General features: G+C 43.3%; 1 protein-coding gene and 1 long non-coding RNA gene across 4 annotated transcripts; one reads left to right on the forward strand and one right to left on the reverse strand.

Moving 5' to 3' along the window:
• Nucleotides 1-9,459: 9,459 nt before the first annotated feature.
• LOC115114501 (oxysterol-binding protein-related protein 1) lies at nucleotides 9,460-44,461 on the reverse strand. 3 transcript variants are annotated; one of them, XM_065013457.1, is made up of 14 exons: nucleotides 44,186-44,461; nucleotides 35,547-35,691; nucleotides 29,469-29,687; nucleotides 22,717-22,792; nucleotides 21,362-21,496; nucleotides 21,120-21,217; nucleotides 20,739-20,921; nucleotides 20,355-20,462; nucleotides 20,055-20,144; nucleotides 19,451-19,577; nucleotides 18,563-18,679; nucleotides 17,401-17,524; nucleotides 17,200-17,290; nucleotides 9,460-10,976 (listed from the first exon to the last, which is right to left on the reverse strand). In XM_065013457.1, the coding sequence occupies exons 3-14, from the start codon at nucleotides 29,528-29,530 to the stop codon at nucleotides 10,874-10,876; spliced, it is 1,314 nt and encodes a 437-aa protein (XP_064869529.1). In that variant the 5' UTR covers nucleotides 29,531-29,687; nucleotides 35,547-35,691; nucleotides 44,186-44,461; the 3' UTR covers nucleotides 9,460-10,873. The 3 variants fall into 3 exon arrangements, with proteins under 3 accessions (XP_064869529.1, XP_029498642.1, XP_029498643.1); XM_029642782.2 differs by lacking the exon at nucleotides 35,547-35,691 and adding an exon at nucleotides 17,015-17,035 and having other exon boundaries at nucleotides 44,186-44,276; XM_029642783.2 differs by lacking the exons at nucleotides 35,547-35,691; nucleotides 44,186-44,461 and having other exon boundaries at nucleotides 29,469-29,973.
• Nucleotides 44,462-50,863: 6,402 nt separating this feature from the next.
• Nucleotides 50,864-54,944, forward strand: LOC135565778 (uncharacterized). The gene is made up of 3 exons (XR_010461857.1): nucleotides 50,864-51,148; nucleotides 53,465-53,581; nucleotides 53,772-54,944. It is a non-coding gene; the product is annotated as an uncharacterized LOC135565778 (long non-coding RNA).
• The last annotated feature ends 17,145 nt before the right edge of the window (nucleotides 54,945-72,089 follow it).

The raw sequence follows: 72,089 nt of genomic DNA on the forward strand, positions 1-72,089 counted from the left end.
ATTTGATTGTACAGACAGTGTACACTAGGCTGAGCAGGATAGCCTGTCTGATTATCAGGTTAACAAACACTGCAGCTAAACCATCAACGACATTTTTCCAGATGGCTTCCAGGAGTACGCCACACTTCAAGCCCCCGTTGACCATCATCATCCCATACGGGCTGAAGAGTTGGCTAGAATGTCTTTGCAGAGCCATATTCATTGAGGGACCAAGGCAGATACCGGAATTTATTGCCGCCTATTGCGTTGAGCTGCTGGCATTTAGAGAACGTGAGTGGTGTGGACTGATGTAGATGCAGTCATATACAGTGTTTGCAAAAACCCCAAAAGTAGTTGATGTTTACCAACACACAAATTATTTGATGTGTAGCCGAGCCGTTTTTTTAGTAGACCCTAATAACATTTAAAGCTAGAATCCTTAGTTGCACCATCCTTTTTGGATTTATAAATTAATGATATATAGGTCTACCCATTGATTTTTGAAGACCATAAATGCCTCATGAGCTTAGTTAAACTGTCATACCCCATCAGAACCCCAAATATAAGCGTGTTTTACTCCAATGTTTGTACACAGTGTAAATGTGAACAAACACTGGATAGCCTCAAAACATGCTTAAAACTATCATTGTAATATCATGGATGGTCGGACCTTGCATCCATAGCCCTGTCTATGAATTTTTGAGAGTGGTTATATTTTTTCCAGGTCCATCCTTCAGCCTTTTAGCAAAACAGAGGCGGGGCAACCACTTTGTTATTGTTTCAACTGCGTATTCTAGCTACATTTTGAATTCATGTAGGCTAGGCCTATAGTCTCCAAGCTCATTCTAACATGTTAAAGGCTATCTCTTTAAAGTGGAACAGGCAATTAACTCTATTTTCTTTTGCTTCAGGCAATCCTTTGATGGATACCAAGGATGTTACACATCTGTACCAGGAGATACGGGGTAAGGAATATTCAGCCAGTCATAGTGCGCAATGTTACCTTTGCTTTATCATTGCACATTCATTGCATTTAACAATTTCATTAAAACCCCATATTTAAAATCAACCTGCATATAAATACAGTTGAATGTTTCACAGACATGGCTCACAATTTACGGAATTATTATTCTTTCAATAGAGGCAAATTATGTCAAAGACTGGATAGTATGCCCAGTGTCACAAGCTGCCATAGACTGCTGCCTGCCTGAGGAGACCCTGTCAGTCAGCCAGAGGACCAATCCAAGGTCGTTCAAGGTCCCCTCCAGCAAGCCCATGGGTGAGCCAGATAAGCAGGTTCAGACTCTGAGCAGTCTCCCTGGAGAAACCCACCATAGAACCCACCCTGGAGATGGACCTCAGTCCAGCCCAACCGACCTTGGAGGTCAACCCAGCCCAGCTGTGGAAGAGGAGGCCCAGGCCCGGCCAGGCTCTGCTGTGCAGTCAGTCGTGTTCCAGAGAGCTCCATCATTGGACAGTCTACTCGAGGCCAACCACTCTCAAGTCTTGATCAGCGCTCCAACCGATGACGTCATCGTCGCCCACTCTGCGAACCTTCAGGAGACCATTGTCTTCCGAAGCAACAGTCGTCCATATTCAGGTGTATCTCCCCGAGGTAGTTTGACTAGGATTCCTTCGGTTGGTGAGGTTGTTAAGATCGGGGTGAATGACACAACCGAGGTGATGTCTGATGTGGTGTTCCACCAAGTGCCCTCAGTGGAGAACCTGCCCTGCACGCCGTCTGCCTTGAGTAATACCTCTTTAGCTGTTGAGGAAACAGTGGATCAGTTGATGAGAAGCAGAGAATTCTTACTGGAGAATGTGGTGTCTGGCTCGCCGTCCATTAAGATGGTGGCTTCAGCTGCAGCTTTGCAGCAGGCAAACACAGAGAAAGTATCCTCCTCAGAGATAGTGGGAGTCGGCGCAGCACGGAGAGTGTCCTCAGTCAGGATACCCAGTAGAGAGGAGAGTGTGGGGAGAACAACAGAGACACCAAAGAGATACACATCTCCACAAATATCTCTTCTGTCAGGTATAATATTAATCTATACTCAAAAATGAATTGACAGTTTGGTACAAACTGTTTAGGGACAATGTATTACAAGATGTATAGTAAAGTTTAAATGCTTTGCAATTGCATTCTCTCTATCCTCACAGCTCATTCTGCTGAATATCTGAAGGCTACATACAAGCCATCCACCCCCAGCCTTGCCAGGGTGTCCTCTGCACCTTGTGGTGAGAGAGAGGCAGCAGCAACTATTTCACCTAAATCCAGTCTGGCCAGGGTTTCCTCTGTCTCTACTGGTGAGAGAGCAGCAGAACCAGCCTGCAAAGAAGTCTTCTCTAATGTGGAAGAGACTTACACATTACCATCAACAGAGGACCTACTGGTGTCGTCAACTGCTTCAGTTGGTAGAATTTCACCAGAGGTGTCTGCAATATTTTCCAAAAGTGTTTTATCAGGAAGAGCTTTCTGTGAACCAGAAATAGTTGGTGCAGCACACAGAGGGTCCTTAGTCAGGATAACCAGCAGACAGGAGGGTGTGGGGAGAACACCAGATACTCTGGGAGATGTGCATCTCTCTGGTGTATCTCCAGAAGCATATTTTGTGTCAGGTAACGAACATATCTATATCACAGTTCTGAAAAAGGAAAAAAACAAAATGCATTATAGATGTTTTGTATTCTCTGTTGATTTGAAAAGTAATGTCTGTGTTTTATAGACTCTCCAGTGATGTTTGAAGAAGAGGACTGTTGTGTAATCACCACTCACTCTGCTTTAGTGAAGAAAGCAGTCAAATTGGCCCACTCAGAAAATATCTCTCCTACTACTTCACCCAGCATAGACCTGGCCTGGGAGGAGCTTCTGCAGACATCAGCATCCGACGTGGATAAAGTAGCCCTCAAGGCTTTCGAGATTGTGAACCAAAAATTACAATGCTTAGGGATAGAAATATCTGAATTGGCATCCAACCCTGTGGCTGTGTCTCAGTCTCTTAACACTCTCTCTTATAAGGATCTCTCTCACTCGCTTTCAGCTGTGGAGGAATTCTCTACTGCCTCAGCAAGACGCTCAGAAGGTGACATCTCTGAAAGAGCTCCCTCTGAAACAGCAGTAGAGGGAGAAGCAATCTCTGTTAGGGAGATTACACCAGCAGTGTCTACAAGGTGTTCTGCCAGTAATGTATCAGAAAGAGTTCCCTTTGAAAAAGTAGTTTTGGGAGCAGCAGTACCATCATTGGAGGAGCTATCAGAGTCACCAACTGCACTTGCCTTTGTGGGTGAGGCTTCACCAGCAGTGTCTGCCAATGATGTATTAGAAAGAGCTCCCTCTGAAACTGCAGTAGTGGGAGCAGAGCTACTAGAGAGACACACAACTCCAAAAGTCCCTCCTCAAACATCATTTGTGTCAGGTATGAGTCACTTCCTATCTAAAGGTTTACTTACTGTGTATAGTACAAGCACATGCTACTTGATGATATTGATGTAAAAGGAACAGTACCCTACTTTATTTAGGTTTGTTTTATTGTGTCTCTCTCCACAGCTTATTCTGGTGGATTGATGAATGCTACAAACTTGTCACCTCAATCCAGCCTGGCCAGGATTCCCTCTGGATATATCAGTGAAGGTGTGTCACCAGCAGTGTCTGCAATATGTCCTGCTAGTGATTTGCCAGAAAGAGCTTCCTCTGAAACAGCAGTAATGGACTCAGCGCCCAGAGTGATCCACTCTACACCATCAATGGATAAGCTACTGGTTTTACCAACTTCTGTTGATGGGTTTTCACCAGCAGTGTCTGGTACTTTGTCAAAAAGAGCTCCCTCAGAAACAGCAGTGGAGGGGGTAAGATATTCTGAAAGTGGTTTATCAGGGAGCGCTTTCTCTGAAACAGAACTAGTTGATGCAGCACAAAGTGTGTACTCAGTCAGGATACCCAGTAGAGAGGAGAGTGTGGGGAGAACAGCAGAGACACCAGAGAGACACACATCTCCCAGAGTTTCTCCACAGACATTTTCAGAGTCAGGTACAGTATTCATCCAACTCTGTGATATACTACTAATAAGGTCCATGTCACTAATTTGGGTAAAATGTTTAAGAAAATGTCAGGATAGCATCACAACATACAAAAAAAAACAACAGTATTTCCTCAACTCATGCTGACGTTGCTCCAACAGCTACAGGCTTGTCATCTAAGCCAGAGCCCCCTCTGAGTGATTCTCTAACAGAGTCAGGTTCTTTGGAAGTCATCTTTAATATGGAGGAGACTTATACAACACCATCTATGGGGGAGATTTCTATTTCTGCCTCTACTGGTGAAAGAGCAGCAGAATCAGCTTCTAGAGAACTGTTGTATATGGATGAGACATATAAACCCCCATCAATGGCAGACCTACCAGGGTCTCCAGCTGCTGTTGGAGGCATTTCACCAGCAGTGTCTGATAGATGTTCACAAAGTGACATGGCAGAAAAAGCTCCCTCAGAAACAGCAGTAGGCAGTCACACATCTTCCAGAGTACCTCCTAAAGTTCCTCCACAAACATCCTGGAGCTCAGGTACACTTTTCAAATATCTTGAATGAAATATACGGTTGGTTGGCATGTTAGTAGTCTGGGTGAAATTAATTTTAAAATACCACAGCATACTCATATAATGTAATCTGGTCTGTCTTTTCAAAATCCATGTTGATGTTACTCCAACAGCTACAGGCTTGGCATCTAAGTCCAGTTTGGCCAGGGTTCCCTCTGTGTCTCTTAGTGATGGTGCAAAAGTACCAGCTCAGATAGACAAAACACTGTCAATGGAGGAGCTACTGGCGTCTCCATTGTACTCTCAGTGGGCAATGTCACCAGCCGGTTCTGAAAGAATGTCCTCAGTCAGGATACCCAGTAGAGAGGAGAGTGTGGGGAGAACACCAGAGACATGCACATCTCCCAGAGTTTCTCCTAGAATTTCTCCCAGAGATTCTCCACAATCCAGTCTGGCCAGGATTCAATCTGCACCATCAATGGAGGAGCCACTAGTGTCTCAATCTGCTGCTGTTGGCAGAGTATCTCCAGCCAGGAGTGGAGTTTCTCTAGTAATGTCTCTAGGAATTTCTGCAGCTAATGTGGTTGGGCCAGTGTGTTTCAAAGATGTGTCACAGATTATGCCGACTAAAACACCAGGTAAATGTTCCATTAGATTACAGGAATTCAGCTTTAATAATTGAATACATGTTACATTGTGCCAATGTCTTGATTTATTGTGTTAAATCCATTTCTATATATATTTTTTTCAATATATGTTTGAAAATTAAAAGTTTCAACTTTGATGTTGCATTATATTATCATTTTAGAGAATCAGGGTTCGGCCTCCTCCATCAGGATACCCAGTAGAGAGGAGAGTGTGGGGAGAACAGAAGAGACAACAGAGAGACACACATCTCCCAGAGTATCACCAAGAGCTTCTCCAAGAGCTTTTCCACAAACCTCTCGTACATCGGGTACAATTGTCATCCATATTTCTGAGGAATTCTCTACTAATAAGCTACTAATAAGACATTTTGAGGAATTTTAAGGCATTGTAAGGCAACATTTTTACAGTATGTGCCTACTTTTGTATCTGCATCCACAGCTCACGTTGGTGAATCTCTGTCTGGTACAGACATTTCTCCACAATCCAGTCTGCCTAGGATTCCCTCTGAACCATCAATAGACAGACACACATTTCCCACAGTTTCTCAAAGAGTTTCTTCACAATCCAGTCCCGCCAGGCATCCCTCTGCACCATCAATGGAGGAGCTACTGTTGTCTCCATCTGCTTCTGTTGGTATAATTTCACCAGCAGTTTCAAGAACATCTTCAGAAACAGCTCCTTCTGAAACTGTCATACGATATTTTGAAAGTGACTTATCAGGAAGAGCTTTCTCTGAAACAGAACTAGTTGATGCTGCACAGAGAGTGTCCTCAGTCAGGATACCCAGTAGAGATGAGAGTGTGGGGAGAACACCAGAGAAACCAGAGAGACACACATCTCCCAGAGTTTCTCCTATAACTTCTGCAAGAGTTTCTCCAAGATTTTCTCCACAAACGTCTCTTCTATCAGGTACAATTTGTAGAATTGTCTATAAATTGTTTGGCTGAAATGTTTACAGTATGTGACAAATGTATGCACGCATGACTGTAAGTCTCTTTGGATAAAAGCGTCTGCTAAATGACATTTTATTATGTGTATCTTCATCCACAGCTCAAGTTGGTGAATCTCTGTCTGGTACAGACATTGCACCACAATCCAGTCTGCCCGGGATTCCATCTGCAGCATCAATAGAGGAGCTACTGATGTGTCTAACTGCTTCTGTTGAAAGAATTTCACCTGCAGTTTCAAGATCTTCAAGAAGTAGTTTGTTAGAAAGTGTTTCCTCTGAAAAGGCAACAATTAAAGCAGTATACAGAGAAGAGAGTGTGGAGAGAACAGCAGAAACAACAGAGAGTCACACAACTCAACACGTGTCTTTCAGAGCTCCTTTGGCAACATCTAAGACAAGAGTCCTTTCTGATGTGGCAGTTTTGTACAGACCATCCATTGCTGAAGGCCTTTGTCTTGAGGTCTTGGACATGGAGTCTGACCAGGTGAAAACACCAATGAGTGCCATAGCTCCCTCTCACACTGCAGCAATGGAAACAGCTCAGGATACAGTCAGGATACCCAGTAGAAAGGAGAGTGCAAGGAGAGCAGCAGAAACACAAACATATTTTGCATCAGGCAAGTATCAAGATTAATACATTACTGAAATATTAGCAACGAAAACAAAAATATTTTCTGAAGATTTCTCTTCCCAATCTCATAGGATTATTGGACAACAGTACACAAGTTTCACGAACTTCAGTCCGCCTTCATGAAGAGGTGACTGCCCACCCTACCGAAGTGCAGCAGGGGACCCTGCAACTTGGAGTTTCTCTAGGAGTTTCTCTAGCCAATATGGTTGGGCCTCAAAACACACAGTCACAGAGTGTACAGACTGGACCAGGTACATTTTCCCTCAGAATTCAACTTTAATAATTGTTTTGAAGACATTTAGGGATTTCCCCTCCAATGCCAAGGTATTCACACCCCTCAACATTTTCCACATTTTGTTGTGTTACAGCTTTGTTTGCCACTGGCCTACACACAATACCCCGTAATGTCAAAGTTGAATTATGTTTTTACACATTTTCACAAATTAATTAATAATGAATAGCTCAAATGTCTTAAGTCAATAAGTATTCATCCCCTTTGTTATGTCAAGCCTAAATAAGTTCAGGAGTAAAAATGTGCTTAAGTCAATTTCAAGTCAATTTCAAACACAGATTCAAGCACAAAGACCAAGGAGGCTTTCCAACGCCTTGCAAAGAAGGGAACCTATTGGTAGAGGGTAAAAAAAAAAAAAATATCACTTTGAGCATGGTGAGGTTATTAATTACACTTTGGATGGTGTATCGACACATACAGGCGTTCTTCCTGCTCCATTGCCGGAGAGGAAGGAAACAGTTACTGAGTTTAATGGCTGTGATAGGAGAAAACTGAGGATTAATCAACAACATTGTAGTTACTCCACATTACTAACCTAAATGACAGTGAAAAGAAGGAAACTTGTACAGAATACAAATATTCCAAAACATGTATCCTGTTTGCAATAACGCACTAAAGTAAAACTGCAAAAAATTGGCTAAGAAATTAACTTTATGTCCTCAATACAAAGCATTATGTTTGGGGCAAATCAACACATCACTGAGTGTCACTCTTCATATTTTCAAGCATGGTGGCTGCATCATGTTATGGGTATGCTTGTCATCGGCAAGGACTAGGGACTTTTTTTAGGATAAAAATAAATGGAATAGAGCTAACCTAGAGGAAAACCTGATTGGTAACCTGACAGTAACCTAAAAGACAAGGCCAACTATACACTGGAGTTACTTACCAATATGACATTGAATGTTCCTGAGTGTCCTTAGTTACAGTTTTGACTTAAATCATCTTGAAAATCTATGGCAAGACTTGAAAATGCCTGTCTAGCAATGATCAACAACCAACTTGACACAGAGCTTGAATAATATTTTTTTTAAATGTGCAAATATTGTACAATCCAGGTGTGCAAAGCTCTTAGAGACTTACCCAGAAAGACTCACAAATGTAATTGCTGCCAAAAGTGATTGTAACATATATTTCTGTATTTGATTTTCAATACATTTGCAAAAATGTCTGAAAACATGTTTTCACTTTGTCATTATGTGGTATTGTGTGTAGATGGGTGAGAAAAAAAATCATATTTAATCCATTTTGAATTCAGGCTGTAACACAAAAAAATAGAATAAATCAAGGGGTATTAATACTTTCTGAATTCTTTGTTTGTGTGGATTTTGACATTTTGAACTTTGTTGCATTCTATTGTCATTTTAGATTATCATGGCCCGCCCTCACATAGCGTTCCTATTGGAGCAGGACGTGTCACTCCTGATGCTCAGCCTGCCTTCGAGGATTTTACCAATCAGGTCTGGACACTATACCACTTGGACAATGAGACGGAGGAGGGCACACTGTCCACTAACACTATCTCCCAGCCTCCGTTCAATGGAAGTGCTTTCATTCGCAACTTTGGGTCTGGACATGTGTTACTGGCAGAGAGGTCCCCTTCCCCTCAGCAGTCTGACCCCCAGTCCTGGTGTGGCCGACCCAGACAACAGCCCCAGCCACCACCGTTCCCAATGTACCCAAGAAGGGCCTTCACACCCAGGTCACAGAACTCAACACGCCGCCCTCCACCCCAGCATCCAACTATCCTCAACCTGGAGATCAGCATCCCCAACTACTTCCTGTTCCTCGATGGCAACCAGGTGTCCCTGAGCCAGAGCGCTCGTAGTGTTCCGGCCTCAATGTTTTCCAGGTCGAGATCTGCTGTGGTCAGGACGGACGACCCCCCGGGGTACCTGTCCTTCTCCGTTCCAATGGAGATGGTGAGCGGAGGTTCCGGTCAGGCCCAGTTCCTGCCAGTCATCAGTGATGAAGGAAACACTGTTTACTCCCCCGCTCTCATACACATTGTCACCTCTGAACACACAGAGAAAGAGGACCAGGAAGAATCCGGGAGGTGGCCAACTAGTGCCCCATTTAATTGGTAGGGGACTGTTGTCTAGTATCAATAAACATGTGTGCATATAATTTAAAACGTTCTCCCTCTTCATTAAATAAACACATGTTTTAAGTGAGACTTTAGGCTAGTTGCTAAGCTGAAAAAGTAAGGAAATTCACAAGCTCAACAAGGCCTAACTTCAACCATCCCCCTGGGCACAGATATCAATTCAACATCTATTCCATGTTGGTCAATGAACTGACGTGGAAACAACGTTGATTCAACCAGTGCCTGGAGGAATGTTAGTATTATGCGGGGAATTCGATCCACAATTTACGTAATGCTTCAGGGAAATACAGATAGGGTGGTGGAAATAAGAGAAACAGGACACAAACAAAGGTAACATGAAGCTTTTATTTAGCAACAATATAAACAACCTTGATTCTGTAATGTGCTAAACACAAAGTGAGCGTAGCCTCTAGCTAAAACTGCATTCACAGGGTGTGCTAGGTCCAGTCTACTGTACTGATAATCAAACCTAAACTACCGCTTTACTGAGGTTACAACAGCAGCTATTCACAACCAAGGAGAGGAATGTTATGCAGTGGATGAGTGAGTTGAACAGTGGCTGTGTGTATCCCAAATTGCGCCCTTTTCCCCAATAGGGCTCAGGTCAAAAGTAGTGCGCTATGTAGGAAATAGTTTTCCATTTGGGACATAGGCTTACTGTGTGTCTGTGGGTGTAGTGCAGCTAATGCTTGCATAGTCAACGTTGTGCTTGTACTGTATTTGCATTCAGTGTGTTAGGGGTAGTTAAAACAGTTACAGTACCTCTCAGATTTACATTTTTACTTTAGAGGAAACTTTTGCACACATACAAATATATTCATATAGAGCCAAGTGGTCAAACTAAGTTCTCAAGTGTTATGGAAGCAAGAGCCATAATTCTAAGTATAGTACAGATATTCCCCTCTATTCATAGTATCCTAAATTCCTCAAGTACTACATTGTATTACAGCTCAGAAGAATAGAAGATCTCTATCAAATAATATGTACAGACATTTATGTCCTCAGCCATAGTTGCTGAGGTCCGAGCAGCTGTGATACAGCATGTTATAATGACAGTTTAGTTTGTTAGCATATAGCAAGGACTGCAGGAACAAGTCTATTTCACACACTATTTGAAAGCTCTATTTTCCTTAAATTGATACTGTAGCTACACACATGTGTAAGTAACAGAACTGAGCACATCACATTCAAATGGACATAATTCTCACAAGCGTTTTGGTGAGAGATACTAGAGACACATCAAGAGGTGTGTCACATTCAATCCACTCCATTCAAAACACTCCCATTGTTAAAATGACTGGCAGGTTACACCCTATAGTTTTATAATAATTCTATACACACTGGTCGATGACCATCGCTTATTGACTCATGAGGGCTTCACAATTGTGCTTTGAGTGAGACATAGGAGATATGTTTAGGGACTACTGAATGGTTGTTGCCTTTACGGTCATTCAATTCCCAGCATCATCCTTACACATGCAAAGGACCATAGCAGGTTCAGAGCAGGCTTTGAAATTATTAAAGCCAGAACTCTCCCTTGACCTTGCCTATGTTGACATCATCTCTATCATAACACATTTTTCCTGACCGCATGACCTGACTAGGATTAACTTTCTCCCCCTTCAATGAACCCCCTGAGAAAAATGCCAAAGCTCCAGTGTCAGAATATAAAAAATTGCAGAGAGAGTTAAGACGAGGTGTGTACAGATAGAGATGTGTGTGTGGTGTGTGTCCTGTAGGTCAGTATATATCAGGCAGCAGGGAGTAGTTCCGGTCCCAGTAGCTGTTGGAGTAGAGCCAGTCCTGAGCTTTGTTGTGGGGGTTGGTGCCCTGGTGGAACCACCTATATGGGAGCAACAAGAGGAACCAACTCAGACAAACTACAACAGAGTGTCCAGGCACAGGCATGAGTGTCCAGGCACAGGCATGAGTGTCCAGGCACAGGCATGAGTGTTTTACATGATGATTGTGATAAACACAAACCCACACCAACAAACTTCGTAATATGCAGTAGTCAACTCCTGATGGTGGGATTTAAACCAAATCAAATCATATGTCACATGCGCCGAATACAATAGACCTTACCGTGAAACGCTTACTTACAAGTCCTTAACCAACAATGCAGTTCAAGAAATAGAGTTAAGAAAATATTTCCTAAATAAACTAAAGAGAACAGAGAGAACAGTCTATGACTGGGGTGACTGTAGTCTTTGAAAATGTTTTGGGCCTTCCTCATACCACCTAGTATATAGGTCCTGGATGTCAGGAAGCTTTGCCCCAATGGTGGGCTGTACACACTTCCCTCTGTTGCGCCTTACGGTAAGATGCCGAGCAGTTGTTATACCAGGTGGTGATGCAACCGGTCAGGATGCTCTCGATGGTGCAGCTATAGAACTTTTTGAGGATCTGGGTACCATTGCCTCATCTTTTCATCAGTCTCCTGAGGGGGAAAATGTGTTATCGTGCCCTTTTCACAACTGTCTTGGTGTGTTTGGACCATGATAGTTCGTTGGTGATATGGACACCAAGGGACTTGAAACTCTCAACCCACTCCACTTCAGCCCCTTCGATTTTAATGGGGGCCTTTTCGGCTTTCCTTTTCCTATAGTCCACGATCAGCTCTGTTGTCTTCCTCAATATTGAATGAGAGGTTGTTGTCCTGGCACCACACTGCCAGGTGTCTGACCTCCTCCCTATATGCCGTTTCATCATTGTCTGTGATCAGGCCTACCACTGTTGTGTCGTCAGAAAACTTAATGATGGTGTTGGAGTCGTGCTTGGCCACGCAGTCATGGATGAACAGGGAGTACAGCAGGGAACTAGGCATGCACAACTGAGGGGTCCTAGTGTTGAGGATCAGTGTGGTAGATGTGTTGTTGCCTACCCTTACTACCTAGGGGCGGCCCGTCAGGAACTCCAGGATCCAGCTGCAGAGGCAGGTGTTTAGTCCCAGGGTCCTTAGCTTAGTGATGAGCTTTGTGGGTATTATGGTGTTGAACACTGAGCTGTAGTCAATGAACAGCATTCTCACATAGGTGTTTGTTTTGTCCAGGTTGGAAAGGGCAGTGCGATTGAGTCATCTATGGATTTGTTGGGGCAGTATGCGAATTGGAGTGGGTCTAGGGTTTCCAGCATGATGGTGTTGATGTGAGCCATGACCAGCCTTTCAAAGCACTTCATGGCTACTGACATGAGTGCTACGGGGTGGTAATTATTTAGGCAGGTTACCTTTGCTTTTTGGGCACAGGGACTATGGTGGTCTGTTTGAAACATGTAGGTATTACAGACTCGGGCAGGGAGAAGTTGAAAATGTCAGTGAAGACATGCTTGAAGTACGTACACGTCCTGGTAATCCGTCTGGCCCCGCAACTTTGTGAATGTTGACCTGTTTAAAGGTCTTGCTCACATCGGCCACGGAGAGCGTGATCACACGGTCGTATGAAACAGCTGGGGCTCTCAGTGTTGCTTGCCTCGAAGCGAGCGTAAAAGGCATTTAGCTGGTCTGGTAGGCTTGCGTCACTGGGCAGCTCGCGGCTGGGTTTCCCTTTGTAGTCCGTAATAGTTTTCAAGCTCTGCCACATCCGTCGAGCATCAGAGCCTGTGTAGTAGGATTCAATCTTAGTTCTGTATTGACACTTTGCCTGTTTGATGGTTCATTGGAGGGCATAGCGGGATTTCTTGTAAGCGTCCGGGTTAGTGTCCCACTCCTTGAAAGCAGTAGTTCTAACCCTTAGCTCAGTGCGGATGTTGCCTGTAATCCATGGCTTCTGGTTGGGATATGTATGTATGGTCACTGTGGGGGTGACGTCGTCGATGCACTTATTGATGAAGCCGGTGACAGGTGGTATACTCCTCAATGCCATTGGATGAATCCCGGAACATATTCCAGTCAGTGCTAGCAAAACAGTCTTGTAGCATAGCATCTGCGTCATCTGATCACTTCCGTATTGAGCGAGTCACTGGTACTTCCTGCTTTAGTTTTTGCTTGTAAGCCGGAATCAGGAGGATAGAAGTATGGTCAGATTCGCCAAATGGAGGGCGAGGGAGAGCTCTGTATGCGTCGCTGTGTGTGGAATAAAGGTGGTCTAGAGTTTTTTTCCGGGTGAGACCGAGTCAAGACCGAGGACCGGGAGGGGGAGAAGGGGTCAGAGAGAGTCAAGACCTCAAGACCGAGACCAAAAAAATGCAAGCGCAATTCCAGACCATGATTGTAATTTTGTCAAATCACCACCATAAGATTTCAAAATGTCCAGTATTTCTGTGTTCATATTTCAGAACAACACATTAAGAATAGTAAAAAAAATGCATGCTGCCGGAAAATAGAGCCTCTACAAATTATTACTAACCAAACACAGTGGGGAACAATGGGCCTTCTACGCCTTCAGAGAAGCATTTATAAAATAATAATTATATTATTTTCAATTATGTTCTGATTTAATCTCTTCGGTTTTTGTTGGAAAGGTTTAACACCGAAGAGAAAAAAGATCCAATCATGATTTTTCTTCACTTGTCTTTGGGGAGGTAAATCTAGCTAGTGTTAGGGTTTGTTTCCTCGTTTCCTTATCAATCAGCTACTCATTGGTGACATTAGCATTATGACAATATCTTTAATTAAATCATTCAAAAACCTTTATTAATACAATTGCAGACAGAAGTTGACAAACAGGAACATATCATGAATGTTTCCTGCCCCCACCTAAAGGTCTCCAGTGGTTTTATTAATCCCTAAGTCGCGCCCTGAAGATGTCACTGCCTACGTCATCATCCTCTACTCCTGGGACCTAAACCATGCCTACAAAGCTGTATAAACAGGGCCTTTATTGTTAGCTAAACACTTAGCAGTAAATGTCCCCTTCCCCCAAAGTTGATTTATTGTGGAATGTTTACCTAGTCTTATCTCCTTCACTCCTCTGCAGAGTTCTGTCTAAGTCACATTTCCAAGAAGGGCCTCTTTATAATGAGGCAGAAAAAGAGAGAGAAAACTAAAATACAAATGTAGAACAATACTAAACATTTAACATTTACATTTAAGTCATTTAGCAGACGCTCTTATCCAGAGCGACTTACTAAACTTCTACAATATTGTTAATCAGTAGTCTAAAACCCTATAAATGTAAGGAGGGGTCTTATAACCCCTCCCCTTCTATTAATAAAACATAAGCATAATCAATTTTTCTAATACATCAAACATTTTGGTACAACGCTTTTCATGACCCCTAGGTGAACCGACACTAGCTAAATCAGCCATTGGCTAGGCCACTAAAAGCTAGATAAAGGCATCTGCCATTCAATTGTATAAGGGCAACATTTTGGAGTGATAGTGGAATCACATTTTGACTTAATGGATGGGATTGTTTTTACAGAAATGTATGGAAACATCTGCCTTCTTGAAGGCCAATAGGTCACTGTGCAATAGCGCGCAGTAGTTTTTCTACGGTCTAGCTACTGTAGCTAGTTATTGTTGTTGCCTAGTTTGCAGTGGCTGTAGCAGGTGTTATCAAATAGGATGTTGCTAATTTGTTAGCTTCTCCCTTTTCAAGAATAACTTTCAACAAGAAGTTAAGTTTCAAATGATCATCATCTGATGAGTGGAACAGTTATTTATTTTTATAGCAGCACACTTGCTGTTGTTAGCCATCTCTTCCAAAATAGCTTGTGTGTGAAACGTTGTTGCATTTAAAGTGGAATTGAGAGCATTTTAGCAACATGACATCTAATTCAAATCTGTTCACATACACCCCCAGGACGAATGACACCACTTAGATATGGTCATGTTTTCATACATTATTAAAATGTTTGGATATTATGTATACTAAGGCATCACGAAACCACTGGCCCTTCGTGTTCTACAAAAAATGTACTTCCCTACAGGAGTGCGCTGGTATTACGGTTGCTGTCCCTTCAGAATTACGAACCTGTCACACACTGAAGGCCTATAGGTTCGCCACTGCGCAAACATGTCTGTAATAGATACAGTATAAAGGCTGTTAAGATGATGTTTCAAGAAAGGAGTGTATATATTTGGCCTGGTGAAGTGGTTTAATGGGCTGAATGAATATGAATGGAAGCTGATATAATTATGAGTTTTTTACTCCGCTGGTCTCGGGAAGAAATTATGAGTCCTCACTGTTCGAGACCGAGTCAAGACCAAGTACAAATGTATCCAATACCGAGACATTCAATAAGTGGTCGGTCAAGTGCAACAACACTGCCCTGAGTCAATAAATCACCTTTGGCAGGGATTACAGCTGTGAGTCTTTCGGGGTAAGTCTCTAAGAGCTTTGCACACCTGGATTGTACAATATTTGCACATTATTCTTTAAAAATAAATTCAAGTTCTGTCAAGTTGGTTGTTGAACATTGCTAGACAGCCATCTTTCAGTCTTGCAACAGATTTAAGCCAACTTAATTCAAAATTGTAACTAGGCCACTCAGGAACATTCAATGTTATCTTGGTAAGTGACTCCAGTGTACACTGAGTATACAGAACATTAAGAACACCTGCTCTTTCCATGACATAGACTGACCAGGTGAATCCAGGTGAATACAACTCAATAGGAAGGTTTTCCTAATGTTTTATATACTCAGTATATATTTGGCCTTGTCTTTTAGGTTATAGTCCTGCTGAAAGGTGAATTTATCTCCCAGTGTCTGTTGGATAGCAGACTGAAACAGGTTTTCCTCTGGGTTTTTGCCCGTGCTTAGCTCTATTCCATTCTTCTCCGTGCTTAGCTCTATTCCATTATTTTTTATCCTAAAAAACTCCCTAGTCCTTTCCGATGACAAGCATACCCATAACATGACGGCAATCAGTGGTATGTTGGATTTTCCCCAAACATAACACTTTGTATTCAGGACATAAAGTGAATTACTTTGTCACATTTTTTGCAGTTTGACTTTAGTGACTTTATACAAACAGGATGCATGTTTTGGAATATTTTTATTCTGTACATGTTTTCTTCTTTTAACTCTGTCATTTAGCTTAGTATTGTGGAGTAACTACAATGTTGTTGATCTATCCTCTGTTTTCTCCTATCACATCCATTAAACTCTTAACTATTTTATTGGTCTCATGGTGAAATCCCCTAGTGGTTTCCTTCATTTCCGGCAACTGAGTTAGGAAGGACAGTAACTGTGTTTATTGATACACCATCTAAAGTGTCATTAATAACTTCAACATTCTCAAAGGGATAGTCGATGTCTTTTTTTTACCCTTTGCAAGGCATTGGAAAACCTCCCTGGTCTTTCTGGTTGAATCTGGGTTTGAAATTCACTGCTCGACTGAGGGACCTTAAAAATAATTGTGTGGATGTGTGGGGATGAAGTAGTCATTCAAAAATCATGTAAACACTATTATTGCACACAAAGTGAGTCCATGCAACTTATGTGACTTGTTAAGCAATTCTTTACTCCTGAACTTATTTAGGCTTGCAATAACAAAGGGGTTGAATATTTTTTGACTGAAGACATTTCAGCTTTTCATTTTTAATTAATTTGTAAAACATTCTAAAAACGTAATTCCAATGACATTACATTTACATTTAAGTCATTTAGCAGACGCTCTTATCCAGAGCGACTTACAAATTGGATTTATGGGGTATTGTGTGTAGGCCAGTGACACCAAACATTTATTTAATGCATTTTAAATTCAGGCTGTAACAACAAAATGTGGAAAAAGTCAAGGGGTGTGTGAATACATTCTGAAGGCACTGTACTTTTCAGGAGTCAACTACATTCAGGTTGTGCAGATGCATGATCAGTGTTTCAATCAATGCATTTGCTGCCATTCTAAAGCTGTCCTGAGGGAGGCAGTGTAGTGCAGCATTCAAACAGTGAACCACAACAACAACCAAAAGACACAGCAGACAAGCAGAGCCAAACCTGGGGCCAAGAGCTGGGTTCCTTCACAATGACAACACGGGGGAGAGCAAAACACACAGCACATTATGACACAAATGTGGGATAATTAGCAAAGCAGGCCAAGCATAGTGTTAACATACATCCAATGAGACTTTTGCACAGCAGAAGCAAAGGTTCCAGGAGGTGAAGAGGACCCAATCACTCACCTTGTTTTCCATTCCTCGGTTGATTTGGAGCGATTTTTCCGGCACATTCTTTGTTTCTCCTCTACCCTCTTCTTCTCTGCACTTGCCAAGTCTGAGAAATATTTTAACATATCAAAATATAAATGACAGAACACCAGATGTGGACACAATGCTTTGATCATTCACAACAACACAATGCCCTATATAACTTTACCACCATACCTATGTCTCCTTTCTCCATGTGTCTGATGTCAGGCCTGAGTCGACAGTCTGTGGGGGGTAGGACACCCTTCATGCCTTCCTCCAGCTCATTCAGCTGCATGGCAAATGTGGAGAAAGCATAGAACTACGAGAGAAAGAGAGTGGATTCAACAAATCAATAACTGAGTCAAACTGACATCCAGTTGAATCATTCAAGAAGGGTAAAATAGCATCAGTACATCTCATATTTCTGCTTCTTAGTAATCCTCCTAATACAGTACTCTATTATGCCTGTGATTCCTTCAGTTGTCTGGTCGGGGGGCTATCCCCCAGAACTGCTCTTGTCCCATTATCTCTCACCCCCTGCCGCTCCTCCCCTCTCATCTCTGCAGAGTTGTCTGGTCGGGGGGCTATCCCCCAGAACTGCTCTTGTCCCATTATCTTTCACCCCCTGCCACTCCTCCCCTCTCACCGCTGCAGAGTTGTCTGGCTGGGGGGCTATCCCCCAGAACTGCTCTTGTCCCATTATCTCTCACCCCCTGCCGCTCCTCCCCTCTCACCTCTGCAGAGTTGTCTGGCTGGGGGGCTATCCCCCAGAACTGCTCTTGTCCCATTATCTTTCACCCCCTGCCACTCCTCCCCTCTCACCTCTGCAGAGTTGTCTGGTCGGGGGGCTAATCCCCCAGAACTGCTCTTGTCCCATTATCTCTCACCCCCTGCCGCTCCTCCCCTCTCACCTCTGCAGAGTTGTCTGGTCGGGGGGCTATCCCCCAGAACTGCTCTTGTCCCATCATTATCTCTCACCCCCTGCCGCTCCTCCCCTCTCATCTCTGCAGAGTTGTCTGGTCGGGGGGCTATCCCCCAGAACTGCTCTTGTCCCATTATCTCTCACCCCCTGCCGCTCCTCCCCTCTCATCTCTGCAGAGTTGTCTGGTCGGGGGGCTAATCCCCCAGAACTGCTCTTGTCCCATTATCTCTCACCCCCTGCCGCTCCTCCCCTCTCACCTCTGCAGAGTTGTCTGGTCGGGGGGCTAATCCCCCAGAACTGCTCTTGTCCCATTATCTCTCACCCCCTGCCGCTCCTCCCCTCTCATCTCTGCAGAGTTGTCTGGTCGGGGGGCTAATCCCCCAGAACTGCTCTTGTCCCATTATCTCTCACCCCCTGCCGCTCCTCCCCTCTCACCTCTGCAGAGTTGTCTGGTCGGGGGGCTATCCTCCAGATCAGCTCACTTCCTGGGATGACCTGGACCGTGTCTCCGTCAGGCAGGGGCATCTCCTCTGGCTCCTCGTCTACACTGGTCTGGAGGGACAGACAGGGGGACACACGCAACCTTCAAACAGGAATGTCTTACAATAGCTACTTATTGGGTCATATCAAGGGGTTTCACTCCAAAACTAGTTTAAAGGTTGCTTAAATACCACTCATTCATGAGCATGGAGCAAAAGGATCCATTTCAGGCAACATTTTCATGGTGTGAAAGCAATGTGTTAAGTTCCAAATTTACCATAAACCTCATTGTAATCTAGCAGCATGATTTAATTTGAAATGTTTCTTCAACAATGTGCGCTATTAAGAATTTACTATTTATGTATTGCTCAGTTTACTAAACTCTAATCAAATATTCACCTGCCTATAACACACATTGTTCAATAAAAGTTTGAAATGAAATCACACTGCCAGATTACAAGGAGGTTTATGGAAAGGTATTTTAAGTAAATCATAATCACATTGCAATCTGGTGCCCGATGGCACAGTCGATGACGTGACACGCAACCATTGGTTGATGCATGCAATGTCTGAGCAGGGGAATGCTACCATGGTGTTTGGACCACGAAAATGTCACCCTTAGTGGCTTATTGAGTAATATTTATTTCCATTTATCATCTGAATCTATGAATAGTACTGAACAGCACTGGACTGACATAAGGGTTAGTATATAGCTTATTTCACGTAGCAGATAAGGAAAATAATTCAAAGATTATAATAGTTACATAATCACCCCAATGGGGCTCGAGGCACTTCCTTGTTTTTGATATGGTGTGTTTCTGATTAGTGCACATCATACTGTACCTGCATGTTGCTTTTCTTCTCCTCTGAGTTCTTCTTGTCAGATTTCTTATGAGCATCAAAAGTGTCAGCGTCCACAGTGTATAAGCACTCGGTCCATTTACCGTAGATGGCACAGAGCTTCTTTTTGCTGCACACACAAGCGTCACACGGAGCCTCAAAATGTGTTGTAGCCTTTTCTTTGGTAATTAGATGTCCCATCAGTGAGGAACACAATCCGGAAAGAATCAGGTTGTAACATTTATTTAAAAAAAGGTGCAATATGCAGAAATCGCATTTCCTGGTTGCTAAAATTCAGCTAAAGCTGGTGTACAAAACCGAAAGTAAAAGACGCAAAAATGAACCTTAAGAATGGGAAGTATAGAAATACAGCACATAGAAGAGATATAGTGCTTCTTAGATTTGCTTTCAATGAGAATGACATATCTATAACTGACAGTGCTATGGGTATTTGGTTGGGTCACCCAAAAAGCTACATATTGCAGCTTTAACCTTTATTTATCCAGGGAGTCCCATTTGAGGTCAGGATACATTTTTACCAGGGAGACCTGGCCAGCAATGCAATACAAAAAACCTTCAATTCGTAACAAAAGAAAAGCCACAATACCTTTTATCTAGAATGTAGCCCTCCACTTTGTGCAGCTCTTTGCCAAAGAGGCCACATGGTTTGAATATCAGGCTGCATCTCTCTCCGGTCCTGTCACAGAAAGACAAGGCTCTGTTTTCAAATTCTCGTTCACTATTTCCCACTGTGAGACAATGCTTTCAAACAACTACCATGTAGCTGCTCAGTCTATCTCCTTTGTAATGGCAAGTGTCTGTCCCAGTTCTGTTACACTGCTCAATCAACTGGAAACAAATGTGGATCCACACTACTGCACACACACGGCAAGGTAGTCTCCCTTACTTGTGGTTGATCACCTCCACATTGCCGTACTGCTCGATCCACAACTGGCCCACGATGATGTTGTGGACACAACAGGTGGGGTTTGTCCAGGTGTACGCTTCGTTGTATCTGCAGAGACGGAGAACATGTCATAGCAGCAGATAATCTCTCACCAACCACGTCCCACTTAGAGATGCCAACTCATACCAAACTACTCCAGGGAGATTACAAATGTCCTTTAAGCCTCAATTTATTAATTTCATCCAGCCTTCAGAAAAAACTCCCAGAATAGATTTGTTACTAGCTTTACTGGGAGATAAAGGCCAATTCGAGAACACTCCAAGACAAACCCTCATCGAGGGAACGCTACATGTACACTGTGGAGGGAATCAGCTCCAGACTCACTTGGGTAGCTCCAGGCTGATGATGCCTTTAGGCTCCGCCTCCACACTCTTGCCCCAGAACTTGAGTTTGGGGTAAATGGAGCCGTGGAACAGGAAGTCCTCCTGCAGGCCCTCAGCATGGAAGGCGCTGACGGGGGGGTGGTGGCTAACCTGCTCTGACATCCACCTGAACCCTAGGTCCTCTCTGAAGGGACAGGAGGGAGGAGGTTAATGGTACATACTTAGCCATCACCTTCTGTCTTCAAATGTCTTCAGACATCTGACATGTTGAGATGTATTTTGATGAGAGGTATTTTGAAGACGTCTTGAGTCACAAACTAGTACGACTAGTGGTACCAGACCAACTCACAACAAATACAGAAAAGTCAACCTAAGGTCAAACCTGATGAGCTCATAGGTTTCTCCCAGTAGTGGGTTGAAGGGTTTTCCCGTCCTCTCCCACTGTGAAGCCACAGCAGACACAGCAAACGCTGCAACACACTGAAACCATCACAGATGAACAGAAATGTGTAATGTTAGTGGCTATAGAGAGAGCACAACAAAAAGAGTAGGTACTATGGCTGTAATTATGAGTGAAGACTCGTGTGCCTATCTAAGAGGATGATGATAATGGGTGCTCGCTACCTTCATCCTCTCCATGGAATCTGTGGTGGTGTTCGCTTGGTGGATGAGGTACGTGTGCTCCATGTACTCTGTGAGCCGCTGCAGGAAACTAAGGGGCTCGTTTAAGATCACCGGCATTGCTATCTTAGACAGCTCCTGTTTGGGGACAGAAGAGAGGAGCCGAAGAGTCAAAGACAGGGGTAAGGAAACACACAAGCAATGAAGTTCATTCACAGCCCACACAGACAAATATACACTGAATGTACAAAACTTTAGCAACACCTGCTCTTTCCATGACATAGACTGACCAGGTAAATCCAGGTGAAAACTATGATCCCTTGGAGTCAACATGGCCCAGCATCCCAGTGGAATGCTTTTGACACCTACCTTGTACAGTAGAGTTCATGTCTCAACAAATTGAGGCTATTCTAAAGGCAAAAGGGGGGAGTGCGACACCCTCGGAAAGTGCCATTATTGATGGCGACTCTGGAGCAATTAGGGTTAAGTGCCTTGCTGATTGATACATTTTACCTAGTTGGCTCAGGGATTCAAACTTCAGTTACTGGCCCAACGCTCTAACCGCTAAGCTACACTGGCAACAGAATGAAATTCCCTGTAAAGCACACATAATGGTGTTTCGATGAGAGGTGTGAAATAACATCAGCAAAAAGCTATAGTCTAGACCCCAGCCTGGAACACTGTTTGACACCAGTGCTGGCTGGTCTCTGGAGTGTCATTAAAGGCCCACATTTCAGCAGGAACCCTGGGATAAAAATAATAGAGTGCCATGGATCTAACTCATTAAGCCCCATATATAGGACAAACATAGTCAAGGTAGTTTCTCCATTGCCAATGGTGGCATCTTCCTCTACACCAGAGCTGTGTCCCAAATGGCACCCTATTTCCTATGAAGTGCATTACATTTTACCAGGGCCCATAGGTCAAAGTATTGCACTACATAGGGAAGTGTTGCCATTTGGGACACAACACAGGATTCTGTGGGAATCAACCCTTTTAATTGGTGGATTTATAGGAAGTGTAGATTGTAGATCTAATCAAATTTCATCCAGGAAGTGGAGAGAGGGTATTAGGATCCCTACAGACCACTACTGACGGCCAGAGTATTTTACAGCAGGGTTTCTCAAACTCAGTCCTGGAACTCCTGTTTGTTTGTGTTTGAATTCTTGGCAGAGAGAAAGGCATGTTCGCTCACTGTTTGATTTAAACTTTTCTTGGGGGAACAGGAAACAGTGAACAAACATCCCTTTATTTCTTTGCCCAGCCTGATACATTTGTATCCAGCTCTGGTGCTTTTTGGGGTGTGCCAACACCATACTGTACTTTTCTTTAAATAAATAATGAGTGTGAATTCTCACCATGCCAATGCATTTCTTCAGGATGCTCCAGATGCTGACATCATTCCTGGAGAACATGGGCGCTGGTAAAGACGTTCTGTGGAATAGAACAGAAACGGTCAAATCTAAATGTAGTACGCTCACTGGATCAGACACAGTCCTTGTTTGTATTCTCCTGACCCTGTCTCTTAGCCTGGTCCCAGATCTGTTTGTGCTGTCTTACCAATTACTTTAGTCAACTCCTATGGTCATTGTCACACCAAACAGCACAAACAGATTTGGGACCAGGCTAGGAGACAGGGTCAGGAGAATACAAACAAGGACGATGGTGACAGAGTAATTGATGAGGGGTTTAAGCCAGAGTCTCTTACAGTGGCATTCTTCCACGAGGCCTAGATGTAGCTACTGTATAGATAAGTCACAGGCTCTTCCTCCTACATTTTAGCAACACTCCAGGCTATCACATTTATCAGATAGTGGTACAGTATCTTGTTGTTGTTGGTGAGGTGTGACTCCACTTTTTAAATATGTGCATTTGCATTTAAGCTTGTGTCCCTGGTTTTATGTGATGTTCTCGACTTTGTTCATGGACAACCATGTTTAGTATATACAACTACGGTCTTTAACATTGTGTCTTCAGGACTTTTAACATTTTGGCATGTTTCTAAAATGAAATCGGTCACCATTTAGTTATGCAAACAGCTGTATTACATTAACCTTATCTGGAATATCAGCGAGGGCTTGACGTACTATTTGGAAACTGAGTTGCCTTGTCTTGCCTTGCCATTAGGAAACAGAGTTACCTGACACCCGACAGCTAACGAGCTAACTGTAGCTGCTGCGGTCAAGCCTCGTGCAATAACCATGATTAAATGGGAGTGTGCGTGTGTTCCTGTGTGTGTATGTATGAATTAGTGGTGCACGGGTCAGCTGTTTGTTCACCCGCACGCAATTGCTAATAACCCATCTGCAATGGCCCGACTAGATGTGATAAAGTGAAAATCTGAAGCCCACACCCGACCCTAACCCGCAAATATAGAAAATGTGATGTAGACTACAGAGACGGCCTAACTATTTTTTGCCTTGGGGTGCAGAATTTATTTTTTGCCTCATTGAGATATGTTTCTGCTTATAATCTCCGACATATTGGTAGTCTATTTGTTAGTCAACTTGTCTATAATTAGATACATGCAGCTTCTCTTATGTCATTATATGTTGCCATAGAAGACTAAATAAACCCTTGCTCACCAGAATAATGTCATAAATTATAGATTGAATGCTTCAATCTAGTTGACATCAGTAAAGATTTCTGTCATGTCCGCTTCTTTCGCAGAGCAAATACATTTAGGGACAGGGGAGAAGATGCAATTACTCTCCCCCCCAAAATGTATATTTTCTGTGCAAAATAGAACGCTGTGAAAACAAGCCAACATTTTTCTGATAAGATTTCAGTTCAACTTGGATGCATATTTTAGGAGGCTGAAATACCATCTGCTTTTATGATGCAAAAAAAAATAGCACCTCTACAGACAGTCCCTAACTACGCATTCGCATTCTCTCAAGATGCTGAAAGAAATCCAATTTTTCTGAGTCAAAATGTATATTTGATGTATAATTTTACTGCAAGAAATGCTTAATTCTGCAGAAATAATATTAAGACTATGTGAGAGGTTATAGACCTACAGTGAGTGTCCAGATTTCAGTTTCCATTTAACCCATCTGGACTGTATGCTACAGTTTCCTTGACGTGCCATAGGCCTACTTGAAGACCACGTCGTGTGGCTGTCAAATTGTTATAGCACCTCATAATCATCACAAACAACATAGCCGGCACTGCTATCATCCTCTTTTACCACTTCACCAAATCTTTCCCAAACATGAGTTCTGGCCCTCCTTTTTCTTTATTTTCAACTCTCCATTTCACAGCTTTTTATTTTATTGAATTAAATTCCGACATTGTCCTTTTTGCCTCAGTCGATCAATGTTAACTTTCACTACCCGTTCACAAATAACGCTTGGTGTGTAGTATGCCAGTCTCAAAATAATGAAAGAAAAACCAAAATGTTGCCTATAGATGCACAAGAATGATACATTTATGGATTTTGTCATGTATTGTTTTCTCTTTATTCAACACGACCGCCACACACCGGCCCTTCATCCACACTATATTTCATGACCTAAACTCACCTGCCCCGGGCTGTGGGTTATGAGTCAACCCGAGCATCACTAGTGTGTGTGTATGTATGAGTCAGACGGTGTGTTTGCTCAGAGAGGAGCAGAGAAGCAGCTACATACAATGAATACTGACGCTCCAACTAAACAGACGCAACAGGCAATTGAGAGAAGGAGGGAGAGGAGGAGAGAGGGAGATTGAGGAGAGATGGAAAGAGGAGGGCCGTAGGGATAAATCTTAACCCTCTCTCTTATCAATAGCGGAATGAGAAGGTCAGTGGAGCATGGCGGAGCAGTACTTCTGTCGGCTACACAACACAGCATAACATATTAGGCTGAATGAACTGCCTCCTCCTGTAACTACGTACACTCAGTCTAAAGCGTCATTCACTTCCCATAGCTATGTTTTACATTTCCTGTCGAATCAAATCAAACCTAAATATGCCTTTTCGCATAATCAAGGATTTATCGTACGCTTGTGGGCCACAGAAGATCACAAAAGTGATTACAAATTGAGGCATCAAATTAAAAACTAGGTCTCCTTAACATACTACAGTATGGTAGAACATTTTTATTCATCTACTCAAAATACACAATAATGATAACGCAAAAAACGGTTATTTAAAAAAAAAAAAACAGAGCAAAAAAAAAATAAAAATGAAATATCCCATTTAAATAATTATTCAGACCCTTTACTCAGTACTTTGTTGAAGCACCTTTTGCAGAGCTTACAGCCTCGAGTCTTCATGGGTATGACGCACAAGCTTGGCACACCTGTATTTACTGATTTTTTTCCCCATTCTTCTCTGCAGATCCTCTCAAGCTCTGTCAGAATGGATTGGGAGCGTCACTGCACAGCTATTTTCAGGTCTCTCCAGAGATGTTCGATCGGGTTCATGTCCGGGCTCTGGCTGGGATTCAAAAAGGAGTTCTTCAGGGTTCAATTTTGGGTCCATTATTGTTTACTTCGCATATTAATGACATAGGAAACACTGTTAATACTTGTAACATTCATCTCTATGCAGTTCTGTATTCCTGTTCCACCTCAGTGCAGCAGGCCATTCGTGAACTTCAGCATGACTTTGATTCAATTCATAAATCACTTACAGATCTTAAATTAGTGTTAAATACAAGTAAAACCAAGCTCATGCTGTTCTTTAGGTCACATAATGTTGACCCTGAGGACCTGCATATTTGCGCTATAAATGGAGCCCAAATTGAGCTTCTTTCTCAGTATAAGTACCTGGGTGTCTGGATTGATGACAAGTTATTCTTTGTAACGCATATAAAAAAAATCTGACTAAGAAGCTAAGATCCAAGATTGTTTTTTTATATCAAAATAAAATCATGTCTTAGTATTAAAAATAGGAGAAAGATTGTTTGAACCAAGCTTCTCCCTGTATTGGATTTTGGTGATATTGTTGACATGAATGCGGCAACCTGTTTTAAAATCCTTGCACGCAGTCTACCATTCAGCAATACATTTAATCACCGGGGACAATTTTAGGAATCATCATTGTAGTCTGTATAAAATGTGGGATGGACCTCTATGTCTGTAAGAAGAAAGCTGCATTCTCTTTTATTTATTTATCAAGCAATCTTACAGAAACTCCCTCTATATGTAACATCATTATTTAAGTTACCAATCCCATTCTAGTCTCCACAGATTTGGGAAAATCTGCTTTTTGCTTTTATGCCCCTAATTTGTGGAACAATCTGCAAAGTTCACTGCAGTTAGATGTGCTGGTGTTTCTCAGGTAGTTTAAATGATTGATTGGGGGCCTCTATGTAATTGAATGTGATTGCTTTTACTAAATGTCTATTAATATATATATTTTTTTATTGTTTTATACACGTGTACGTTGTTTTAACATTCTGTTTTTCTTGTAATGTGTACAGGGCTCTGGTAAAAGAGATTTTAATCTCAATGTGACTCCCTGTTTAAATAAAAGTTAAATAAAAAACAAAACTAGTCAGTGAATACCAACCAAAGCGCATCCCAATTAGCATTAACCCATCATAATGCAACAAAATACTACATGCCAAAATGTCTCTGAACCAAACTTATATTCCAGACCTGCCCCCACTTGTTACGAACCAGCTCTTAGCCCGTCACAAAGAGGGTGACAAAGCAGATATAAAGAAATAACAAAAAAGTAACCAATATACAAGTCACAATAGTGTGTGTCGTCAGTAGTGTAAGTGAGTGGATGCGTGCATAGATGGTGATAATGAGGGGTGTTGAGTAGTGCCAAAAACAAACAAACAAAAAAAGAAGCCTGAAAATGCCACAAAAAAAACAACAGTGTGTCTGCGTGGAGAAAGTCACCTTAATGTATGGGGGAAAAGTGTATTTATCCCCAGGACACACTCGAGCCCAGGTGTGTCCAATTTTGCTGATGACCCTAACAGCTCCGCCCACCGACATCTTATTAAGGAAACAAGAAAATAATTCATCACAGGGGGAGGGTCGTCACAGGTATGATGCTACAAGCTTGGCACACCAGTATTGGGGGAGTTTCTCCAATTCTTCTCCGAGGATCCTCTCAAGCTCTGTCAGGTTGGATGGGGAGTGTTGCTGCACAGCTATTTTCAGGTCACTCCAGAGATGTTCGATCAGGTTCAAGTCTGTGCTCTGGCTGGGCCACTCAAGGACATTCAGAGATTTGTCCCAAGCCACTCCTGCGTTGTCTTGGCTGTGTGCTTAGGGTCGTTGTCCTGTTGGAAGGTGAACCTTCGCCCCAGTCTGAGGTCCTGAGTGCTCTGGAGCAGGGTTTCATCAAGGATCTCTCTGTACTTTGCTTCGTTCATCTTTCCCTCAAACCTGACTAGTCTCCCAGTCCCCGTCACTTAAAAACATCCCCACAGCATGATGATACCACCACCATGCTTAACCATAGGCATGGTGCCAGGTTTACTCCAGACGTTATGCTTGGCATTCAGACCAAAGAGTTCAATCTTGGTTTTATCAGACCAGAGAATCTTGTTTCTCATGGTTTGAGAGTCTTTCAGGTGCCTTTTGGCAAACTCCAAGCAGGCTGTGATGTCCCTTTTACTGAGGAGTGCTTCTGTCTGGCCACTCTACCATAAAGGCCTGATTGGTGGAGTGCTGCAGAGATGGTTGTCCATCTGGAAGGGTCTCCCATATCCACAGATGAACTCTGGAGCTCTGTCAGTGTGACCATTAGATTCTTGGTCACCTCCCTGACCAAGGCCCCCGATTGCTCACTTTGGCCAGGCGGCCAGCTCTAGGAAGAGTCTTGGTGGTTCCAAACTTCTTCCGTTTAAGAATGATGGAGGCCACTGTGTTCTTGGGACCTTCAATGCTGCAGACATGTTTTGGTACCCTTCCCCAGATCTATGCCTCGACACAATCCTGTTGTCTCTGAGCTCTGCGGACAATTTCTTCCACCTCATGGCTTGGTTTTTGCTCTGACATGCACTGTCAACTGTTGGACCTTATATAGACAGGTGTGTGCCTTTCCAAATCATGTCCAATCAATAGAATTTACCACAGGTGAACTCCAAACAAGTTGTAGAAACATCTCATGGATGATCAATGGAAACAGGATAGACCTGAGCTCAATTTTGAGTCTCATAGCAAAGGGTCTGAATTCCTATGTAAATAAGTCATGTTTTTAAAATGATTTAATACATTTGCAATAAATGCAAAAAATCAGTTTTCACTCTGTCATTATGAGGTATTGTGAGTAGGATGATGAGGGAAAAAAATATTTATTCATTTTTGAATAAGGCTGTAACGCTACAAAATGTGGAAAAAGTCAAGAGGTCAGAATACTTTCCGAATGTACTGTATCCACACACAGCCAGAGACACAAACAAGGGTCTGACAGGATTTATAATGTATAAACAAGCTTCTCATCAATCTCTTTCAATACACATAAAGGTGCATGCGTACACACACACACACACACACACACACACAGTCTTTGTTTCTCTAAGCTGGCAAGTACTTGCAAGTAAATTATTCACTGTTCAATTGTTGGATTAAGAAAAAGGGCATGCCACCATCCTCATCCACGTAAAGAAAGTAGGTTGGCCAATATACTAAAAGCTTTCTGCTCTGACCCAGTGTACGAAGCACCAATAAGCCACTAGTCTGCTGAATCCGAATGACATAACTGTGGATGGAAAAACAAGAGAAACCTGTCTATGGGGCTTGGGTGCTCAAACAAAAAACACTGGAACAGAAAGACAGACAGACTGGGGTATCACATTACTTACTATACTGTAGAGCTGCTGGCTGCTGACAGTCTATTCTGAGCACCACAACAGTCATCAAAGACTCATGCTAAGTGATCAAATATTATACACTATAATGACATTATTGACATCAGCAGTAACAACATTGTGACTGGTGAGTCTTTCCTACAAAGTCATTTCCTACAAAATGTCACACGTGATAAAAACACACTTTTGAAATGAAATATAACGATCAACTAAAAATAATGGAATTGAGCCAAACACGGATACAATCCTTGCTATTACACACACTGGAGAAGAAAGGAGACAAGAAAACCAAGCTGGAACCCACGTGGGAAACAAGCCGTTACATCACATTAAGTAGAGCGTGATCCTACCTGTGCTTCTTTACTCCATTGCACTGGGCCTTCTGGTTACCATGGTTACCCTCCCCGGACATTCCGCTGGCGGTGGCCGTTCCCTGAGGGTGGTACGGCAATGGAGGCTGCTGCTGAACAGAGGGGGCTCTCTCCCCTCTTCCTCTTCCTCCTCTTCAATTGAGTGTCTGACCACAAACAGGAAGCCGTTCAGAGAGAGAGAACGCTTGTTCTCGGAATCTGCAGGAGTGGGATGCCAGTGGCCAGAGAGACAGAGGGGGTCATGTCACCTTTGAGCTCAGTCCAAAACATGGTAAGCTTAGCTGAAACCTAGTCCAAAAACTCTATTCTTAGACCTGCAACCTGCCTGCACACTCCTCCACCCAGTAGTGTCTGACTGAACTCTCTCTTCCTCCTCCTCTCCCTCCCTGGAGCCTGCGAAACCACACCTGTGGGATAGTGTTCCAATGAGAAGCCACATAAATGCTCTGCTTCCTCCGGGTGCTGTGTCTGCTGTGGTTAGTACAGTACTCTGGCTCCGCCTCTCACCTAGACCTCACTCTACTGCTACTAGGGACAACACAGGTATTAACACCCAGTAAAAGGGGGAGGGGAAACAGAATCTCTAAACAATGAGGAGGAGCTGAGATACTGGGGTTAGGGAGCTGGCATGACTAACTAAATATTCAAGAACTTAATGATAGTGGCAATACAAATGCATTTTTTTGACATGCCAATAAGCATTTAAATTCAAAAATTGAGCTGGCATGATCAGTTATGGGAACAACAAAGCTTCAAATCTCTCATTATAGAGTAATGCTATTTATAAACGTGGGTCATGTGGCTTAATCAAAACTAAAGTTCAATCAAAGAAATGGACAAAATGCGTTGATGTATCTTTATTATGTAAACAAACAAGATACAGGTCTCATAATGCTTCATAACATGCTGGTCGATCTTTATCATCTCATTATAGATGCAGTAAGCATGGTATATTTATAAGAAGAGAGAGAGAGAGAGCTCTGACCAGTAGATAACTGTGGATGGATGAATAATGCAACAATCCTACAGTAACAGGGATCACTCTAAAAGGCAACGTTACAACTATCTGATAAGACTGAAATAAGGTGACGATTAATATTGACTGCTATTGATGTAAAATATTACTAGGTCTTTAAGAGTTTATTCAGAAGATAACAGCTCTATAAATATTATTTTGTGGTGCCCCGACTCTCTAGTTAATTACATTTACATGATTAGCTCAATCAGGTAATATTAATTACAGAGAAAGGATTTTATAGAATAGCATGTCATATCACTTAATCCGGCATAGCCAAAGACACGACAACTGTAAGTGAGTGGATGCGTGCGTAGATGGTGATAATGAGGGGTGTTAAGAGGTGCCAAAACAAACAAACACAAAGCCGCAAAATGCCATAACAAAAAGCAGTGTCTGTGTGGACAGAGTCTCCTTGATGTATGGGGGAAAGGGGTATTTATCCCCGGGACACACCCGAGCCCAGGTGTGTCCCATTTTGCTGATGACCCTAATACCGACATCTTATTAAGGAAAACAAGAGCAGAGAGAAAGAATTCGTCAGACCGAGTGGGAGGGTCATCACACGTATGACGCTACATGCTTGGCACACCTGTATTTTGAGAGTTTCTCCCATTCTGTCAGGTTGGATGGGGAGCGTTGCTGCACATCTATTTTCAGGTCTCTCCAGAGATGTTAGATCGGGTTCAAGTCCGGGCTCTGGCTGGGCCACTCAAGGACATTCAGAGACTTGTCCCGAAGCCACTCCTGCTTTGTCTTGCCACTGTGTTCTTGGACACCTTCAATGGTTCAGACATTTTTTGGTACCCTTCCCCAGATCTGTGCCTCGACACAATCCTGTCTCAGAGCTCCATGGACAATTCATTCAACCTCATGGCTTGGTTTTTGCTCTGACATGCACAGTCAACTGTTGGACCTTATGTAGACAGGTGTGTGCCTTTCCAAATTTAGTTGTAGAAACATCTCAAGGATGATCAAGGGAAACAGGATGCAACCGAGCTCAATTTCTAGTCTCAATGCTGTATACTTATGTAAATACGTTTTTTGTTGTTGTAGAAAACCCCCCAGAGTTTTAGCTTCGTCATCATGGGCTACATACCGTGTGAAGATTGACAAGGAAAAAACATATTTCAATACATTTTAGAATAAGGCTGCAACGTAACACAATGTGGAGAAAGGGGACGGGATCTTAACACTTTCTGAATGCACGGTACACTGTGCTGGAGCTGGCCACTACAGAGTGCTATATCTAATTCAGTACTCAACCATTGGTAGTTCACATTATGGCCAGTAATTACTGGAGATAACAATTGCATTTCCTCTGGTTATATCAAAATCAAATGTATATGACACATGCTTCATAAACAACCGGTCTAGTCTAACAGTGAGATGCTTACTTACGGACCCTTCCCAACAATGCAGAGAATAAATAAATAAATAATAGAAAAATAATACAAGGAATAAATACACAATGAGTAACGATATATTGGTTTCATACACGGCCTACCAGTACCGATTCGATTTGCAGGGGTACGAGGTAGATACAGTATGTACATATAGCTAGGTATAAAGTGAATAGGCAACAGGATAGATAATAAACAGTAGCAGCAGCGTATGTGATGAATCAAACAGGGTAGTGCAAAAAGGGGTCAATGCAGATTAATGCAGTTAATTAGTTAACCAATACCTACCCAGACTAACTATTTGGCAGTCTTATGGCTTAGGGGTAGAAGCTGTTCAGAGTCCTGTTGGTTCCAGACGTAGTGCATCGGTACAGATTGCCGTACGGTGGAGAACAGTCTATGACTTTGGTGGCTGGAGTTTTTGACAATTTTTAGGGCCTTCCTCTGACACCGCCTGGTATATTGGTCCTGGATGGCAGGGAGCTCGGCCCCAGTGATGTACTGGGCCATATGCATTACCCTCTGTAGCGCCTTGCGATCGGATGCCAAGCAGTTGACATACCAAGCAGTGATGCAGCCAGTCAACATGCTCTCAATGGTGCATCTGTAGAACTTTGAGAATCTGAAGGCCCATGCCAAATCTTTTCAGCCTCCTGAAGTGGAGTTGTTGGGCATTTGTCACGACTGTGTTGGTGTGTGTGGACCATGATAATTCCTTAGTGATGTGGACCCTGAGGAAATTGAAGCTCCACTACAGCCCCGTCGATGTGGATGGGGGCATGCCCTGTAGTCCACGATCAGCTCCTTTGTCTTGCTGACATTGAGGGAGAGGTTGTTGTCCTGGAACCACACTGCCAGGCCACTGACCTCCTCTCTATAGGCTGTCTCATCGTCGTCATGATCAGGCCAAACACCGTCGTCTTGACAGCAAACTTAATGATGGTGTTGGAGTCGTGCGTGGCCACGCAGTTGTGGGTGAACAGGGAGTACATGAGGTAAGTAAGCACGCAACCCTGAGGGGCCCCCGTGATGACGGTCAGTGTGTCGGATGTGTTGTTGCCTATCCTCACCACCTGGGGGCGGCCTGTCAGGAAGTGCAGGATCCAGTTGAAGAGGGAGGTGTTCGGTCCCAAGCTTAGTGATCAGCTTGGAGGGCACTATGGTGTTGAATGTTGAGCTGTAGTCAATGAACAGCATTCTCACATAGGTGTTCCTCTTGTCCAGGTGGGAGAGGGCAGTGTGCAGTGTATTAGAGATTGCGTCATCTGTGGATCTGTTGGGGTGGTATTTGAATTGGAGTGGGGCCAGTGTATGTGGGATGATGGTGTTGATGTGAGCCATGGCCAGCCTTTCAAAGCATTTAATGGCTACAGATGTGAGTGCTACGGGCGATAGTTATTTAGAAAGGTTACCTTGCTGGGCACTACTTGCTTCTTTCTTCAATAAGTAACATTGCATGCATCAATGACGTCAGACAGTGGTATGGAAGTGCTTTGAAATGTGCATGACCCATGTATGTGAGACCTTAGATGGCTTAAAGGTTCTGCATGGTCAATCCGACAACTGCAGTGGCCGTACACCATTTACAGTGGTACGGCCTCTGCAGAACTCAGGACATTCATACTTCTTGCGCTTCGTGGAGCAGAGCTGTTGTGAAGTAAGTTGTCAAGGAAGTGAGTTTGTGTTTATACAGGACCTCCCGCCCCCACCTACTGTCAACCAATCGTGTCAATTCATAGCTACAGTATATTGAGCCCTCAGCATTGTTAGAACACTTGGGAGGTGCATGGTGATGTGGTATGGAGCTCAATTTGACCTCCGCAACCCCCCGGAGCCTCGGAATCGCATTTTCGAAATAAGCATAAATGGGCTTTTAGCTTAAATGTCTCCTGCAACAGCTTGCTATTACTATGATCTAAGTTGCTAGAAATGTGTATGTCCCATGTATGAGAGACCTTAGAACGATTAGGTTACATGTCTCTTGTATGTTTTTTTATACAATACGTGCAACATTTCATTTATGTCTAAATGTCATCCACCCATTTAAGTCAAATTACATATTACTATGAATCTTGTATGTGTATTTGTTGCCATATGTATTACTTACAAGTTCCAGGTAGAACATAAGAATCGTGTTAAATTATTCTATATCTTTTCAATAAGGGATAATATTTCAGCCTTAAGAAGAAGCAACTGCTAGCTGACTCAGCCTTGGGATTCATTAGCAGAGGCCATTTTGAGGTTGTTACTTCTCTGTGACACTAGTTCTAAGGGCAATTATTTGAGCTCAACATGGAGACAATTAGCCAGTGTAGCAGGTTGGGTAACCAACTGTGTAATGCATCACTGGGATTGGTCATTAGACAGGAAGATGTGGAGGGAGGCTGGGGTGGCTGAGGTGCCCTGGGGACCTTCTGGGGCAATGGACCAAGCTGTGGGCGCTTGAGGATGTGAGGTGAATTATGTTCCGAGACACATACTCTAAAGTTGCTCTTAACTTCAACTTGCTCTTTGTGTGATGTTCTCATCTGATAGGCAGTTCTATGGTCATGAGCAATCCATATACAATTGAGGTTTTATGATATTGCATAATCAAAGATGGTGAAAATGTGTGTTTACGAGGACCATCTGAAGGATTGGCTACCCATTGCTATGGCAGTCAGCATACAATCATACAACACAATTATTAACTCTCTGCCAAAGAATACTGCCAACCAGTTACAGTATAAAGGACAAAACAAAGAGTGAAATCTCCCTCATCCCCAGAGCCTACTGTCTGCTGGAGAAATATGTGTTGCTGGAGCCTAAAGGTGTCTGTGCTGCTGATAAAAATAAACAATGCGTCTATATAGGATCCAGCCTATTCTTCAACACAGAAACAACTCCACAGGGGAAGTGCTTTTCACTTCTGACAAGAGTGGGGACGAGCTATGGTTAGGGAACCATATAGTTTCAATGAACAATTCAGACAGAAGGACAACTCAGCTTTATAGTTAATTGCTGCAGAGCCACGATAGTCAACCCATTATTTATTCAAACCCACTCACCACTTACACTGCTGCTATATTGATTAATATTACCATTAACATGTATCCTTTTTACCCATTTACATATACAGTACCCCCTGCATATTGTAATTATGGTACTGGTACTTTTTCTTTTCGTACTTTGTGTGTTTTCTTACTTTATATTCATACTTTATATTATTTCCTCTCACCTTGATACTGAATATTGAGAACTGCATTGTTGGGAAAGAGCTTGTAAATAAGCATTTCACTGTACTGTTCTACACCTGCTGTATAGGGTGCAAAGAAACGTTGAAACTATAAACTGGCTGTGTACTCCAGAAGCGTTAATAGATCATTTTGTATAGAGGTGTTTATAGAGGTCTTTCAGAAATGATCAGAGTCAACAACAGTTAGAGGTCAAAGAAAAACAGGATAGCCTGCAATTAAAATCTGAATACTCTGAATGAAAATATCAGATGTTGGAGAACTTATACTGCCCCTATTCCCTATATAGTGTACTTCTAGTGCTCTACCCATTAGGCTTTGGTCAAAAGTAGCGCACTATATAGGGAATAGGACGTCGTTTGGGATGCATCAAGTGTTTAATGAAGACCCGTTGGATTTGACTGACCTGACAGGGCATCATAGCAGTCATCCTCTGTGAGTGTGTATAGTGTGGCTTTACAGAGGGACTGCTGGTCTACTTCCTGGTGCTCTGTAGCTAACGTCTGGAGAGCCTCTGACAGTAGCTTGTTCTTCTCTACTTCCTGTTCCAACTTCACACACACACACACACACACACACACTTTAGACAAGTCTTGGCATAGAATGCCATAACAAACACTATCCCACACAACATTAATTTGACATTTGTTTTAATAGATCTGATAAACAGTGAGATGTGTTTGTGTGGTATTGATCACTCCCTCTGTAGAGTTTGTAGTTGAAGCTGCTCCTGACAGGTAGGCAGGTCATTGTTCTAAACCCTGTCCTACAGATACAGTTTCCTCCACTCGGAACCAAACACCCCCATCTCAGAGAGCAATGTGGGCCAGGATCAAGTGTCTTTCCTGGGCAACCTGAGCTCGGTTGCTGGCCATTCCCCCCTGTCTGATGCTGCTGTTATGGATCCTCCACTAACAGGAAGACAGCAGTAAAAGGCACTATGACAAAACAAAACTCTTACCAAGCATCATCATCAGTCAGAACCTGGGCTTTGACCACTCAAGAGACCGCTGGAAAGAAAGTCAACCTACTTTGAGTTACAGTTTCTCCTTTGATGCGTTTCCAGAGAAAATAAGTACTATGGTAAATAAATAAATACTTGATCTAAAATACTTTCCCTACTGATCTACTGAGGGGAGAAGTTGATTGAATTCCATGAGTAAAAAAAGCACAGTAACTGAAGACAAAAACAAAGTGAGTCAAGTCCCCACAGAGTGAAAAGATGCCAAAGTCACCATGGGAAAGGATGACAGGCAAACAGCCTCAGCTGTCTCCATCAGAAACTGGAGCCAGTAAACCAGGCTGTAAATCTGAGATAGAGGCCACCATCTTCAATTAAAGTTATGAGAAAAAAAACTAAAGAAAAAGAAACAACTTCAATTATCCTGCCTGAAGGACTGTTTCACATTACACTGTGCACGTAGCCTACACACAATCATGTACACACACACACACACACACACACACACCGAGGGGCAGTTTCTAATAATAGGTGTTGTTTCCTTTATTACAACCTATTGTGGCTGTCTGACATTCACCTTGGTGCGTTACTGTATGACTTATTCTGGTACAATGCACACATTGTTGAGCTTGTTGTCATCACAGTCAAAAGGGCATGTGGACAAACAATACCACAACCTCGGCCAAACACTAACGTAAAACTCATACTGTAATCAGTGGTGTTATATAACCACTAGGTCATAGCTACTTGAGAGGTAGGGGGACAAACAGTGAGAGGGTACTTGTTATCTATTCTATATGATGACGTAAAAGGATTAGTGAATATTATATATCATGGCTCTTGAACATAACCAGGAGGTAAAATAACCACTTTAAACCCAGAGGCCAGATAACAATTCCAAGAGAGAATACAGAGGACGATAAACAAAAACCCTTCAGTACCAGAAGAGGCACTGGAGAGTGCAGTGACTCTGATAGAATGATGAAGTCCTCAGATTGTTTCTGATAATGTCAGGACACTTACATAGGTAGATGGTAAATTGAAAACTCAATGTAGTTGCCTTGTAAGTTCACAATAGTAGGTGCTGATTCATACAAAAACATTCTCCATCCCTTCTAACCCAGACGATAGATCAGACAATGATCATAATATACTGTCTGTATATTATAATTGTCTGTCTGTTCTCTATAGCTCTAATTGGAGTCTAGCCCAATGTTAATTACCCCAGCCTGCTCCAGTGCTGCGGCTAAGGTCAGAGAGATGAGGAAGAATCCTGTGAATCAATATGCTAAAACAGGTTGTGCTGAGCTGCTTCAAAAAGGGCTCTATTTGTGATCAATACATGATCAGATTGGCAGGTGGGATGCAAAAAAAGGTGAATTTATCAAAAACAAATAGGGTCATTACTTTCCATCCATCCTTTGATGGAACAACACATCAAACAAGGTAAAAGGCCAGGTAAACAGGTTTTATATACAATACCTGAAACCACATCAAAATTGAATCCTGAATTCAATACAACAGGATTGATTTTTGTCAAACCCATTCCTTGTGTAAGACTTACAAAAAGTCTAGTTTGAATGTAGAATGGCTGAGTCCTGATTTTTCATCCTTCTCCCAAATGGGAGTGGGTAAGTCCACACTTTAGGGGTGGAGAATTGGGACTCACTTTCTGAAGGGTGGAACATCAATTTCTTTTAAGAAATACGGGTGAATTATATCCATCCTATAAAAAGATGCCTTTGACATTCTGCTGAATAGATGCCTTTGATTCTGCTGTCTGGCACCATAGTGTCAGAAACAGTCCATTTCGTCTTCTCTCCCCCCCTCCCATACAAGTTACAGTGCAGTAGGCCTGTCAACACATTCACATCAGCTAAAAAGACATCCTCTAGAGATCTCAATGGAGGTTAGGGAGAGTTGGTACTGTAGCGAGAAGGAGAACAAAACCAGATGCTGTCTTAAATAGGTCAGGGTTAGTTCCAGTCGGTATGCTCTGGAAGGGGATTTGCTTAGATATACCAGAAATAATGGAAAATATCAGATACAAGGACATTTCAATTAGGAATGAGCCTCTCTATTGACCATGGCCAGTTGTTTAATGCTGAAAGATGCTTTATCCCCCACATCTACCCCTCTCCATTTTCAACTTAGATCAAGGAATATCAACAGAAGAACATTCTAGATTTAAATCTAGGACATAAATTATGAGAAACTGCCATTTTGATTAGCATAACATATGCTGCCTTTTATATCCACCAGATGAAACATCCTTACAAATAGTATATTCTCACTCTGCCTGTGAAATAAGCACTTGTAAACACTAAATTCACTCTACTCAGAACAAGGTAGTCTTGCTCATCTATGTAGCTACAGAAACTAATTGAGCTCACGTTGCAGCAGGAGCCCGAGCCAAGGCTCACAAGACCATCTGAAGCGGTAGCTTGGCTCTGGAGAACCATCCGGGAATACTTTGTTGTGTAACGTACCCCAGTGCTTTCTTTCTCTCTTACCCTCCTCTCCTCCCCCTATCCCATCCCTCCAGCCTCTCGCCTCAGCACACACAGCGCTATTTTAAGCTCCGCTGAGGCTCTGTGGCTGTATTGTACTCTTTCGAAAGCCTCAGAGAATCACAGCTCCCAGTCTCGCCGCATGGGACCCTGAAGCTGCAAGCTTTAACTTTGTTTTCACGCTAGCGAGGAAAGAGATTCTGGGGCAAACGGGTCCTATTGAATACTAGATACACTACTGTACAGTGTTGACATCTAAATGGGGTTCTTTGGCACTAAGCGGTTTCGTCTCTTCACTACCCTCCCAATTGTGCATTTAACTAAACATATTTACATAATGGAGTAGAATTAACCAAACATGGAAACAACAACGAAAGGTCCTGGGGCCTGTTTAGTAGAGTGCAATGTCACTGAACATTCTAATCAAGTCATCTCTATTTATTATACAGTTGAAGTAGGAAGTTTACATACACCTTAGCCAAATACATTTCAACTCAGTTTCACAATTCCTGACATTTAATCCTAGTAAAAATTCCCTGTCTTAAGTCAGTTAGGATCACCACTTTATTTTAAGAATGTGAAATGTCAGAATAATAGTAGAGAGAGTGATTTATTTCAGCTTTTATTTCTTTCATCACATTCCCAGTGGGTCAGAAGTTTACATACACTCAATTAGTATTTGGTAGCATTGCCTTCAAAATGGTTGAACGTGGGTCAAACGTGTCGGGTAGCCTTCCACAAGCTTCCCACAATAAGTTGGGTGAATGTTGGCCCATTCCTCCTGACAGAGCTGATGTAACGGAGTCAGGTTTGTAGGCCTCGCTCGCACACAATTTTTCAGTTCTGCCCACAAATGTTCTATGGGATTGAGATCAGGGCTTTGTGATGGCCACTCCACTACCTTGACTTTGTTGTCCTTAAGCCATTTCGCCACAACTTTGGAAGTATGCTTGGGGTCATTGTCCATTTGGAAGAACCATTTGCGACCATGCTTTAACTTCCTGACTGATGTTTTGAGATGTTGCTTCAATATATCCACGTAAATTTCCGGCCTCATAATGCCACCTTTTTTGGGAAGTGCACCAGTTCCTCCTGCAGCAAAGCAACCCCCACAACATGACGCTGCCACCCCCATGCTTCACGGTTGGGATGGTGTCCTTCATCTTGCCACCGTCCCCCTTTTCCTCAAAATATAATGATGGTCATTATGGCCAAACAGTTCTATTTTTGTTTCATCACTCCAGAGGACATTTCTCCAAAAAGTACAATCTTTGTCCGCATGTGCAGTTGCACAGTCTGGCTTTTCTATGGTGTTTTTGGAGCAGTGGCTTCTTCCTTGTTGAGCGGCCTTTCAGGTTATGTCGATATAGGACTTGTTTTACTGTGGATAAAGATACTTTTGTACCCGTTTCCTCCAGCATCTTCAAGGTCCTTTGCTGTTGTTCTGGGATTGATTTGCACTTTTTGGACCAAAGTACGTTCATCTCTAGATGACAGAACGCGTCTCCTTCCTGAGCAGTATGATGGTTGCGTGGTCCCACAGTGTTTATACTTGCGTACTATTGTTTGTACAGATGAACGTGGTACCTTCAGGGGTTTGGAAATTGCTCCCAAGGATGAACCAGACTTGTGGAGGTTTACATTTTTTTTCTGAGGTCTTGGCTGATTTATTTTGATTTTCCCATAATGTCAAGCAATGAGGCACTTAATTTGAAGGTAGGCCTTGAAATACATCCACAGGTACACCTCCAATTGACTCAAATGATGTCAATTAGCCTATCAGAAGCTTCTAAAGTCATGACATCATTTTCTGGAATTTTCCAAGCTGTTTAAAGGCACAGTCAACTTAGTGTATGTAAACCTTCTGCCTCACTGGAATTGTGATACAGTGAATTATAAGTGAAATAATCTGTCTGTAAACAATTGTTGGAAAAAATACTTGTGTCATGCAAAAAGTAGATGTCATAACCAAACTATAGTTTGTTTAACAAGAAATTTGTGGAGTGGTTGAAAAACAACTTTCAATGACTCCAACCTAAGTGTATGTAAACTTTCGACTTCAACTGTATTTTCAACATATCTGAACATTTGACCCCCGAAATTCAGACTGTAAAAGAAACATGACAGGAAGTGTTTAGGTTCATCTTCAGGTCCCATGCAGTGAGCTGGCCCGCTGAGAGGTCAGTGCAGAGAGCAGGGTGCAGACCTGGGCTCAGGTCACCATCTCCCCTGGTGAGAGATGAAAGACAGGGTGACTCATTCAGGAGACGAGGGGTTATGGCTGCCTGGCATCTGTCTGTGATGCTGTTCCCTGAGGGGTTGGAGGCGGCTGTCATTGTGTTTTGTGGACATACTGTACGTGAATGACTTTAGAAGTCTCACACAAAACCACTGATACTGGTGACAAAAACCAAGTGACAGCAGTTGTTCTTGTTCCTACAGATTAAAAAAAATATATAACATGGAGCCAGTGTTTTTGTTGTGACTTAGGTGTGAGGCAGAGATCGGTGTCAAAGATGTTGCTGAGACAGTTGCACAGACGTGTATGTGTGTGTGAGCATCAGACTCCACTTTAAGGAGTTTCTGCACCGCCTACATACAATACAGTCACTACGGTGATATCAAGTCTATATTGGAAAACAAAGCAGGAAAAAGACAAACGAGACATCCACAATTCAAAGACCAATCACACGCTCTCGCTCCCTGCCTGAGATAAATCATTTGGACTTCTTTGATAATAGTCCAAATCTGGATATAATGAATGATCTGGGTCAGAGAATATTCACCCACTGGAGAGGGGACTGGAACTGCATCTAACATCTGTGAGAACTAAAAGCTGCCCATAACACAACAATCACAACAAACCCAACAACATGTGGCTCACTGTTAACTTTGGATCTTGATCATAATGTTTCCTTTGTCAGGAAAATCTTCTGGCCATACCATTTCAACATGACATGGGGTCAGGAGTTTTTCCTGATCAGTTAAGCAGTCCGGAACCCCCCGGCTCCACCAGTATTACATGACTGTGGCCCTGAGTTTTCCTTGGTCAGATACAGTCAGGAAACACTTAGGGCACTATTAATCACCCTCTCTGAGGGTCTCAGGTGGAGTTGGGATATGCAAAAAACTCATTTCCAATTTGACATGCATATAATACACACTTGTAGATGTGTGAAATAGGACAAATATAAGCTCCAATCAAATTATTATCATCATCAACAGGCAAAGAATGGCTATTTAGGCGGCAGCTGCAACAGTAGAAACAGTAGTAGTGAGAGCTGTGCCGTGGTAGGAACAGAGGGATGGAGATAAATGGATTAGTGTTAATACTGTCCATCTCTCCCTCCTGGACACTCTGCTAGGTGTCTTAATCCCATTAGTCTGATCTCACACATCCAACTCAGAGATGGAGCCGACACACGTCGTTGTGCTTGTTCAGACATCTCGGTGATCCGTTGTCCAAGCAACCAATCCCGTTTCGACTGTCTGGCCAGTGAGCCTCGTTTATGACACTCACTTTGCATCGCTTACTATGGATAGAATCTTCTAGAACGCTGCTAGATATTCTGAGCGCTATCAGACAGCACTAGCCCAGGACCAGCAAGCAGAAGGCAATGTATCCGACCACTGTGGGGTCATTTGAACGCCAGCTCAAAGCGGTCATTTTTAAATCAGAAAAGGTGAGAAGGAAATACATTTTTTCCAGACATACACTACATGGCCAAATGCTTGTCGAACAGCTCATTCCAAAATCATGGGCATTAATATGGAGTTGGTCCCCCCTTCGCTACTATACCACCGCCTCCACTCTTCTGGGATGGCTTTCCACTAGCTGTTGGAACATTGCTGATATAACAGCCTCCACTCTTCTGGGATGGCTTTCCACTAGCTGTTGGAACATTGCTGCTATAACAGCCTCCACTCTTCTGGGATGGCTTTCCACTAGCTGTTGGAACATTGCTGCGGGTACTTGCTTCCATTCAGCCACAAGACCATTGGTGAGGTCGGGCACTGATTGATGTTGGCCAATTAGACCTGTACGCAGCCAGATTTCCAATTAATCCCAAAGGTGTTCGAGGGGGTTGAGATCAGGGCTCTGTGCAGGCCAGTCAAAGTCTTCCACACTGATCTTGACAAACCATTTCTGTATGGACCTTGCTTTGTGCATGGGGGCATTGGCATGCTGAAACAGGAAAGGGCCTTCCCCAAACTTGGAAGCATAGAATCATCTAGAATGTTATTGTATGCTGTAGTGCTAAGATTTCCCTTCACTGGAACTAAGGGACTTAGCCCAAACCATAAAAAAACAGCAGAGACCATTATTCCTCATCCACCAAACTTTACAGTTGGCAATATGCATTGGGGCAGGTAGCGTTCCCCTGGCATCCGCCAAACCCAGATTTGTCCGTCGGACTGCCAGATGCTGACGTGTGATTCATCACGCTAGAGAGCATGTTTCCACTGCTCCAGAGTCCAATGGCGCAGAGCTTTACACCACTCCAGCCGACACTTGGCATTGCGCATGGTGATCTTAGGCTTGTGTGTGGCTGGTCTGCTATGGAAACCCATTTCATGAAGCTCTCAACGAATAGGTCTTGTGCTGACGTTGCTTCCAGAGGCAGTTTGGAACTCGGTAGCGAGTGTTGCAACCGAGGAGAGACGCACTATGCGCTTCAGCACTTGACGGTCCAATCCTGTGAGGTTGTATGGCCTACAACTTCGCGGCTGAGCCATTTTTGCTCCTAGATGTTTCCACTTCACAATAACAGCACTTACAGTTGACCAGGGATGCTCTAGCAGGGCACTAATGTGAAACATGGACTTGTTGGAAAGGTGGCATGTAGTGTATGTTTCTTACCATGAAGCTGCTGAAATACTGGCTGATTATTGCAGTCCTATCATCAGTGACTTACTACATTCAAACCAGGACTTCAGCCTTGCTCTTTCTGTATTGCAGAGGGACTCTATTGTCATACAACCTTCCCTCTGGAAATGTCATAGCACCAGATGTTGAAGTCCAAGTTCACTAAACACAGCAGCACTGTGAGCACAGCATGGCCTTACTGTATGTAAAATGTATTGCTAAATCCTCTACAAATTCACAACTCTTTCATTTTTTTATCAAAACAAACAGTTTCAGCTCTTCGTCAGGTACCTCTTATAATGCTCTAACAATATGACAGAGTACACTGCAATAAAACCCAATGTCATAAAATGCATATTACCAGATAAAAGTTGTAAATGCTCTGAACACTATGCAAAACCCTCTTCATGCACACTCAATGGCACACTTCACCATCAGAGCAGTCAAGATGACTTGTTCTGAATGTAAAATGCCTGTTTTTAATGATCTACGTACATTGCAAAAGAGACCCTACCCTGGTCTAAATGGTGAATCCCTGTTTAAATAAAAGGTCAAATAAATACATTTAAGAAACACTCACTTGAACAACCTTCAAGTACTTAGCCTCAGAATGAAACAAGCACAGTTTATAAAGAGCAGCCTAATGCAAATAGACCCATAGTAGTTCAGAAGACAATGAAAAACAAAGGGAGGATGTTTGTCTGTACCTGTGGATAGAGGGTGCTGCTGTCACTTTTCCTCCTCCTGTCCTCGGGATGCTCTGCTGGGTGGTAGAATTGTGCCTGCCTCTGTGAACGTACGTACGTGCGTGCGAGTGTGAAAGCATGTGTCTCTGCTTGAGTGTTAATATGCACGTGCAACAGTTCCGTCTCCAAATGCCTAGCGTTTCCCTTAAGCAAGAGCGTGTGTGAGTGTGTGTGCCTGAACTGATCTGCAAGCAGAGTGCAGAGCTCAGCATAAAAGCGGATCTTGCTCGGCTGTGTCCTTGCTATAGGCTCGCTAGTGATTACCACTCTGTTCTACTGATGTCCCAAGGGCACGGCCGCGAGGACAGGTGCGCACACACACAAACAAACCCTCCCTTCTACACATACACAGCCATCAGCCCCTCAGTTTACTACCCCTCCCTTGTCACACAGCTACTGGCCAGTCACAGCAGGGGGAGGGGCTTCTATAACCCATTCACCATGAATGCATGAGCCAATAAGAACACAGCCCACTTGTAAACAATTGTGTAAGCATCAATACGACTGAATGGGCCTGGGCTAGCTTAGCTTGTGTTCACACAAGCAGGGCTAACTGAAACCAACTGTCACTTTTCTGGAGTAGAATATTAAAAATAAGGTAACGATGGAACTCTGTGATTGGCTAGCCCTGAAAAAGTTGGAATCTGTGTTGGTTTGAGTTCCGGTCTGGGTGTGTGCGTGTAGACTAGTGGTTTCAACCTGTGGTCCGCTGTGCAGATGGTCTGCAAAATGTTTTAGTGTTTATTTATTTTAGATCAAGAGCTTTTGATAGTGATTTGGTGGTCGCCAGAACGGAAATATTTGGGATCCGCTGGTGTTGACTTCATCTGACCTGGAGGGAGTCTGTGAGGTCGCCAAGATCTATCTTCATCCCCCTCCTCATCTGTCTGCTCCTGGGTAGTGACAGCTGCTGTTGGCCACATGCTCCTCCAGGGCATCCAAGCATCTCTGTACACATGTACATACAAGCACAAATAAAAACACTCCACAGAACTAGGCCTATGTGTTGTAAACTATGAAGTACGTTGTCCCAAACCACATAATCTATACTAGGAGAACGTCACTTTTCTTATAGCCTCTGGATCCATCTTGGATGACACCTTAAAGTGATGGAGACCAAAGATCAAAGCACTGGCAGCTGAAGAGGCACTAGTCCCATGCTTTAACCTGGAGAGGAACACGAATGACATACAATCTAAATGAGTGACAGACATAAAAACAATAGACATTAAAAGATATGACAGTAGGTTTTTCTAATGTCAACATAATGTGACAGATATGCATTGCAAGAATCGCATAACAGTGAAAGGTTAACTAACTGTCTGTTGTGCCATCCACATCTTAATGTGTGGTAGAGCATGGAGAACACAGTGCCCTGGTGCCTACCTACTCTGCAGTGAGCTTTCATCAGAGCCTTAGAGCCTTGCCAGACACCAACCACTGTATCCGTTCTGGAAACAAACACACAAAGATATCCCTGCACTGCCTCAGGCTCTTCAGGGGAAAAGAGGAGCAGGTTGCTGTGTATCCAATAAGGAGGGAGGGATAGTGGAGTAAGGGTGGAAGTAGCTTAAAGACTCATTGTCTTGGATACCAGAATATAACTCTGTTTAAATGACCACCCAATAGGAATGCCATCCCAGAAAACTGGCACTCTAAGGGTCAAACGCAGCATCACTACATTACAATATCAGTTTTCAAAAGTTTCAGAAACACTAAACATCAGTTCCCAAATATAGTAGTTCTATAGTAGTTATAAAATAATTCCATTCTGTTCAAGATTGTACAGTATATTTCAAAATATATTAATATTTGCTTAGAATAAATACAAAAGACACACAAATACTTTCCATAGGCCTTCAAAGTTCGGCACAACACAAGTCGTATCCTCTAGGGCAGGGGTCCCCAAACTTTTTCCTGTGAGGGCCACATAACTTTTCCCTTCTCTGATGGGGGGCCGGTGTCAGTTTGTAACAGAAAAAGTGTGACGATCGTAGGGGAGCTTAAAAAATTTATTGTTTTCCAGAAAGCCACACATAACCAAATAACTCTTTCCAGGTTCTTTACAGAAAAAAAGTCAGGAAACAAATAATAACACTATTAATGAAATAAATAATAACTAAATAACCCTCTCTGAGTTCTTCACAGAAAAAACAGGAAATAAATAATAACTAAATAACTCTCTCTGGGTTCTTCATAGAAAAAAAAGCCATGGAACATTAACTTTCTGTCGTGCCATGCACAATCTTAACAGATAAAAGTTCAGCTCAGTTGTCAGAGCAGAATCTCTCTGACACATATGAGCAGTCTCTTAAAGTTATTGTGTTCCTTCCTTATAATCCTTTTGTAGGTTCCAGTAGGCTTGTAGACACCGCTGTTTGCAGCTCTCTCTCATCAACTTCCCTGTGAAAACCACAAAAGAAGCAGGTTGAGAAACTGAACTAAGTGATACAGCACCTACACAGCACAATACATTTCACTACCAGTATGGTTGTAAAGATGGATTTTATCCCAGTAGATTTTATTATGATTATATTTGTTTATGCTCAGAATGACTCATTCAAGTCAGAAAAGTGAGCTTACCTATGTATGTTCATCAGTGTGAACTGTGGGCCTGCATCTGGCTGGTGAGAAGTTGAATATCAGGTTCCATTCTAGTTACAGCCAGTCTCAAGCACTGATGCAAATGTTCATCTGTCAATCTTGATCTCATCGGGGTTTTCAGCAGTTTCATGCGAGAAAAGGTTTTCTCGCAGATATACGTGCTGCCAAAAACTGTGGACATTTTCATTGCGTGTTTTTGATGTTTGGATATGTGTCGTTTGGGAGGGCGGCATAGAAGTCAATGAGACTGTTGGGCTTGAATGCGTCTTTCAGAACATCATAGTTCTGTAACTCAGCCAACTCAAACTGATATGAAGGCTGGGCTTCATCAATGTCGGCAACAAAGGGGTTCTGAAAAAGACGGATTTCTTTTGCATGAACATGTAGTTCACTGAATCGCACACCGAACTCCGCCTTCAGCATTTCCAGTGCTTCCACGCACTTTTCAGCTGGGAACGGGACCGCTGGGTTCTCTGTCGACAGGTTTTGGGTAGCAGGAAGATGGACGAAGTTGCGCTTTTCACTTGTTCCAAAAGCAGCGCTAATTTCACCTCAAATGCTTTTATGTGTGAATACATGTCGGAAATGAGTTTCCCCTCGCCTTGTAGCTGCAAGTTAAGGCTGTTAAGTATTTCTGTCACGTCTGTTAAAAATGCGAGTGCCATTTCCATTCTGGGTCGATCAGCTCTGGGACCGTTTTGTCTTTTAAATGAAGAAATGCGTTAATTTCGGGTAGCAGCTCGTAAAACGCCTCAAAACTCTGCCCCGGCTCAGCCATCGGACCTCTGTGTAGTACAGCACATCTCCGTGCGTAGACTCCAGTTCAGACAGGAATTCTTGGAACTGCCTGTGTTTAAGTCCCTTTGCTCTGATGAAGTTTATGCACGACACCACAACCTTCATTACAGAATCCCACTTCAACACTTTGCAGCACAGTGCTTGCTGGTGAATTAGGCAGTGGACTCGTAGCGGGGCGGTGAGACCCCTTTTTTCCAACTCCCGGTTCATGCGTCCTATTAGACCGAGAGTTTCGCCCACCATGCTAGGAGCCCCTTCAGTCGTGATGTTAGCTAGCTTTGACCAGTCCAGGTCCAACTTCTCCATGGTTTGGCACACTTTGTCAAAAATATCCTCTCCCGTTGTAGTCCCTTTGAGACTTTGGAGGGCTGCCAGCTCCTCGCATATTTCAAAGTTTGCGCTAACTCCACGAATAAAAATGAGCAGTTGCGCTGTGTCTTGCACGTCCGTGCTCTCATCCAGTGCTAATGAAAAAAAGTCCAATTCTTTCGTCTTCTGCTGCAGCTGGGCATATACATTACTCCCGATTTCTTCAACGCGTCTGGTGATTGTACTCGCCGACAGACTTACGGCATTAAATGCATCTTTCTTCTCGGGACACACCTCCTCCGCGACAGCATCCATACATTTCTTAACAAACTCTCCGTCAGTGAAAGGCTTACCGCTTCTTGCTATCAGTTTAGCAACCCGAAAGCTGGCCCGAACGGATGCCTGGTTCAGCTGAGCTTGGCGTACAAATGTATTCTGCTGAGATAGTAGTCCACTTTTTAGCTTTGAGAGTTTGTCTGCTCGTATTTGGCCTTGCAAGCTATCGTACTTGTCTTTGTGACGGGATTCATAGTGTCGGCGAAGATTGTATTCTTTGAATACCGCCACCGTCTCTTGACAGATGAGACAAACAGCCTTTTCTTTGCATTGAACAAAAAAAAATTGTTTGTCCACTGCAGGTTAAATACCCTGCATTCTGAATCAATTTTTCTCTTACCTAACCTTTTCGCCATTATTCCGTTCTCTCTTTGACAGGGCCGGGCCTAGGATTTTTTTTCTGGAGGCCAAATAGGAAAAAAATTCGATAGCGTCTCTGGTATTGTTCAGAGGGCCGGGCCAAATGTGCTGACGGGCCGTATCCGGCCCGCGGGCCCTAGAGTCTAGGGGAATGATTGTTTGTTTTGTTTCAGTAGATTCACAGAATCAGCAGCTTTTTGCTCCAATGTTCCTCTCACATCTCACCTTGTCATGACTGCCCACCAGAATCTGCTTAATCTCCTCACTGCAGGCCAGGTCAAAAACGGTTTGGTCTGCAACAGAACATAGCCATTTATCAGTAATTTATCAATGACATCCTGCTAGCTGACAGGGAGAGAGGCAGTGAATAGAACACATATGCGTCCCAAATGGAACCTTATTCTAGTGCACTACTTTTTAACAGGGAGAATAGGGTTCTGGTAAAAGGCAGTGCACTATGTAGGGAATAGGGTGTCATTTGGGACTCAACCATAGACACCAACTAAGTAGATTTTGCTTTGTAAATGTTAGGCAAAATCTATATGACTGTTCTATACATTATGAAATGCAAGTTGATTTGAAACTGCATCCAGGTTCTTCGTAAAGTAATATCCATGCAAACATGTAAGTCACAAGCCTATTTAATATTTATTAAAAGGGTATACCATAGTTATAAAAATAATGTGTTTAATTTCTTCAGTGGACATATCAGTTGCTACATACAGCTCATTCTTGATGCTGGGGCTGGCTCCAGACTTGAGCATCTTTCTCACACACTGCTTCTGCCCCCTGTAGGCAGGTCTCTACAGTGGATGTCTGGAGGCCGCATCTTGCAGAGCTGAGAAAGGTAAGACATCAAAAGTGAATGAATGAATTAAGCACATGGTGTCTATACATTCACTTAACATGCATGACACATGTAAGTTAACTCTGCATGTAAGCAATTGATAAATGTGCAAACTAAATTTGTATAAAACCAAACAAGTTTTTGTAGCAGAATCTTGCATCCTATCCTGAAGGACAAGGTTGACCTCTTCAATTGCAAAGTCAGTAACCAAGCTGATGACAATGTAAGATGAAATGTAACATGATATACAGTGTTAATCATCAAGAAGACCATTTGGGCAGTCAGCCGAAAGCCAGGCTTCTACTCTACTCCACCTTGAGGTTGAGAGGTTCAGTGGAGGGCCAGGGATGATCAGATGCTGACCAGCTGAGACAGGCTGAAGATGTCTCCCTCTCTGTCCACCCCCAGAAGCTTCGCTTCCTTCCTCTTCTCCTCTCTGATCTCTGCAGCTGTGCACAATTGAAATAGGGTTTGTAAACCAGGGTCGTGTTCAGTCGGGCAAACAGTAGTAAAATGTTATGCAACGGAAAGGAAAATATGTGTACTTATTGGACAAGTTCACAAAGTACCTCCCCATCTCATTCAGTTTAAAATCTCACTCGACCCACTGAAAATGTGTGTTCTTATTGGACAAGTTTAGAAAATACCATGCCATTTCAAAACTTTTTTCATCTACTGAACACAACCTAGTGCAGGGACGAAGCGAGACCATCAATCACACAACTTACCCTCGTGCATGGCGATGGTCTCATTATCCTCGTAGACAGATTTAGGGACCTGGGCTGTCCCGTAGATGATAGTGGCACAGGCATAGTAACATAAAAATAACTACTTCCTGTAAAAGAAACAGGATTACATTCTCCATAGAAATGCAATACTAAGTAGCTGTGCATACCGCACACCTGAACACACATTATATTGTACAGACGTGAAAGTACTGGAAAAAGTACATGAAATGATGAAATGTTTATTCCCAAGTTATTCTGCAAATTCACATCAGCACCATCCTAACACACATACACAAGGCTTAAACGTTCATTTGAATACAACTAAGTACTATATAAGTAAAATGATGTGTAATACATAAACAATTGATAAGTAAGTCTGTATTCTCACCTTGAGTAGCTCCTCCACAACATCTTTGTGTCCAAAGTAGCAGGCCAGATCCAACCTGACAACAACAAATTGCACAATAATAGATGTAGCCTATCTGACATTACAGACTGACACGTACTAAATCTGCAACAACGTTACAATTAGTGCTGTGACTTAATTAGCATACGTCATGAAAATAAATACACTTCTGGGTTCATATCGACCCACCTCACCTGGGCGTGTTATTGTGTTATTGTTAGATTCCATGCGCAACAGGTGATTAAAAAAACATTAATCAATCAGCTTTGATATCCGGGAAATGTGCCTATATTCCGGGGCTGGAGTGTGTGGTCGGCTACGCTAGACTGTTTTGCTTCTAAACGTTCGTTATTAACTTAATTTCAATAGTGAGCAGGACATATATTCAAACTTACATTCGTTTCGCAGTAAAGAACATCCACCATAGAAAGGGCTGCGTTGACAATTGACAGCGCATATCGTGAAATTGGATCTCAGCTGACAAGGACTGGAACTTGTGGACACACGTGATCAATTTAAAGCGTTTCATCGTCATTGTAAGAAACGTTTATTTCTCGAAAATGTGTTTTTAACAAAGATGATCTAAATTTCAAAATCACAGAATTAAGAAAATCGATTTAATAGAACATGCTTTCACGCATTTGAGCAAGTGTTGTTCTCCAATAGTACGCTAGATGGAACTATTGCAATGAACCCCACCCACCCTATGTGTGGTTTCATTGTTCAGGCCATTAGGCTTTAGACACAATGTACACTTCGTCAATGAAAGATCAACCCCAAGCTTCCTAGATTGTTTTAAGGTAAACAATTATTGTAAGTTATTATTTGTGTGAGGTCATTCTATCATTTTTACCTCCACACTAAAACACAAGCCTGCCTGGAAGGAAAAAAAAGTAAAGCAATGCCAACTCTTGCCCACTTTTTCTGGGGCCTCATTTATCAAAGGTGCCTACGCACATACAATTCTCTAAAGCTTGTGTGCACCAATAAGATTTCCCGAAAAGGTTGGCATTTACAAAGACCGAATAGGAGGCCAGACATGGCACTCCCTCATTTTGTGTTTTATAATATAATACCACAGAGTAATAATACCCATAAAACCTAGCCATCAAACAGGGAAATGGTTCCAATCGTTTTGCCACCATTCATTTTTCCCATAGAGGATATTAGAAACGCTTACATTTAGGGCTGTGTTGCATGTATGCTTACCTTGTCATGATGTTTTTATAACTGTGTAAATCTCTAGGACAAGGGGACATTTGATCAATATATTCATCTGTATTTACACCCCCCCACACACAAATTAAATGCTAATTAGCTGGTAATGTGGTTATCATAAGGACTTACAAATGCCATGAGGAGCTGGAAAAGCCTGCTGAGGTAAAACCCTCTGGATTAACTATCTGTTAGCTAAATGTAGTAATGAATAAATTGGCAACATTTCTTTAAATGGACAATTCTGTGAACTGTATTGTGCAAGTTTTAAATTGACACAATAACTGATAGCAAAGGTGTCAGCTAGAGATGATGTGCAGGAGCTTTCAGGGATTTGTAGTTTTGCATGATGTCTACTTTGATGCTAATTAGAATTTTCGAATCTGAGAGTAAATACAGCCACATATATTGATACGTCGCCTTGTCCGATAGAGATTTACATGGTTATCAAAATGTCACGCCAGGGTAAGCCTACATGAAACACAGCCCTTAGCATAGAATTAGAGCACATAGAGCAGAGCTACCGCTTCTTATATTTGATTTCAATGAGAATGACAGATCTATAACTCACATTTCTATGTGAATTTGGTCGGTTGCCCAAAAAGTTACATCTCCCACCAGGTGGTAGGTTGCCCACCAGGTGCCTTTAGAGAGTTCTTCAATGAGTTTGACACCTTGATAAGCTAATTTCCTGATGAATGGCTCACCGCTCTTCTTGGCAACTTCAACCTCCCGACATCTGCCTTTGATTAATTTCTTTCTCTTGCACTCTTTCCCTTGCCTGTTTGACCTCACCCCTTTCCAGTTCCCTCCCACACACAAGACAGGCAATACTCTTGACCCCATCTTTACTAGAGGCTGTTAGGCTACTAATCTCACTGCAACCCCCCTTCAGGTCTCTGATCACTACTTTTTATTTTCTGTCTCTCTCCTCTAACCCTACCCACTCAGCACCCTATCCAGATGGCCATGCACCATCCCAATCTTCTCTCTCTCTCTCTCTCTCTCTACTTTACTCTACTCTACTCTACTCTACTCTTTCCTCTTCTATTCTATCATCTCTCTCTCTCTCTCTACTCTTTCCTCTTCTATTCTATCATCTCTCCCTTCTGCTAAATCCTTCTCCATCCGGTCTCCTGATTCTGCCTATTCGACCCTACTCTCCTCCCTTTCCGCTTCCATTGACTCGCACTGTCCCCTTTCCTCCCGGCTGCCTCGGCCCTCCCGTCCTGCTCTGTCACTGAGTGACTCATTGCGAGTTTACAGAACAGGACTGCAGGCAGCTGAGCAACAATTGAGTTCCAATTAAACTTCCGGAGGACCTAACATCCTTTGTCCCTCCTCTCGACCTTCTCTTCCTCTGTATCTGCTGCTAAAGCCACTTTCTTTCACTCAAAATTTGAAGCTTCTGCCTCTAATCCTAGGAAACTCTTTTCCACCTTCTCTTCCCCCCTTAATCCCCTTTCTTACAAAACACTTGAGTACGCTGTCTCTGACTAACTCTCTCGCCATCTCTTTCAGAATTAACCAGTCAGGATTCAAGATGGGTCACTCAACCAAGACTGCTCTTCTCTGTATCACGGAATCTCTCTGCACTACCAAAGCTGATTCTCTCTCCTCTGTTCTCATCCTCCTAGATCTATCTGCTGCCTTCGACACTGTGAACCATCAGATCCTCCTCTCCACCCTCTCAGGGCTGGGTGTCTCAGGCTTTGTCTTGGATTGCATCCTACCTGGCAGGCCTCTCCTACCAGGTGACATGGAGAGGATCTGTGCCCTTACTCTCACTACTGGTGTCCCCCAGGACTCGGTTCTAGGCCCTTTAATCTTCTCTCTATACACTAAGTCACTAGGCTTCTTCATATCCTCACATGGTCTCTCCTATCATTGCTATGTGGATGGCACTCAACTATTTTTCTCCTTCCCCCCCTTTCTGACACCAAGGTGGTGACACACATCTCTGCGTACCTGGCAGATATCTCAGCTTGGATGTCTGCCCACCACCTCAAGCTCAAACTCGACAAGACGGCGCTGCTCTTCCTCCTGTGGAAGGCTGCCCACTCCAGGACCTCTCCATCACTGTGTCCCCCTCCCAGAACGCAAAGAACATTGGCGTGACCCTGGACAACACCCTGTGGTTCTCTGCAAACATCCATTCTCTGCAAACATCAAAGCAGTGACTTACTCCAGCATGTTCATGCTCTACAACATCCGTAGAGTATGACCCTACCTCAAACAGGAAGTGGCACATGTCCTAATCCAGGCACTTGTCTTCTCTCATCTGGACTACTGTAACTCGCTGTTGGTTGGGCTCACCGCTTGTGCCATCAAACCCCTGCAACTCATAAAGAATGTTACAGCCCACCTGGTGTTTAGTCTTCCCAACTTCTCCCACATCACCCCACTCCTCCGCACACTCAACTGGCTTCCAGTTGAAGCTTGCATCCACTACAAGACCATGGTACTTGAAGCAGCAATTGGAACTGCCCCTCCATACCTTCAGGTTATGCTTCCTCCTGAAGCTAGGACAGCAGAGTCCCTCCCCATCTTCTGAAAACATCTGAAACCCAACTTGTTCAAGAGTATCTTGAATAATCCCAAAGAACCCCCTCTCACACCCCTTCCTCACCCCGATGCTGCAGCCCGGCCTCCTAGTGTTCAACCTTCCCAAGATCGCACACTTTAATGGCTTGCAGTCGAAGCTCGCATCCACTACAAGACCATGGTAATTGCCTATGGAGCAGCAAGAGGAACTGCCCCTCCCTACCTTCAGGCTATGCTCAAACCCTACACTCCAACCGTAGCACTCTCTTCTGTCACCTCTGGTCTTTTTGCCCTCCCACACCTACGGAAGGACAGCTCCCGCTCAGCCCAGTAAATTCTCTTCTCCATCCTGGCACGCCAATGTTGTAACCTGCTTCCTCCTGAAGCTAGGACAGCACTGCCCACATTCCGAAAACATCTGAAATAAATGTGATCAAAATGCCATTGCGCTTTCTTTTAGAGTCTATCATGATCCAGTTCCAACATCTCAAAATCATACAACAAATTAGGGCGTTTTTGTTATGATAAAAGGTGAATGGAGGGCGTTTTCCAGCCGGGGATGTAGTGCTCGTCCACGAGAGCATAAATATAGTGTGGCTCTGATTTTTATCAATGAAAATGTGTATATGTTGCGTGAAACAGTTTGATAAATTTGTTGGCAAGAAAATACTACAATCTCCACATGTATACCAGAATTTAGTAAGAAATGTATGCAAGGTTGATAAATGAGGACCCTGGAAGGCAGACAGACAGAGAGCGGTCTCGTTAGTAGTGATGCTGTGAGTCCCGGAAGCCCGTCTGCAGCCATTGAAACTAATGAGGGTCATTTTCCTGTCTGGCGCAGGGGGCCACACACTCTCTCCTGGGGCTTTGAAAGTCGGGCACACTGCAGGGCATGGCACACCATTAAGGGCCGCTCCAAGGGGGTGACCAGAGGCCACTTAGGAAATGACGTGACAGGCAGAGATGAGTGTAGTTGTAACTTAGTATTCAGGGAGGGAGGAAGGTAGAGAGCTTCTTTGCTTTTGACTGAATAGTGGTGACCTATGGGGACATTTGCTTATACTCATTCTCCCTATGCAATCCTTTTCATTAGTTCAGTTTTTAGTTTATTTGAATTCTATGCCAGTTTTCCCCATTTAGAATCACTCCGGACAAATAAATAAACTGTATTCTAGAAGTGTCATTAATAGACCATGATGATGGCTTTGAACTTGATTCCGAGAAAGAGAAGGTATCAAAAACACACCACTCCACCGCATGCATTAATTAAACCATATTCATCAAACCAGGAATGGTCAGGGAGAATGATGCTGAGTTTTTTTCCCTCTAATTAGATTTGCAATTATTGTAAGCTGTAATAGTTCAACGTCAGTCTGGACCGAGTGTGCTCTTGAACATAATCCTCCTTAAATGATAAGATAAGCCAGAAAGAGGCCACCATTTCTTAAGGAAACAGCAGATAGAATCCTCTACAGGGACCTTTTAGGGAGAAAGATGGAGATAGATATTATTCTGAAATCCGCTAAATGTGTTTTAACAGTAGTTACTGTACCTCAGTCCTCATAGTTTTGTTTAAATTAAATATTCCAAAACGTGTCTATTATTATAGAGAGATACACAATGTATCGCACTGATTAAAAACCAATATAATATACAAGTGAATGCTGTATATGTAAAGTTAAATTATATATTTAATTTAGGGACAGATTTAAATTTGTTGGGGGGGATCAAGAATAGTGGAGGGTTGGCAAACTTTTTTTCTTTGGGGAGGTCCCCCCCTGGTTTACATTCACACTTCTGCTCACATTTTCTCTATAAACAATGGCTTGACTTAGTTTTGATATTACCCTAATAAAGTTTTGAAATGTTTGTGAAGGTTTGGTATGGTGTGGCTATTTTTGAGCTTTCGCTACTGCAGGCCTATGACATGAAGGCAGTGCGCCCCGGCGCTCCAACTGACTCTGACAGGCGAACTTGAGGTGAGGAAGTGAGTTTCAGGCCTACCACAGTTACTCCTATAATCTAACAAAATAATGCTTGTCTTTATAAAGAATATTCTGATTGAAAGCTAACGAATTAGCCTCCTTCTGTACATCCTATATCTGTATAGCAGATGCAGTAGCCATATAACATAAAGAACTACATATTGGTGTCATAGCATGCCACCGGCATATCTCTCTGGGGTTAGGCCTACGTTACTCTTCCTTTATTTGTGTGTATATGTGTGTGTGAATATATATATATATATATATATATATATATATATTTATTTACACACACACACACACCTTTCTCAGCAAAAAAAAGTGCCTTAGGCATGCTGCAAGGAGGCATGAGGACTGCAGATGTGGCCAGGGAAATAAATTGCAATGTCCGTAGTGTGAGATACCTAAGACAGCGCTACAGGGAAACAGGACGGACAGCTGATCGTCCTCGCAGTGGCAGACCACGTGTAACAACACCTGCACAGGATCGGTACATCCGGGCATCACACCTGCGGGATAATACAGGATGGCAACAACTGCCCGAGTTACACCAGAAACACACAATCCCTCCATCAGTGCTCAGACTGTTCGCAATAGGCTGAGAGGCTGGACTGAGGGCTTGTAGGCCTGTTGTAAGGCAGGTCCTCACCAGACATCACCGGCAACAACGTCGCCTATGGGCACAAACCCACCGTTGCTGGACCAGACAGGACTGGCAAAAAGTGCTCTTCACTGACGAGTTGCGGTTTTGTCTCACCAAGGGTGATGGTCGGATTTGTGTTTATCGTCGAAGGAATGAGCGTTACACCGAGGCCTGTCCTCTGGAGTGGGATCGATTTGGAGGTGGAGGGTCTGTCATGGTCTGGGGTGGTGTTTCACAGCATCATCGGACTGAGCTTGTTGTCATTGCAGGCAATGGTCGCATCCGCGCTTCGGTCTGCAGGTTGTATAACTTTTTCATTACACTTTTTCATTACATTTCATTACATTTCATTATAGTACAACGGTATTGATTTGTCTAATCTTAGCAATTTCCTCTTAGCTAGCTACATAGTCGTCGTTGTATCAAAGATAATTTGCGTAATTATCGTATTTCGTCGTCTCCTATCTGTCCAACACGTTCACCGTCTACCGTAGCACTGTAGTAACTATCACACTCAACTGAACGTCTTGATTAGTGTAGTGTTAGCTAGCTACATAGCTAGCTACATAGTTGTCTTTGCTGTCTTCGTATCCAAGATAATTGTGTAGCTTAGAGTGATAATTGCGTTATTATCGTATTTCGTCGCCCTCCTATCTGCCTAGCAGCTAGCCAGCTAGCATACGTTCACCGGCTACCGTAGCACTGTAGTAACTATCACACTCAACTGAACGACTTGATTAGTGTAGTGTTAGCTAACTACATAGTTGTCTTTGCTGTCTTCGTATCCAAGATAATTGTGTAGCTTAGAGTGATAATTGCGTTATTATCGTATTTCGTCGCCCTCCTATCTGCCTAGCAGCTAGCCAGCTAGCATACGTTCACCGGCTACCGTAGCACTGTAGTAACTATCACACTCAACTGAACGACTTGATTAGTGTAGTGTTAGCTAGCTACATAGCTAGCTACATAGTTGTCTTTGCTGTCTTCGTATCCAAGATAATTGTGTAGCTTAGAGTGATAATTGCGTTATTATCGTATTTCGTCGCCCTCCTATCTGCCTAGCAGCTAGCCAGCTAGCATACGTTCACCGGCTACCGTAGCACTGTAGTAACTATCACACTCAACCGAACGACTTGATTAGTGTAGTATTAGCTAGCTACATAGCCGTCTTTGTTTCAAAGATAATTGTGTAGTCTAGAGCGATTTTCTAGGTTAGCTAGCCAGCTATTGTCGTTCTCCTAACGCAACGTAACGTAACCAACACTGCTAGCTAGCCAGCTAGCTCCCGATAAGCAGCATTGTAGAAACTTCACACTCAACGGTACGACTTGATTAGGGTAGTGTCAACAACGCAGCTAGCCTACCCCAGCAGCACTCTATCATTTTAATCATTTTAGTCAATTAGATTCTTGCTACGTAAGCTTAACTTTCTGAACATTCGAGACGTGTAGTCCACTTGTCATTCCAATCTCCTCTGCATTAGCGTAGCCTCTTCTCTAGCCTGTCAACTATGTGTCTGTCTATCCCTGTTCTCTCCTCTCTGCACAGACCATACAAACGCTCCACACCGCATGGCCGCAGCCACCCTAATCTGATGGTCCCAGCGCGCACGACCCACGTGGAGTTCCAGGTCTCCGGTAGCCTCTGGAACTGCCGATCTGCGGCCAACAAGGCAGAGTTCATCTCAGCCTATGCCGCCCTCCAGTCCCTCGACTTCTTGGCTCTGACGGAAACATGGATCACCACAGACAACACCGCTACTCCTACTGCTCTCTCTTCGTCCGCCCACGTGCTCTCGCACACCCGAGAGCTTCTGGTCAGCGGGGTGGTGGCACCGGGATCCTCATCTCTCCCAAGTGGTCATTCTCTCTTTCTCCCCTTACCCATCTGTCTATCGCCTCCTTTGAATTCCATGCTGTCACAGTTACCAGCCCTTTCAAGCTTAACATCCTTATCATTTATCACCCTCCAGGTTCCCTCGGAGAGTTCATCAATGAGCTTGATGCCTTGATAAGCTCCTTTCCTGAGGACGGCTCACCTCTCACAGTTCTGGGCGACTTTAACCTCCCCACGTCTACCTTTGACTCATTCCTCTCTGCCTCCTTCTTTCCACTCCTCTCCTCTTTTGACCTCACCCTCTCATCTTCCCCCCTACTCACAAGGCAGGCAATACGCTCGACCTCATCTTTACTAGATGCTGTTCCTCCACTAACCTCATTGCAACTCCCCTCCAAGTCTCCGACCACTACCTTGTATCCTTTTCCCTCTCGCTCTCATCCAACACTTCCCACACTGCCCCTACTCGGATGGTATCGCGCCGTCCCAACCTTCGCTCTCTCTCCCCCGCTACTCTCTCCTCTTCCATCCTATCATCTCTTCCCTCTGCTCAAACCTTCTCCAACCTATCTCCTGATTCTGCCTCCTCAACCCTCCTCTCCTCCCTTTCTGCATCCTTTGACTCTCTATGTCCCCTATCCTCCAGGCCGGCTCGGTCCTCCCCTCCCGCTCCGTGGCTCGACGACTCATTGCGAGCTCACAGAACAGGGCTCCGGGCAGCCGAGCGGAAATGGAGGAAAACTCGCCTCCCTGCGGACCTGGCATCCTTTCACTCCCTCCTCTCTACATTTTCCTCCTCTGTCTCTGCTGCTAAAGCCACTTTCTACCACTCTAAATTCCAAGCATCTGCCTCTAACCCTAGGAAGCTCTTTGCCACCTTCTCCTCCCTCTTGAATCCTCCTCCCCCTCCCCCTCCTCCCTCTCTGCAGATGACTTCGTCAACCATTTTGAAAAGAAGGTCGACGACATCCGATCCTCGTTTGCTAAGTCAAACGACACCGCTGGTTCTGCTCACACTGCCCTACCCTGTGCTCTGACCTCTTTCTCCCCTCTCTCTCCAGATGACATCTCGCGTCTTGTGACGGCCGGCCGCCCAACAACCTGCCCGCTTGACCCTATCCCCTCCTCTCTTCTCCAGACCATCTCCGGTGACCTTCTCCCTTACCTCACCTCGCTCATCAACTCATCCCTGACCGCTGGCTACGTCCCTCCCGTCTTCAAGAGAGCGAGAGTTGCACCCCTTCTGAAAAAACCTACACTCGATCCCTCCGATGTCAACAACTACAGACCAGTATCCCTTCTTTCTTTCCTCTCCAAAACTCTTGAACGTGCCGCCCTTGGCCAGCTCTCCCGCTATCTCTCTCAGAATGACCTTCTTGATCCAAATCAGTCAGGTTTCAAGACTAGTCATTCAACTGAGACTGCTCTTCTCTGTATCACGGAGGCGCTCCGCACTGCTAAAGCTAACTCTCTCTCCTCTGCTCTCATCCTTCTAGACCTATCGGCTGCCTTCGATACTGTGAACCATCAGATCCTCCTCTCCACCCTCTCCGAGTTGGGCATCTCCGGCGCGGCCCACGCTTGGATTGCGTCCTACCTGACAGGTCGCTCCTACCAGGTGGCGTGGCGAGAATCCGTCTCCTCACCACGTGCTCTCACCACTGGTGTCCCCCAGGGCTCTGTTCTAGGCCCTCTCCTATTCTCGCTATACACCAAGTCACTTGGCTCTGTCATAACCTCACATGGTCTCTCCTATCATTGCTATGCAGACGACACACAATTAATCTTCTCCTTTCCCCCTTCTGACGACCAGGTGGCGAATCGCATCTCTGCATGTCTGGCAGACATATCAGTGTGGATGACGGATCATCACCTCAAGCTGAACCTCGGCAAGACGGAGCTGCTCTTCCTCCCGGGGAAGGACTGCCCGTTCCATGATCTCGCCATCACGGTTGACAACTCCATTGTGTCCTCGTCCCAGAGCGCTAAGAACCTTGGCGTGATCCTGGACAACACCCTGTCGTTCTCAAATAACATCAAGGCGGTGGCCCGTTCCTGTAGGTTCATGCTCTACAACATCCGCAGAGTACGACCCTGCCTCACACAGGAAGCGGCGCAGGTCCTAATCCAGGCACTTGTCATCTCCCGTCTGGATTACTGCAACTCGCTGTTGGCTGGGCTCCCTGCCTGTGCCATTAAACCCCTACAACTCATCCAGAACGCCGCAGCCCGTCTGGTGTTCAACCTTCCCAAGTTCTCTCACGTCACCCCGCTCCTCCGCTCTCTCCACTGGCTTCCAGTTGAAGCTCGCATCCGCTACAAGACCATGGTGCTTGCCTACGGAGCTGTGAGGGGAACGGCACCTCACTACCTCCAGGCTCTGATCAGGCCCTACACCCAAACAAGGGCACTGCGTTCATCCACCTCTGGCCTGCTCTCCTCCCTACCACTGAGGAAGTACAGTTCCCGCTCAGCCCAGTCAAAACTGTTCGCTGCTCTGGCCCCCCAATGGTGGAACAAACTCCCTCACGACGCCAGGACAGCGGAGTCAATCACCACCTTCCGGAGACACCTGAAACCCCACCTCTTTAAGGAATACCTAGGATAGGATAAAGTAATCCTTCTCCCCTCCCCCCTTAAAAGACCTAGATGCACTATTGTAAAGTGGCTGTTCCACTGGATGTCATAAGGTGAAAGCACCAATTTGTAAGTCGCTCTGGATAAGAGCGTCTGCTAAATGACTTAAATGTAATCTCAACAGTGTGCGTTACAGAGAAGACATCCTCCCTCATGTGGTACCCTTCCTGCAGGCTCATCCTGACATGACCCTCCAGCATGACAATGCCACCAGCCATACTGCTTGTTTTGTGCGTGATTTCCTGCAAGACAGGAATGTTAGTGTTCTGCCATGGCCTGTGATGAGTCCGGATCCCAATCTCATTGAGCACGTCTGGGACCTGTTGGATCAGAGGGTGAGGGCTTGGGCCATTCCCCCCAGAAATGTCCGGGAACTTGTAGGTGCCTTGGTGGAAGAGTGGGGTAACGTCTCACAGCAAGAACTGGCACATCTGGTGCAGTCCATGAGGAGGAGATGCACTGCAGTACTTAATGCAGCTGGTGGCCACACCAGATACTGACTGACTTGTGATCTTGACCCCCCTTGTTCAGGGACACTATTCCATTTCTGTTAGTCACATGTCTGTGTAACATGTTCAGTTTATGTCTGTTGTTGAATCTTGTAATGTTAATACAAATATTTACACATGTTAAGTTTGATGAAAATAAATGCAGTTGACAGTGAGAAGATGCTTCTTTTTTTGCTGAGTTTATATATAGCTGTGGTATATTGGCCATATCACAAACCCCTGAGGTGCCTTATTGTTATTATAAAATGGTTACCAACATAATTAGAGCAGTAAAAAGACATGTTTTGTCATACCTGTGGTATACAGTCTGATATACCACGCCTATGAGCCAATCAGCATTCAGGGCTCGAACCACACAGTTTATAAATCTATAGTACCAGTTAAATGTTTGGACACACCTACTCATTCAAGGGGGTTTCTTTATTTGTACTATTTTCTACATTGTAGAATAATAGTGACGGCATCAAACTGAAATAACATATGGAATCATGTAGTAAGCAAAAAAGTGTTCAACAAATCAAAATATATTTTATATTTGAGATTCTTCAAAGTAGCCACTCTTTGCCTTGACAGCTTTGCACACTCTTGGCTTTCTCTCAACCAGCTTAATGAGGTTGGCATGCATTTAAATTAAAAGGTGTGCCTTGTTAAAGTTAATTTTATGAATTTCTTTTTTTAATGCGTTTGAGCCAATCAGTTGTGCTGTGACAAGGTAGGGGTGGTATACAGATGATAGCCCATAATAAGAACAAGTCCATATTATGACAAGAACAACTGAAATAAGTAAAGTTAAACGACAGTCCAAGACATGGTCAGTCAATACGGAACATTTCAAGAACTTTTTAAGTTTCTTCAAGTGCAGTCGCAAAAACCATCAAGGGCTATGATGAAACTGGCTCTCATGAGGACCATCACAGGAAAGGAAGACCCAGAGTTATCTCTGCTGCAGACATTAGAGTTAACTGCACCTCAGATTGCAGCCCAAATAAATGCTTCACAGAGTTCAAGTAACAGACACATCTCAACATCAACTATTCAGAGGAGACTGCGTGAATCAGGCTTTCATGGTCAAATTGCTGCAAAGAAACCACTACTAAAAGGACACTAATAAGAAGAGATTTGCTTGGGACAAGAAACCCGAGCAATGGACTTTACACCGGTGGAAATCTGTCCAAATTTGAGATCTCTTTGTGAGACGCAGAGTAGGTGAACATGAAGTGAAGCATGGAGGTGTGATGGTGTGGGGTGCTTTGCTGGTGACACTGTCAGTGATTTATTTAGAATTCAAGGCACACTTAACCAGCATGGCTACCACAGCATTCTGCCGCGATACAACGTCCCATCTGGTTTGGGCTTAGTGGGACAATAATTTGTTTTTCAACAGGACATTGACCCTAAACACACCTCCAGACTGTGTAAAGGGCTATTTGACCAAGAAGAAGAGTAATGGGAGTGCTGCATCAGATGACCTGGCTTCCACAATCACCCAACCTCAACCCAATTGAGATGGCTTGAGATGAGTCAGACAGCAGAGTGAAGGAAAAGCACTCAGCATACAGTTGAAGTCGGAAGTTGACATACACTTAGGTTGGACTCATTAAAAGTCATTTTTCAACCACTCCACAAATTTCTTGTTAACAAACTATAGTTTTGACAAGTCGGTTAGGCCATCTACTTTGCATGACACAAGTAATTTTTCCAACAATTGTTTACGGACAGATTATTTCACTTATAATTCACTGTATCACAATTCCAGTGGATCAGAAGTGTACATACACTAAGTTGACTGTGCCTTTAAACAGCTTGGAAAATTCCAGAAAATTATGTCATGGCTTTAGAAGCTTCTGATAGGCTACCTACCTTCAAATTCAGTGCCTCTTTTCTTGACATCATGGGAAAAAATGGTAGACCTCCACAAGTCTGGTTCATCCTTGGGAGCAATTTCCAAATGCCTGAAGGTACCACGTTCATCTGTACAAACAATAGTATGCAAGAATAAACACCATGGGATCACGCAACCGTCATACCGCTCAGGAAGGAGACGCGTTCTCTCCTAGAGATGAGCGTACTTTGATGCGAAAAGTGCAAATCAATCCCAGAACAACAGCAAAGGACCTTGTGAAGATGCTGGAGGAAACCGGTACAAAAGTATCTATATCCACAGTAAAAAGCGTCCTATTTTGACATAACCTGAAAGGCCGCTCAGTAAGGAAGAAGTCATTGCTCCAAAACCGCCATAGAAAAGCCAGACTACGGTTTGCAACTGCACATGGGGACAAAGATCGTACTTTTTGGAGAAATGTCTTCTTGTCTAATGAAACAAAAGTGGAACTGTTTGGCCATAATGACCATCGTTATGTTTAGAGGAAAAGGGGGAGGCTTGCAAGCCGAAGAACACCATCCCAACCATGAAGCATGGAGGTGGCAGCATCATGTTGTGGGTGTGTTTTGCTGCAGGAGGGACTGGTGCACTTCACAAAATAGATGGCATCATGAGGCAGGAAAATGATGTGGATATATTGAAGCAACATCTCAAAACATCAGTCAGGAATTTAAAGCTTGGTCGCAAATGGGTCTTCCAAATGGACAATGACCCCAAGCATACTTCCAAAGTTGTGGCAAAATGGCTTAAGGACAACAAAGTCGTGACCTCAGTCCCATAGAAAATTGGTGGGTAGAACTAAAAATGTGTGTGCGAGCAAGGAGGCCTATAAACATGACTCAGTTACACCAGCTCTGTCAGGAGGATTGGACCAAAATTTATTGTGGGGAGCTTGTGGAAGGCAACCCAAAACATTTGACCCAATTTAAGCAATTTAAAGGCAATGCTACCAAATACTAATTGAGTGTATGTAAACTTCTGACCCACTGGGAATGTGATGAAAGAAATAAAAGCTGAAATAAATAATTCTCTCTACTATTATTCTGACATTTCACATTCTTGAAATAAAGTGGTGATGCTAACTGACCTAAAACAGGGAATTTGTACTAGGATTAAATGTCAGGAATTGTGAAAAACTGAGTTTAAATGTATTTGGCAAAGGTGTATGTAAACTTCCGACTTCAACTGTATGTGGGAACTCCTTCAAAACTGTTGGAAAAGCATTCCTCATGAAGCTGGTTGAGAGAATGCCAGTGTACAAAGCTGTCATCAAGGTAAAGGGTGGTTACTTTGAAGAATCTCAAATATAAAATATTTTTCAATATTTTTGTTTTTTGTGTGGCTTTTTGTTTACTGCATGATTCCATATGTATTGTTTAATGTAGAAAATAGTAACAATAAAGAGAAACGCTTGAATGAGTTGGTGTGTTCAAACTTTTGACTAGTACTGTCTATCCCTGATCTGTTTCACAAGTCTCTGTGCTGGTCTCCACCCCCCTCCAGGTGTCGCCCATCTTTCCCTTTATCCCGAGTGTATTTATACCTGTGTTCTCTGTTTGTCTGTTGCCAGTTTGTTTTGCTTCGTCAAGCCTACCAGCGTTTTCCCCGTGCTTCCGTCTTTCTCTAGATAATGTTTAATAGTTTTCCCAGTTTTGACTATGCTGCCTGCCCTGACCATGAGCCTGCCTGCCGTTCTGTACCTTTTGGACACTGCTCTGGGTTACTGACCTCTGCCTGCCCTGACCCTGAGCCTGCCTGCCGTTCTGTACCTTTTGGACACTGCTCTGGGTTACTGACCTCTGCCTGCCCTGACCCTGAGACTGCCTGCCGTTCTGTACCTTTTGGACACTGCTCTGGGTTACTGACCTCTGCCTGCCCTGACCCTGAGCCTGCCTGCCGTTCTGTACCTTTTGGACACTGCTCTGGGTTACTGACCTCTGCCTGCCCTGACCCTGAGCCTGCCTGCCGTTCTGTACCTTTTGGACACTGCTCTGGGTTACTGACCTCTGCCTGCCCTGACCATGAGCCTGCCTGCCGTTCTGTACCTTTTGGACACTGCTCTGGGTTACTGACCTCTGCCTGCCCTGACCCTGAGCCTGCCTGCCGTTCTGTACCTTTTGGACACTGCTCTGGGTTACTGACCTCTGCCTGCCCTGACCCTGAGCCTGCCTGCCGTTCTGTACCTTTTGGACACTGCTCTGGGTTACTGACCTCTGCCTGCCCTGACCCTGAGCCTGCCTGCCGTTCTGTACCTTTTGGACACTGCTCTGGGTTACTGACCTCTGCCTGCCCTGACCCTGAGCCTGCCTGCCGTTCTGTACCTTTTGGACACTGCTCTGGGTTACTGACCTCTGCATACCCTTGACCTGTCGTTTGTAATACACTTTTGTTACTTGAACTGTCTGCATCTAAGTCTTCTCCTATGCCTTGACAGGTACTCTGTGTGTGTGTGTGTGTCACATAGTGGACACCTAGGCCTATGCAATGCCATGATACATTTAGTGCTTAAGTCTCTGACAGCTGAACCATGATGTGGACAATTGTTATTTTAGGAAAGTAGCCCCCCCAAAAAATAGGCTATATAGTTTTGCATATGCTACATATCAAAACATACGGAATAAACATTTTTGTAATTTCTTTATAGCTATTTTTAAAGACTAAATATGGTTCATTTGGCCAGCATCCCTCGTTAATTGATGGCACTGGCTAAATAAAAATGTTCCCTGTCATGTTGTACGGCACAACATTTTCCTAAAGGAAACTCTGAAATGGCATATTGTTTTTATGAAGATTTAGAATATTTGCAGGAAAATCTGTCGCTAATTGGATGGAAACCTAGCTATAGACACACTAAAGACACTGGCAAATGCGCTGGTCCAGTGTCACTTTGATTATGCCTGCACATCATGGTTTACCAGCAGCCCCAAACATCTAAAGAATAAGCTACCTGCTAAACAAGCTTGTAAGAATTGGACTTAAACTCCCCCCTCATATTCATCTTGGAGGTCATACTCATCTGGAGGTTGGGCATTTTTTTGTCTTTATCTCTGTAATATGTCTATGTAATTGTATATTTATGTACAAAATAGGGACCACAATGGGAATAAGTCCCTGACTTTGTCACTTTAAAAAAATATTTGTGTTCCCAAGGCAACTAGTTCAAAGCCTAGGGTTGTGAAATGTCTGTACTAATAAGCAGGACACTCAAACATCTAAGGAAAGATACAGCCATGGGCAAGATGTGCAAACAACTACTGTATACAATTTTGCCAAACTACTGTTACTGCTATACTGTTATAGAGTAGAAAAAATCTTCTACACAGTTGCTTAATGTATTTTGATTATTAAAAAAATGCACCTTCCTCTTGTTTAATTTCTATTGTTTACTTCCTGATGTGATCGACAAGACCTGTAAAACCTCATATAGCAGACAAACAGACCAGATGGATGGGATGGGGTGGGGTGGGGTGACAAACCCATACAGAGAGTGATGGAAAGACACACACACACACACACACACACACACACACACACACACACACACACACACACACACACACACACACACACACACACACACACACACACACACACACACACACACACACACACACACCTGACTCAGTGTGAGCACATCACTGGGACCTGGCTTGATCACAGCGTGCTGCTTACCCACTGGGCACAGATGTCAGTTCAATGTCTAGTTTGGATGTTCCTTTGCGTGAATTCAAAGTCATCAAAATATTACACCATGTCATTGGAATTAGATTAAAAGCTGGATGAAAAAATACAAAATTCCATTACGTTGATTCCTTTTTTAAATTCAATCAGTTTTCCACATTGACTCGAAATCTCATTCAATATTTTAGGTTGAAATTATGTGGAAAAAAAGTTGATTCAACCAGTTTTTGCCCAGTGGGTAGACACGTGTTTCTCCTTACTGCTGGATGTGCAAAACATCAGGTGTGAATTGGAATAACAAAGTTATGCTTTTGCTGTTGTACCAGAGGTTTTGAAGGTCACATTGTTGTCTGGGAAACAGATTTTTTTTTGCAGGAAGCTAAGTCCGGGAGTTTGTTTTTCTGTAGACTGCTGTATGTGGAGAGGTTGACAAACATTAAATGTAAGCAGTAAGGTGACCATGTGCTGTCTAAGAAAAGTAACAATGCCCTTATGTACATGGAGTCAAGTGTTGCCATAGAAAATCACAATGCATGCAGGTCACCTTCAGATGACCTGCCAGAGGCCATTTAGTTTTGTTCATTGATCACATGACACCATTCATTCCTTCCTTCATTCAATAGCGCTTTGAAGCCAAATTAATTCGGTTAAGATGGCATGTTATTTTTGATGTATGGTTGGGTGTGTTTGGCAGTACAGTATGTTTCACTTGGCTTGATTCAGGCAGTCGCCTCGTCACTTGTACCAATGGATTTTGATGGCACGTTTAAGCCAATGCAAATGGTTCTCAATCTAAGCAATTAAGGTTATTGAGTGAGCAGTTGTGAAGTGCAACATCATCTGCCAAGTGAGTACTCCTTGAAGTGACGTTGCAAGCTAGTTCTGTTCTGCCCCCTCTCATTGAGTAGCTCAAGTTGAAGGCCGACTGGGGTACTCCAGGCTGCCATGAGCAACTAAATGTATTTTTGTATTTTTTTGTATTTCACCTTTATTTAACCAGGTAGGCCAGTTGAGAACAAGTTCATCGTGATCCTTCTAACTTCTCCTGCATAGCTGCGGGAAGTAGAGGTGCTCAGGGTGCTGCAGCACCCCCTGAAGAATCAACATATATATATACAGTGCCTTGCGAAAGTATTCGGCCCCCTTGAACTTTGTGACCTTTTGCCACATTTCAGGCTTCAAACATAAAGATATAAAACTGTATGTGTTTGTGAAGAATCAACAACAAGTGGGACACAATCATGAAGTGGAACGACATTTATTGGATATTTCAAACTTTTTTAACAAATCAAAAACTGAAAAATTGGGCGTGCAAAATTATTCAGCCCCCTTAAGTTAATACTTTGTAGCGCCACCTTTTGCTGCGATTACAGCTGTAAGTCGCTTGGGGTATGTCTCTATCAGTTTTGCACATCGAAAGACTGACATTTTTTCTCATTCCTCCTTGCAAAACAGCTCGAGCTCAGTGAGGTTGGATGGAGAGCATTTGTGTACAGCAGTTTTCAGTTCTTTCCACAGATTCTCGATTGGATTCAGGTCTGGACTTTGACTTGGCCATTCTAACACCTGGATATGTTTATTTTTTAACCACTCCATTGTAGATTTTGCTTTATGTTTTGGATCATTGTCTTGTTGGAAGACAAATCTCCGTCCCAGTCTCAGGTCTTTTGCAGACTCCATCAGGGTTTCTTCCAGAATGGTCCTGTATTTGGCTCCATCCATCTTCCCATCAATTTTAACCATCTTCCCTGTCCCTGCTGAAGAAAAGCAGGCCCAAACCATGATGCTGCCACCACCATGTTTGACAGTGGGGATGGTGTGTTCAGGGTGATGCGCTGTGTTGCTTTTACACCAAACATAACATTTTGCATTGTTGCCAAAAAGTTCAATTTTGGTTTCATCTGACCAGAGCACCTTCTTCCACATGTTTGGTGTGTCTCCCAGGTGGCTTGTGGCAAACTTTAAACAACACTTTTTATGGATATCTTTAAGAAATGGCTTTCTTCTTGCCACTCTTCCATAAAGGCCAGATTTGTGCAATATACGACTGATTGTTGTCCTATGGACAGAGTCTCCCACCTCAGCTGTAGATCTCTGCAGTTCATCCAGAGTGATCATGGGCCTCTTGGCTGCATCTCTGATCAGTCTTCTCCTTGTATGAGCTGAAAGTTTAGAGGGACGGCCAGGTCTTGGTAGATTTGCAGTGGTCTGATACTCCTTCCATTTCAATATTATCGCTTGCACAGTGCTCCTTGGGATGTTTAAAGCTTGGGAAATCTTTTTGTATCCAAATCCGGCTTTAAACTTCTTCACAGCAGTATCTCGGACCTGCCTGGTGTGTTCCTTGTTCTTCATGATGCTCTCTGCGCTTTTAACGGACCTCTGAGACTATCACAGTGCAGGTGCATTTATACGGAGACTTGATTACACACAGGTGGATTGTATTTATCATCATTAGTCATTTAGGTCAACATTGGATCATTCAGAGATCCTCACTGAACTTCTGGAGAGAGTTTGCTGCACTGAAAGTAAAGGGGCTGAATAATTTTGCATGCCCAATTTTTCAGTTTTTGATTTGTTAAAAACATTTGAAATATCCAATAAATGTTGTTCCACTTCATGATTGTGTCCCACTTGTTGTTGATTCTTCATTGTTCATGTTCATTCTTCATGTTGATACAAATTCTCACAAAAGTAGCGCACTGGGCCTTTACTAGTCTTGTATTAGTGGACCAATATAGCCCTCTGTAGCTTGAACAAATGTTTTTATTCAGCACCGCCCGAACAATAGGCTAGGGAAATCATATCCTCAACTAACTCTTGATCAGTTACTTTTGGTTTGTGATTTTTATTTTTGTCTCAAAGAGTGTTGTCAGTCTTTAAGGGTGTGCTGCTACACTGCTATGGGATTAGCCAGCAGGCAACAACGGTATTCAGCCCTAACTAAATAAAACATTTAGCTGCTCAAAGTGTAGTCATGACGTGGCATGCCCTTTGGCATCTAAATGAGCTCTAACCTACCTGCAGGGAAATGCCAACACTGTGCCCTCAGTAGGCGGTCCTGGATCCTGGGCTGGCTGGAGGGTTGTGGTGATTGCAGCTACACACTGGGTAAGTTATTTACCAATTGATGGAAATGTATGAGAGGCCAAATGCATGTCTATTTAATTAATGTGCTGTAGCCTATGTCTAATGGGTTTTGCAAGGGTTTATGCTCAAAGGAAGCAAAAACTGTATAATCAGTAAACATGGACTGATGAATTCAAGGCGATTCAATGCCATGGTTCTCATCAGAAATACATTGCCTGCATGTGTGAATTGTCATGATTCATTGTGTGTGCTGTATAACAGAGTCTAATAGGCTTACACTACAGAAATAATGTGGAACTACATTATCTGTCTGCTCTAAATCTGACAATTACACATTATCATGTGTGGAAGACTGTCCCCATTTATTTATCCATGTCTGAGCAAAAAGGGTCCAAATAGTTGATTTGTTGATGGCTGGAAATTATTGATTGATTTTGTGTTCTGGAACTGAAGGATCATCTGTATAATTTCCTGATTGTGGAAGTGACTATTTGGGCACAAATTGGTTAGAATTATCATTGTTCCAATGTAATGTGTCAACATATTGTGACATGGAATCTTTGTGGAAAATACATTGGATTTGATATAAGTAATAAACTGTTTTGTTTTGAGGGTGTAAATTCAACCACTGGATTGTGTCATTATTGTAAGCCATTTCAACATAGATAAACATTTTTATAAAAAATATGTTGAATTAGTATCTTTGAAATAACATCAGAACTTCAATGTTATATCCACTATCAGAAAAAAAAACTATAGTCTGGGCAGTACCTCTTACTGGAGAGTTGATCTACAACATTTCATTAGGTGTCCCATTCAGGGGTTTAACTAAGCCTAGCTTTTATATTTGTCACTGACTACTACCACTGTGCAATTCTGAGAATATTCACTGTTTCTATCAGTCATTCAAAAGGGTAGGTTTAACAGAGCAAATTAAATGTAACCATACTTTATAAGTAGTGGGGCAAAAAAGTATTTAGTCAGCCACCAATTGTGCAAGTTCTCTCACTTAAAAAGACGAGAGAGGCCTGTAATTTTCATCATAGGTACACTTCAACTATGACAGACAAAATGATAAAGGAAATCCAGAAAATCACATTGTAGGATTTTTAATGAATTTATTTGCAAATGATGGTGGAAAATAAGTATTTGGTCACCTACAAACAAGCAAGATTTCTGGCTCTCACAGACCTGTAACTTCTTCTTTAAGAGGCTCCTCTGTCCTCCACTCGTTACCTGTATTAATGGCACCTGTTTGAACTTGTTATCAGTATAAAAGACACCTGTCCACAACTTCAAACAGTCACACTCCAAACTCCACTATGGCCAAGACCAAAGTGCTGTCAAAGGACACCAGAAACAAAATTGTAGACCTGCACCAGACTGGGAAGACTGAATCTGCAATAGGTATGCAGCTTGGTTTGAAGAAATCAACTGTGGGAGCAATTATTA

Source organism: Oncorhynchus nerka, linkage group LG9b (assembly GCF_034236695.1).
Source record: "Oncorhynchus nerka isolate Pitt River linkage group LG9b, Oner_Uvic_2.0, whole genome shotgun sequence".
Classification (NCBI taxonomy): Eukaryota; Metazoa; Chordata; class Actinopteri; order Salmoniformes; family Salmonidae; genus Oncorhynchus; species Oncorhynchus nerka.

What these genes read in the sequence shown, in the direction of transcription:
- LOC115114501 (XM_029642782.2), bottom strand. Translation starts at nt 29,530, where the DNA reads ATGTCCGGGGAGGGTAACCATGGTAACCAGAAGGCCCAGTGCAATGGA. An exon ending in ATTCCATGGAGAGGATGAAG is followed by an intron (nt 21,218 to 21,361) that starts GTAGCGAGCACC and finishes TGATGGTTTCAG; the next exon opens with TGTGTTGCAGCGTTTGCTGT. An exon ending in AGAAGAAAAGCAACATGCAG is followed by an intron (nt 18,680 to 19,450) that starts GTACAGTATGAT and finishes CTGTCCCTCCAG; the next exon opens with ACCAGTGTAGACGAGGAGCC.